A 72,089-nucleotide genomic window follows, 5' to 3' on the forward strand; every position below is an offset into this window, starting at 1 on the left:
TTTCTCATTAATGTTGCTTGTAGTATGTGGTGGAATGCAAAGTGGAAAAGCCAAGGGTTGTATAAGAATAAAATATGGGGGCAAGAGAGATGCCTTAGCAGTTAAGGCACTTGCCTACAAAGCCTTAGGACACAGGTTTGACGCCCCAGAACCCACATAAGCCAGATACAGGTGATGCATATGCACAAGGTCACACATGCACACAAGATCACACACGCACACAAGGTTGTACATGCATCTGAAGTTTGATTTCAGTGGCTATAGGCCTTGGCACACCAATTTTCTCTCTCTCTCTCTCTCTCTCTCTCTCTCTCTCTCTCTTCCTCCCTCTCTCTTATAAGCAAAGAAAAAAATGAATAAAATATGGGCTGAAGAGTTAGCTTAGCAGATAAGGTGCTTGTCTGCAACGTTTAAGGACCCAGCTTCTACTCCCTAGTACCCACGTAAGCCGTATGCACAAGGTGGTACATGCACCTGGAGTTAATTTGCAGTGGCTAGAGGGCCTGGCATGCCCATTCTCTCTTTTAAATAAATAAATTTTTAAAGAATAAAATATATGATTTGGGGCTGGGGAGATGGTTAGTGGTCAAAGGCACTTGTTTGCAAACCCTGCCTCAGCACCCACATAAAACCTGATACCAAAAGTGTTGCAAGCATCTGGCATTTGTTTGCAGTGGCTAGAGACCCTGGAACCCCCATACAAATTACAAATAAAGTTTTGTTTTTTTTTAAAGAAGAAAATATATGAAAGGCCTGCACCTTTCCTACTTCTACTTTGCATTCATTACAAGAAACTGGGACAGCTGGCAGTAAAGCAGGGCAGATAATTACCCAAATATCCAATGCAATAGTAGCCAATAGCTCCTGCTAACAATGGCAATAATTGAAATAGCAGTAAAGGAGACACTGTGTTGTTTGGAAGGATTGTGAAGATCCATTGTGTTCTTAGGTCAGGAAGCCTTAAAGAAGCACAGCTTTAAGAAGCAGAGAGGAAACCTCAGAGGCAAAGGGAAAATCTAAGGATGGTGCTCCATTACCTGTCTATAATCTCTTTCCTGCTCTGCTGGGCTTTACCTTGGTAGATAGCATACTGCATGGTTCCCAGTACTACAGAAAGGCTCTGATGGTGTGGAATGCCAACATGGTGGGAGAAGGGAATTTAAGACAGGAGGATGAGTTATAGATCATCTTGGCTACTTAATAGATGAGAGAGAAGAAGGAGGGAGAGAAGGAGGAAGAGTGAGAGGGGGAGAGAGAATGGGAGGGAGGAAGAGAGGGACAGAAAGAGAGGAGGAAGAGTAGTAAGAGGAAGAGAGGGGTTTACTTTTCTAAGAGATGCATTTCAGAATTTTTCAGATCACTTAACACTAATGTCCAGTCATCTTTTCAATGTGAATGATTAAGAACAAGTGTTCTGACCCAAGATTACTTGGTATCTAAATCTTGGCTTTGCCACTTATTATCTGTGTGCCTAGACAAATAATTGCTTTGCGCCTCAGTTCCCTCATTTATAAAATGGGATCAATAATACCCTTCCCCAGAAAATCCTTGCCAGCTGTATTTCAGGTATGGGGGACTAGACTATATTATACTGAATTACAATTTTTTCTTTTTCTTTTTGTTTTTCAAGGTAGGGTCTCAATCTAGCCCAGGCTGACCTGGACTTCACTCTGTATTCTCAGGGTGGCCTTGAACTCATGGAGATCCTCCTACCTCTGCCTCCCTAGTGCTGGGATTAAAGGCGTGTGCCACCACACTAGGCTTTTTTTTTTTTTTTTTTTATTGAGGTAGAGTCTCACTGTAGCCCAGTCAGACCTGGAATTCACTATGTAGGCTCAGGTTAGCCTTCAACTCAGCAATTCTACTACCTCTACATCCCAAGTGCTGGGATTAAAGGCGTGAAGCTTTAAAATTTTTTGTGTATGTATAAACTGCAAAATTTAAACACTAGAAACATATTCCAAAGCCAGGCCTTTAATCCCAGCACCTGGGAGGCAGAGGTAGAAAGATTGCCATGAGTTTGAGGCCAGCCTGGACCAGAGTGAGACCCTACCTCAAAAAAAAAAAAATTCCAATTAATAAATAAGCAGTTTACATAATTTTTAAATTGCTTAATAGAGCTGAAAGTTGTGGCACAATGCCTTTAGTTCTAGTACTCAGGAGGCTGAGGTAGGAGGACTGCCAAGAGTTCAAGGACAGCTTGGGGCTATCAAGTGAGTTCCAGGTCATTCTGACCTACAGTAAGACCTTGCCTTGAAAAACAAAAAATAATAGGTTGATATTGTATATATGTAAGTACAATGATTGTGATGGGGAGGTAATATGATAGAGAATGGAATTTCAAAGGGGAAAGCAGGTGGGGGGGAGGGAGGGAATTACCATGGGATATTTTTTTACAATCATGGAAAATGCTAATAAAAATTAAAAGAAAAAAATTTTTAAAAAGAAAAACAAAAAATATTCAAAAAAAATTTTGGGGGGTCCGTATACTTTATTTTTTAGGTGTGGAAAGACAGAAATAGATGGGGAACTAACTTGAATTGTGGTCACAAGTCCCCAAGCTGCAAGTAATTGGGAAGTGGACACATTCATTCCTCTAGGTTGTGGTTCTCATAGAACGTGTTTTGCAAAGATGGTCTTTTCTGACATCCAGAAAGAGCTGGAGCAGGAAAAAGTCTCCTGAGCGTGGTGGGCGAGCGTGATGCTTTCATCCCTAACCAGACAGGCCGGCTCAGGATCTTTAGTTCTCAGTCACTGCGTCTGGCTAGTGTGAGTGGCGGTCTGGGGATACGTTTTCAGCTGGCAGCATGGCAGGCAATCTGGCACGAGCCTGAAGGGGGTGGAAGACGGAGTAGGACCCATCACAGGTTGACGCCTGGAGTTGGGAAGGAGGGCACAGAAAGAGGCAGCAACCACCAGGCAGACACCCAAATCTCTTTTTATTGGGGGTAGGGAGGAATGGGCCTCAAAGTGGGCCTGGGGCCCTCACTGTACAGCTTGTTCATTGGCACTGCCTCCTGAGTCCTGAGGTTTCATCACCTCTGGAAGCTCAGGAGGGCTGGAGAAGGGCTCAATGCGCAGGGCCTCGAAGGCATCATCTGCTCGGAAGGCCAGGCCCACTGTGGCTGGAGCCTGTGGTCTCGCCGTCTGGCTGGTGAAGCCACACTCTCTCAGCGTTTTCCCATCATCAAGGAGCTGGTCGTCCTTGTACAGCCGCTGCTCCTCGGGCGGCCGCTTGAGGATGCTCCCGACGATGCGCTTCAGCTCGAACACGGTGCTCGATTCCTTGGCGTCTGTGAAGATGGTGGTCTTGCGACGCCGGATCATAAGAAACACGTCCTAGGGGGCGGCAGGCCCGTGTCAGCAGCAGCCTGCGGGTCGTCTCCCCACCCGACCACCCCCGCCGCCCCAGCCCGACCTGGCCCGGCCCGGCCGCGCCGCCCCTCCCCCGCGCCCTTAAAAATTTTAAGTATCAGAAAAATGCAAGTTAAAACTGCTTTCTGGGGCTGGTTTAGTGGTTAAGGCACCTGACTGCAAAACCTAAGGACCTGGGTTCAATTCTCTAGGTCCCACATAAACCAGATGCACATGGTGGTGCATGTGTGTGGAGTTCATTTGCAGTGGCTCAAAGCCCTGGCATGCCCATTCTCATACACTCTCTCTTTCTGTCTCTAATAAATTAAAAAAAAAAAAAAAAAAAAAAAAAAACTGCTTTCTGAGATTCCATCTCATTCTACTCAGGATGGTTATCATCATGAAAATAAAGGGGAATAGACAACAAGTGCTGAGAAGAGTATATGGAAAGAAGAACTCTTAACCCCTGTTGGTAGGAGTGTAAACTGGTATGGCCACTAAGGTAATTAGTGTGAATGTTTCTCAAGAAACTAAAAAGAAAACTACCATATGGCCCAGCTAATCAGGGAGTATATCTAAAGTTCAACCACAGAGGTACTTGCATGTTCAAGTGTATAGTTACACTATTCACAATAGCAAGAAAATGGAACTAGCCTATACGTCCATTAACAGATAAAGATAAAGAAGAATGTGGAATTTTAGTCAATCAGTTAAAAAAAAAAAAAAAGCAGGCCAGGTGTGGTGGTGCACACCTTTAATCCAGCACTTGGGAGGCAGAGGTAGGAGGATTTTTGTGTGTTGGAGGCCACCTTGAGACTACACAGTGAATTCCAGGTCAGCCTGGGCTACAGTTGAGACCTTACCTCAAAAACAAAACAAAACAAAACAAACAAACAAACAAAAAGAAGCTGGGTGCGGAGGCACACGCCTTTAATCCCAGCACTCGGGAGGAAGAGGTAGGAGGATCACTATGAGTTGAGGCCACCCTGAAACTATGTAGTGAATTTCAGGTCAGCCTGAGTTAGACTGAGACTCTACCTCAAAAAAACAAAAACAAACAAACAAGAAGAAAGAAAGAAGGAAAGAAAAAAAGAAAGAGGGCTGGAGAGATGGGTTAGCGGTTGGGCGCTTGCCTGTGAAGTCTAAGGACCCCGGTTGGAGGCCGGGTTCCCCAGGTCCCACGTTAGCCAGATGCACAAGGGGGTGCACGCGTCTGGAGTTTGTTTGCAGAGGCTGGAAGCCCTGGCACGCCCATTCTCTCTCTCTCCCTCTATCTGTCTTTCTCTCTGTGTCTGTTGCTCTCAAATAAATAAATAAATAATTTTAAAAAAAAAAGAAAAAAGAAAGAAAGAAGGAAGGAAGGAAGGAAGGAAGGAATGAAGGAAGGAAGGAAGATAGGAAAGAGAAAAGAAAAGAAAAAAGAAAGAGAAAGAGAAAAACAAATTAGCACTCAGAAGGCAAAGGTAGGAGGATCACCATGAGTTCAAGGCCACCCTGAGACTACATAGTGAATTCCAGGTCAGCCTGGACTAGAGTAAAACCCTACCTCAAAAAAAACAAAAAAATTAAATTTATTTATTTATTTATTTATTTATTTATTTATTTATTTGACAGAAAGAGAGAGAGAGAGAGGGAGAGCACACCAGGGCCTCCAGCCACTGCAAATGAGCTCCAGATGTGTGCACCCCCTTGTGCATCTGGCTTACATGGGTCCTGGGGAACCGAACCTGGGTCCTTTGGCTTAGCAGGCAAACGCTTTAACCACTAAGTCATCCCTCCAGCACCCAAAAATATTTTAAAGAAAGTAATGGGGGCTGGGGACATGGCTCAGTGGTTAAAGATGATTGTTTTTAATGCCTATTGGCCTGGGTTTAATTACTCAGCCACCCACATAAAGCCAAATGGGTACTTGTTTGCAGTGGCAAGATATCCTGACATACACACACAAAAATAAATAAATACAAATTTAAAAAAGAAAGTAATGAAATAAAATTATATTCTCCCCCAAGTAAGATTGTTATAAAGAATTGGTTGGGAGCCTGGTCTGGAGGAGCACGCCTTTAATCCCAGCACTCGGGAGGCAGAGGTAGGAGGATCACCATGAGTTCGAGGCCACCCTGAGAACACAGAGTGAATTCCAGGTCAGCCTGGACTAGAGTGAGACACTACCTCGAAAAACCAATAAAAAAAATAATAATAATAATTGGTTGGGAGCTAGAGGGATGACTTAGTGATTAAGGCATTTGCCTGCAAAGCCTAAGGACCCAGGTTCTATTCTCCATGTTCCATGTAAGCCAGATTCACAGAGTGGCACATGCATCTGGAGTTAGCTAGAGGACTTGGTGCACCCATTCTCACACTCTCTCTCTGTCTCAAATAAATAAATAAATAAATACTATTAAAAAAAAGAATTGGTTGGAGGTTGGAGAGGATTGCTTAGTGGTTAAAGTATTTGCCTGCAAAGCCAAAGGGCCCTAGTTCAATTCCCCAGGACCCACATAAGCCATATAGACAAGGTGGCACATGTATCTGGAGTTCATTTGCAGTGGCTGGAGGCCCTGGTGTGTCCATTCTCTCTTTCTGTCTCGCTCTACCTCTTTCTTTCTCTATCTCAATAAAATAAATAATTAATATGTATATTTATTATTTATTTATTATTAACAACTTCCATGATTGTAAACAATATCCCATGGCCATTATGTGTCTGGAAGAGCACATTGTAAGGAGTCCTACCCTTCCTTTGGCTCTTGCATTCTTTCTGCCACCTCTTCCACAATGGACCCTGAGCCTTGGAAAGTGTGATAGAGATGTTTCAGTGCTGAGCATTCCTCTGTCACGTCTTTTTTATTTTTAATTTTCTATAATTAACAACTTCCATGATTGTAAACAATAGCCATGGTTATCCCCTCCTCTCCCCCACTATCCCCTCTCCATCATATACCCTCCCCCTCTCAATCAGTCTCTTTTATTTTGATGTCATAATCTTTTCCTCCTATTATGATGGTCTTGTGTAGGTTGTCTCAAGCACTGTGAGGTCATGGATATCCAGGCCATTTTGTGTCTTGGGGGAGCACATTGTAAGGACTCCTATCCTTCCTTTGGCGCTTATATTCTTTCTGCCACCTCTTCCGCAATAGACCCTGAGCCTTGGAAGGTGTGACAGAGATATTGCAGTGCTGAGCACTCCTGTCACTTCTCTCCAGCACCAGAATGCCCTCTGAATTATCCTAAGGTCACTGCCATCTGAAAAGAGAAGATTCTCCACCAAAAGTGAGAGTAGCATTAATATATGGGTATGAACATTAAGAGAAGTACCTACTGGGCAGTTTGATAAGCATAATATATACATTTAGCCAGACAGCAGCAGATGTTACAACCCTAGGGCTCATGACTACCTATGTTTTAAGTTTTCAATATCAGGGATGTGTTCCCTCCCATGGAGCGGGTCTCCAGCCCAATTAGAGGGCAGTTGGTTTCCATCATCATAGACGTGCCACTATTGCACCCGTTGGCTCATTTGGGCTGGCTGGCAAAATATAAGACTTGCAGTGTCCACTGTGGAGTTTCTTCATGGTGATTTCTCTCTGTCCCATTGAACTGCATGCAGAATGGCTTCTTCCACCTTTCTGTAAGCTGGTCTACTTGGAGAAGGTTATAAGCTCAGTGCCAGTAGGATTTCTCAGTGGCCTTGCAGCCGAAGTACTTGGAGTCTTCAGCAATAGGGTCTTACCATCTATTCCTAGTGGGAAACCAAGGGCCTTGGCAATGGCCTGTAATGATTCGGGGGTATCAGGGACCTCTCTGGCCAACAACACACTGGAAGGTATCCCATCCCTGGCACTGAAAATTTTCTAGCAACATTATATGGCTCCTGAGTGCCCATTGTCCAAAAAAGTAGGTTTCCATATGATTTATTTATATCCTCTTAGATTTTGATTAGCCCTCCCTCCACCTTTCCTTTACTCAGTGACCTCACATGGGCCATCTCACCCCCATTAATCTATTTTTCTACTTACATATATACAATACCATCCTATTAAGTACCCCCCTTCTTTCCTTTCTCTTCCCTTTATATTTCTTTTCTAGCTTACTGGCCTTTGCCACTGAGTTTTCTTCCTACTCACACAGAAGTCCAGTCATCTGTAGCTAGGATCCATATATGAGAGGGAACATGCAATGTTTGGTTTTCTGGGTCTGAGGTACCACACTTAGTATAATCCTTTCCAGATCCATCCTTTTTTTTTTCTTCAAATTTCATAACTTCATTTTTCTTTACTGCTGAGTAGAACTCCATTGTATAAATGTGTCATATCTTCATTATCCACTCATCAGTTGAGGGACATCTAGGCTGGTTCCATTTCCCAGCTATTGTGAACTGAGTGGCAATAAACATGGTTGAGCAAGTATCTCCAAGGTAAGGAGATGAGTCATTAGGATATATGCCTAGGAGTGCTATAGCTGGGTCATATGGTAGATCTATTTTTAGCTGTCTTAGGAACCTCCACACTGATTTCCATAATGGCTGGACCAGATTGCATTCCCCACAACAGTGTAGAAGGGTTCCTCTTTTTCTACATCCTCGCTAGCATTTATGGTCATTTGTTTTCATGATGGTAGCCAATCTGACAGGAGTGAGATGGAATCTCAATGTAGTTTTAATCTGCATTTCCGTGATGACTAGGGTTGTAGAACATTTTTTAGATGCTTATATGCTATCTGTATTTCTTCTTTTGATAACTCTCTATTTAGTTCCATAGCCAATTCTTTTAAACTGGCTTGTTTGATTTCTTATGATTTTTTTTTTGAGTTCTTTGTATATCCTAGATATTAATCCTCTATCAGATGTATAGCTGACAAAGAATTTTTCCCACTCTGTAGGTTGCCTCTTTGCTTTATTCACAGTGTCCTTTGCCATACAAAATCTTTGTAATTTCATGAGGTCCCAGTGGTAAATCTGTGGTTTTATTTCCTGGGCAATTGGGGTTATATTCAGAAAGTCTTTGCCAAGACCAATATGTTAAAGGGTTTCCCCTACTTTTTCCTCTAGCAGTTTCAGAGTTTTAGGTCTGGTGTTGAGGTCTTTAATCCATTTGGACTTAATTCTTGTGCATGGAGAGAGAGAAGAATCTATTTTCATTCTTCTACAGATATATATCCAGTTTTCCTAGCACCATTTGCTAAAAAGGCTGTCTTTTCTCCAGTGAGTATTTTTGGCTTATTTATGAATATCAGGTGGCTATAGGTACCTGGACTTATATCTGGGTCCTCTATTCTGTTCCATTGATCTACATGTTTGTTTTTGTGTCAGTACCATGCTGTTTTTGTTACTATGGCTCTGTAATATAGATTAAAATCAAGTGTGGTGATACCACCAGCCTTATTTTTGTTGCTCAGTATTATTTTAGATATTCGAGATTTTTTGTGATTCCGAATGAATTTTTGGATTGTTTTTTCTATTTCCATGAAGAATGCCATTGGAATTTTGATGGGGATTGCATTAAATGTGTAAATTGTTTTTGGTAAGATTTCCATTTTCACAATATTGATTCTTAAGATCCCAGAACAAGGGATGTCTTTCCATTTCCTAGGGTCTACAATTTCTTGCTTGAGTGTTTTAAAGTTTTCATTGTAGTGATCCTTCACTTCCTAGGTTAGGTTTATTCCAAGGTACTTTTTTTTTAAATGCCATTGTAAATGGGAGTGATTCTCTGATTTCATCCTTTGTGTGTTTGTTGTTAGCATTTAGAAAGGCTACTGTTTTCTGTGATTTTATTTTGTATCCTGCCACATGGCTGTAGGTTTTTATCAGCTCTAAGAATTTGCTGGTAGAGTCCTCAGGATCTTTTATGTACAGAATCATCTGCAAATAATGATAACTTGATCTCTTCCTTTCCAATTTGTATCCCTTTTATGTGTGTTTCTTGCATTATTGCTATGGCTAAGACTTCCAGTACTATATTATTATAAAGTATTTTTGGGATGGAGAGATGGCACAGGGGCTAAGGTGTTTGCTTGCAAAGCCTAATGACCCAAGTTTGATTCTCCAGAACCCACATAAAGCCAAATACACAGTGGCACATGCATATGGAGTTCATTTGCAGTGGCTGGAGGCCATGGCATGCCTACTCTTTCTATTTCTCTGTCTCTCTGCTTGCAAATAAATATAAATATAAATATTTTTAAAGTATTTTTATTCAGTGCTAGTCTCTGCCATGACTCATCCATCTTCCAGCATCAATAAATGTTCTATTTGCCTTGAGGGTGGAGAGGAGTGGGTAGGGTGGGAAAGAAGAACCATTAAGTGTTTATACACTCTCAGTCTCCAAACTAATCAACATGTTTCCATTCCTTTTCTTCAAGGAAGTAACAAGCCTCCTGTTGGGCAAAGCAGGCACCTTATGCTATCAGATCTGTCTTCAGAACTGGGCAGAGTTGCCTGATGTTAGGTGCACCTGTTCTATCACACTGTGAGGATTGGATTCTGTCTATGCTATTTACTGGCTATAGAGCTTCAAGCCAGTTACTAACTGGTCTGTGCCTTAGTTTCCTCTTCTGTAAGATGAGGTCTTGTCTGTAGAGTGGCAATAAGGATTAATGAATATGTGAAGAGTATTTAGGAAGTACTCAATCAGCACTGGTTTGCTATTGTCACAAAGTGAGGTAGAGGTTTTGCCATTTTACCTTCCATCTTCTAGGAATTGCTTTTATTGCTTTTCTTAGTCTCACTTTGAAGTTTTCTATTACTGAAAAAGTCTTTTCCTTGACCCTGCATTCTCCTTACCCTTTATTCACTTGCTTTCCTTATAGTCAAATTTCTGGAAAGAACAGCCTCCATCATTAGTTTTGGAACCTCGCTTTCACTTGCTTGCTGAGCCATCTGCACAATCTAACAGAGACTGCCAGGACCACTTTGGGATCTTCCTACTTGCCATCTGCAAAATGTAACACTTCTCCTTTTGGAAAAGCCCTCCCTGCAATAGCTTTAGCAACTTGGTTCTCTTGTTTCATCCACCTCCTTCTCTAATGTCTCCTCTCTTCAACAGCCTCCAGCTCCTCTATCCATTCCCTAATGGTGAGTTTTGAGCATTCTCTCCTCTCTTTCTTCCCAAAGAGTCTGTGAGAAACTATATTTTCCATCCTAACATCTTGCCTGTACATTAGACTTATATAGCCAGTTGTTTCCGTGTCTTCTCTGCACAAATAAACCACTTGTGTCGTAAGATCATCTTCCCAATGCTACATAACTCAAGGCTATACTTTGTTCATGAGCCACACATCTTGACCAGATTATACTTCTCTTAAAGCAAGGCAACACTGGATCTCTGTCACTTTTCAGCATAGCCTATTGAAGACCTTCACAATCAGGTCTCCAGGTTGTCTTTTTTTTTTTTTTTTTTTTTTCCTATTTTGAGGTAGGGCCTTGTTTTAGCCCAGGATGACCTGGAATTCACTGTGTAGTCTCAGTCTCAGGGTGGCCTCAAACTCATAGCAATCCTCCTATCTCTGCCTTCCAAGTGCTGGGATTAAAGATGTGTGCCATCACACCCAGTTTGTGGCTTCTTATGCCAGATAATTGCGGTGTGTAAATGGTGTACAAAGTGAGATCATTATACCCATGTCTATCTTGTTAACTTTTTATTTATTTTTTATTTTTGGTTTTTCAAGGTAGAGTCTCACTCTGATTCAGGTTGACCTGAAATTCACTATGGAGTCTCAGGGTGGCCTCAAACTCATGGCAATCCTCCTACCTCAGCCTCCTGAGTGCTGGGATTAAAGGCGTGTGCCACCACACCCAGCTTTGTTAACTTTTTAAATATAACCTGCCTGGCAAAAATGTTCTCATTGCTTATGAATAAGCCAGTCTTTTAAATGTATAACTCCAAAATCTCACTGAATGCTCTAATACCTAATTCCCAGACTCTCCAAGGTCCTTCTTTGTACCCAATATATTTAATTCATGGTTTTCTTCCAGTATTTTTTTTTTTTTTTTTTTTTTTGCTTTTGGTTTTTCAAAGTAGGGTCTCACTCTAGCTCAGGCTGACCTGGAATTCACTATGTAGTCTCAGGGTGGACTTGAACTATTGGTGATCCTCCTACCATTGCTTCTTAAATGCTGGGATTAAAGGTGTTTGCCACCATACCCGGTTGTTGTTATTGTTATTGTTGTTCTTCTTCTACTTCTCCTTCTCCCTCTCCTTCTCCTTCTTTTTCTCCTCCTTCTCCTCCTCCTCCTTCTTCATTTGAGAGAGACATATAAAGACATAGAGGCAGGCAAAGAGAGAGTGAGGGGCTGGAGAGATGACTTAGCAGTTAAGGTGCTTGCCTGCAAAGCCAAAGACCCACGTAAACCAGATGCACAAGGAGGCACACATGTCTCTTGCTTGTTTGCAATGGCCAAAGGCCCCGGAGCACCCATTCTCTCTCTCTCTCCCCCTGCCTATTTCTCTCTCTCTCTCAAATAAATAAATAAATAAAAATATTTAAAGAGAGAGAGAGAGAGAGAGAGAGTATGTATGCACCCAGGCCTTCTGCCACTGCAAACAAACTCCAGACACGTGTGCCACCTTGTGCATATGGCTTTATGTGGGTACTGGGGAATTCAACCCAAGCTGCCAGACTTTGCAAACAATAGCCTTTAACTACTGAGCCATCTTTCCACCCTGACTTAAAGTCTTTCCTCTTGTAGCATACCCACTGGAACAAGATGATTGATCCTTCTGATGAGGCCACCCACCAAGATCTAATCCTGTAGTGCTCTTACTGCTATATTACTTATTCCAAGTACTGGCTGTGCAATGACCCAAGATGAAAGCCCAGAAATCACACCTGACTTCCTTGACAATGTTGTCAGCTAACACTGTACATGTTATATATGCCAGGTATCATAAATAATGATTTAAAAACATAATTATCTGTAGATTTATTTATATATTTGAGAGAGTGAATGGGTGCATGAGGGTCTTCTGCCACTGCAAACTTTAGATGCTTGTGCCACTTTGTGCATCTGGCTTTACCTGGCTACTAGGGACTAGAACCCAAGATGTCAGGCTTTGAAAGCAAGTGCCTTTAACCACTGGGCCATCTCTTCAGCCCAATAATACATCTTAACATCAACAAACACTTGTACCACTTTTACATACTGTGTGACAGGCCTTATGTGAGATGAGATAAAAAGCACAAGATCCAAATATATAACTGTTATAACCAAAGATAGCTAAATGCTGTGCATCTCAAGTAGTTGTGATGAGGATTAAGTTTGTCATGTGTACTATTGTGCATTCCATTTGAAGCATTCATCTTCACCACAGCCACTAAGATACATAAAATTATCACTCTATTTTATGCACAGGGGAAGCTTTGGCTCAAAAAAGTCTCATAATTTACCCATTATCACATAGCCCATGAACAATGGAGCTAAACCTTTAACTCAAACAGTACAGTGACATGTTTTATTCTAGTAGCCTTTAATCCCAGCATTTGGGAAGCAATGGTAGGAGGATTGCCAATAGTTCAAGGCCACCCTGAGACTACATAGTGAATTCCAGGTCAGCCTGAGCTAGACTGAGACCCTACCTTGAAAAACCAAAAGCAAAGTAGTAAGGTTTCTTATGCTCCAAGTAATAATGTGAATTATATGTGTGTTGCTTCATTTAATCTCTATAGCACCCTCTCTGAAGCAAGGTTTTATTCCTTGATTATCTCTTTGGATAAAGAAAACCAAATATGAGGCTGGGGAGATGGCTCAGTGGTTAAAGGCACTTGCTTGGGGCTAGAGAGATGGCTCAGTGATTAAGGCACTTTCCTGCAAAACCTAAAGATGCAAGTTGGAGTCCCCTGTACCCACAAAAACCTGTGGAGTGGTGTGTCAGGGCCTTCAGCCACTGTAAATGAATTCCAAACAAATGCACTACTTTGTGCATATGGCTTACATGGATCCTAGGGAACTGGCTTTTCAGGCAAGTGCCTTAACCACTATGCCATTTCTCCAGCTGCATCTAGAGTTTGTTTGCAATGGCTGAGGGCTCTGGCATGCCTGTTCTCTCTCTCCTATTCTCTCTCTGAAATAAATAAATAAAATAAAATATTAAAAAAGGGCACTTCCTTGAAAAGCCAATGGGTCTGGATTCAATTACCAGCCACCTATGTAAATCCAGTTACATAAAAAGTGGTGCAAGTGTCTAGTATTACATTTGAGGTGGCAAGAGACCCTAGCATGTCCATACAAACACACATATCCACACACACTCATACATGTGCAAATAAATAAATAAATTTGAATACTTTTATTTATTTGAGAAAGAGGGATTGGGAATAAATGTGTAAATAGCACACCAGGGCCTCTTGCTATTGCAAACAAACTCCAGATGCATGTGCCCACTAATTTGTGCATCTTGCTTTATGTAGATACTGGATAATCAAACCTTGGCTGGCAGATTTTATAAGCAAGTGGCTTTAACTGCTGAGCCATCTCCTCAGTCACAATAAATAATTTTTGTTTTGGTGTTTCAAGGTAGGGCCTCACTCTAGCCCAGGCTGACCTAGAATTCACTATGTAGTCTCAGGCTGGCCTTGAACTCATAGCAATCCTCCTCCCAAGTGCTGGGATTAAAACCATGTGCCACCATACCCAGATAAATTTTTAATTATTATTAATTTTTAAAGATTTTACTTTTTAAATCTTTTATTTATTTATTTATTAGAGACAGAGAGAGGAGGGAGTAGGGAGAGAATGGGCATGGCAATGACTCTAGCCATTGCAAATGAACTTGAGACACATGTGCCCCCTTGTGCATCTGGTTTATGTGAGACCTGGAGAACAGAACCTGGGTCCTTAGGCTTTGTAGGCAAGTGCCTTAACTACTAAGCCATCTCTTTAGTCCCAATTTTTTTTTTGGTTTTGTGAAGTAGGGTCTCACTCTGGCTCAGGCTGACCTGGAATTCAGTATGTTGTCTCAGAGTGGTCTCAAACTCATAGCAATCCACCTATCTCTCCTCCCAAGTGCTGGGATTAAAGGCATGTACCACCATGCCCAGCTTAAAAAAAATTTTTTTTAAAGAAAGACAAATAAAAATTTCAACTGATACATCCAAAGAAATCTGAAAGCAAATGCTCATTGTTAAGAGCCTTATTGGACAGAGCATAGCTAAGGCAGGAGGATTGCATTTCAGGACTGTTTAGTGAGATCCTTTCAAGACAACATTTAAAAAGGGTTAGACATGCAGCCCATTGGTAGAGTATTTGCACTTGGCTAGCATGTGTGAGTCCCTGATTCATACCTAACACCACACACACAAAAAGATAGATTTACTCTTCTTGGGGTTTTTGTTGTTGTTGTTGTTGTTGTTTGTTTTCTGAGGTAGGGTCTTGCTCTAGCCCAGGTCTCAGATTGGCCTCAAACTGATGGCAATCCTCCTACCTCTGCCTCCTAAGTGCTGGGATTAAAAGCATGTTTCACCACACCTGGCTTAGATTTACTCTTCTAAGAGATTTACTTAAAAATTCCTTGGATTGGGCTGGAGAGATGGTTTAGGGGTTAATGCACTTGCCTGCAAAGCCCAAGGACACATGTTCAATCTCTCTCCAGATCCCACATAAGCCAGATGCACAAAAGTGAGGCAAGTGCAAGGTAACACATGCCCGCTAGGTGGTGTAAGTATATGGAGTTTGATATCAATAGCTGAGGCCCTGGCACTCCAATTCTCATTTTCTCTATCTATTTCTGTCTCTAAAAAAATAATTCCTTGGATTTAGGTTTCTTAGTTCATTTAACACAAAGTTTTATGTATCTTCTTCAAATGAAAGTGAAGGTATTTAAATTTATTCAAACATCTTTTTATTTAAACAAACATTTATTGAGTACTGTTTTAGTCTGTTTTCTGGTGCTATAACAAAATGTATCAGGCTAGCTAAATTACAAATAACTGGAGATTATTTGGTTCAGTTTACTAGAGGCTGAAGTCTAAGAGCACATTAAGTGTTCTGATTGACATCAGTAAGGTCTTCTTGCTATCACAGTTGAGGGAATCTCATAGTGAGAAAGAGTAGGTCTTTCTCCCTCCTACTTCTAACTATCTCTCAAAGTTCCTGTGTTAGTCAGGCTTTTTGAGAAAAACAGAACCAATAGAATGACTATATTACAAAGTGGATTTACTAGATTGGCTTACATAATACATACTGGGCAGTCCAACAATGGGTGCTGAAAGCTAGAGAGGTTCAGAACCTGTCCACAAGGTTGGGTATCTCAACAGTACCAACCTGGAGAGATGCTGGTCTTCAGTCCACAGTAGAAAGAAACTGAGTTCCAATGTCCATGAAAGATGACAGCAACAGGGTGCAAGCATTCACCAGCCACTTTTGGGCTGGAGAGATGGCTTAGCAGTTAAGCACTTGCCTAAGGACCCCGGTTTGAGGCTCAATTCCCCAGGACCCACATTAACCAGTTGCACAAAGGGGCGCATGCATCTGGAGTTCATTTGCAGTGGTTGGAAGCCTTGGCGCGTCCATTCTCTCTCTCTCTCTCTCTCTCTCTCCATCTTTCTCTCTCTGTCTGTCACTCTCAAATAAATAAATAAACAAAAAAAGTTTAAAAAAAAACAGTCACTTTTTCCTAGAATCTCTCTAAAAGGCTTCCACCAGAAGGACTACCCATTCTGGAGGGAAGGTCTAACTACCTCGGTTGATTCTTCCTAGAAAAATCTTCCCAGATCCACCACCCAAGAAGCATGCTCCTACTTGATTCCTAAAAATGAGTATGTGTTTTGCAAATAGAGGAAAGTATGTAATGAAAAAGGTGATGGTCAATGTGGTGGTTTGATTCAGGTGTGCCCCATAAACTTAGATGTTTTGGATGCTAGGTTTCCAGCTAATGGAGATTTGGTAATTAATATCTGCTGGAGATTGTATATTGTTGGGAGTGGGCTTATGGGTTATAGCCAGTTTCCCCATGCCAGTGTGTGGCACACTCTCCTGTTCCTGTTGTCTACCTTATGTGGGCCAGGGTGTGATGTTCACCCTCTGCTCATGCCATCATTTTCCCCTGGCATCGTGGAGCTTCAGTAACAGTAAAGTGCAATAGTAAAGTGGTATTGAGGAGTGGGATTGCTGCTAGACACCTGACTGTGTGACTTTGGTCTTTTGGAGCTGATTTTCAAGTAGAATGTGGGAGGATTTGAAACCTTGGACTAAGGGATGCCTTGCAGTGCTGTGAATACAGCTTGATGGACTATTCTGATCAGAGTTGAAACATTTGAATGCAGTAAGAGCTATGGACTGTGAGGTTTGGCTTATGAGGGTGGGAAAGATCGTTGCTTGGACTGGACTAGCAGTTTGTGTGAAGCTTGCTGTTATGCCTGTGACCTGAGAAATTGTTCAGGGTTGCTTTAGAATTGAACTGGTGTGAGCAGAGGGATATGGCTTAGAAAAAAATGAAACCTTTGGGCCTTGAGAGATTACAACCTGTCAGACTGGGCTAGCTGACCTGCACTGGAGCAACATGAAGAATGTAGGCTCTTTTAGAGGGCCTGAGTGCTCAAGAAGTGTCCTGTTCTTCAAAGTCTGCTTTATTCCCCCCTAGATTAACAAATTGGCACCCTACTTGGTATTGTAGAGTATAAGAAATGCAGGAAAGAGAGGGTCATTGAGTTTGCAACACAGTTTTGTGTTTTGGAAATGGCCATGGGCAGTGTGAAGCAGGTTTGCTGTATGCTTGCATAGAGACCACCAAATGGGGCCATGAGGATGAACCATGTATTGCAGTGGAGATACAGTGGAGATACCCAGACCACCAGATGGCTGCTAAGGAAAGCTGCCGGCCCTGATGAAGTTTATCAGGACAGTGAGTAGCCTAGCTGGAGGGGCAGAATTGGAATGCTAGAGACTTACTGCTGGTTAGAATTATTGAACTTGGAGATTTGTCACTGGCTAGAGTTGTTGGGCTTGAAGTTACAGAGTTTGATATCTCCCCTGGTTGTTTTAAATCTGATATTGGTTGAATATTTCTTTGCTATGGCCAATGCCATCTTTTTCAGTGTATTTACTCTGTGCCATTATGGGTTTTGGGGGATTTTTTGGTATTATGGCTCAGTTAAAAGATCTTGGACTATGGGGATGTATGAACATCATTGGAATTGATAAAAATTATGGGGACTCTTAAAGTTGTACTAAATGCATTGTATTTTATATCATGTATGGGTACCAGTTTATGGGCCCAGGGGCAGAATGTGGTGGTTTGATTCAGGTGTCCCCCATAAACTTAGGTGTTCTGAATGCTAGGTTCCCAGCTGATGGAGATTTGGGAATTAATGCCGTCTGGAAATGGTGTATTGTTAGGGGCGGGCTTATGAGTGCTATAGCCAGTTTCCCCATGCCAGTGTGTGGCACACTGTCTTGTTCCTGTTGTCCACCTTATGTGGGCCAGGGGGTGATGGCCACCCTATGCTCATGCCATCATTTTCCCCTGCCATCGCGGAGCTTCCCCTCGAACCTGTAAGCCAAAATAAACCTCTTTTTGCCACAAGCTGCTCTTGGTTTGGTGATTTCTATCAGCAATGCGAACCTGATTTCAATAGTCAGAGACTAGTAACTATTAAAGCCTGGCCTGAGTTGGTGAACTTCAGCATCCCTGGCAGATTCCTTTGGAGTTTTATAGCAGTGTGAGCCAGGAACACAGGATGGAGAAAAGATGTTCTCAGTAAGATTACACATTATTGAAGGCTATCATTTGAAATCATGTTTAGTACTAGACTGGGAATAATATCACCTTCTCTGATTTGTATAACACCATTTCTGTACAATTATAAAATGCTATCTCAGTAATATTCTCAACTTTGGAGGTCTGACCAATCATAACCACCACTGTTGTCCATAAGGAAAAGCAGAAGCACAGGTCAGAGAAGATAGGTACTCAGGGTTGTTCAGAGTTTACCGTTTGATTCGGAAGTGAAAGCCTGTTTTACAGCTCACTGAAGTACAATAACAAGATTATAGGATTATTCCCTTTTCTTCTGCTTGTCTTTGGAAATATGAGATGAAGTGTTATGGTTTAAAAGGGTATTGAAAAGGCAAAAAGCACTCAGAAATAGTGGTAGGCAATTTTGAAAATGCTAGGTGAACTGAGAGAATGGGGTGGTTGTACTGACAATAAGTTGAGCTGTTTGCCAATAGGAAACAAATATTTTTTTCAAGGTAGGGTCTCACTCTCATTCAGGCTGACCTGGAATTCACCATGTAGTATCAGGGTGGCCTTGAACTCATGGCAATCTTCCTACTTCTTCCTCCTGAGTGTGCCACCATGACCAGCTAGGAAACAGAATTTATTTAAAATTTAGCCAGGTGTGGTAGTGCATGCCTTTAATCCTAGTACTTTAATGACCTTACCTTTAAGCACTGTCACATTCTGAGGAATTTAGGGATGGCAATTGTACATGTGAATGCAAGGTCATAATTCAGGTAATACCAAAGACATAGGTGAGATATAGAGCCACTGGATCTGCACAGAGTACATTTCCACATCTCACAAAGCTCATATACACTCACTCCATTAATCTCTCTTAACCCTCAAAATATACAAAAATTCCACTATCTCACATGTATTATCATGCATTTTCTTCTTTGAATTTTATAATGTTTTGTAGCCATTAGTGACTAGCATTCCTCTTCAATGTATCATCTATGGAATTTACCATGTTATTGTACATATCATTATTTTATCTCATTTTGTTGTGTAAATACATTATATGATATCTGATTTGTTTATAGTGTATAGCTATTATTAATAAAGTCATTAAAGGCATTGCTTTACTTTTCAATAGATAAAGACATTCCTTTCTATTACCAATATATGTACACCTATTTATGCAAGAGTGGGCTTTTGATATATATTGTATTTGATATTACTATATACTGTATACAACAATGTCCCAAAGCAGACTTGCCCCATACATTCACATCAGCAATTCCAGTTCTCTATCTTCTCCATCACTTAGCATTAGCAGTCTTAAATTTGAGCCATTCTGGTAGAGATATCAGAGTGTTTTCAGAGAGCTTTTAACTTCTTTATCTCCAATGACTGGTGCTGTTGGCTTTGGGCCATTTAGATACACTTTCTGTGGAAAAAAATCTACTTGTCTTTTATCCACATTTAAATTGGTAGCCTTAGCTGGGCATGGTGGTACATGCCTTCAATCCCAACAATTGGGAGGCAGAGATAGGAGGATTGCTATGAATTTGAGGCCAGTCTGGGACTACATAGTAAATTCCATGCCAGCCTGGGATAGAGCGAGACCCTATCTCTAAAAACAAAACAAAGCCTGGCATGGTGGCACATGCATTGAATTCCAGCACTCAGGAGGCAGAGGTAGGAGGATTGCCATGAGTTTGAGGCCACTTTGAGACTAAAGAGTGAATTCCTTTTCAGCCTGGTCTAGAGTGAAACCCTACCTTGAAAAACCAAAAGAAAAATAAATAAACTTAAAAGAAATAAATTGGCAGCCTTTTTTCTTGTGTCTTTGTGGAAATTCTTTGTATAATCTAGATACAGAGCTGTGTTGCCTGGGTGAGGGAACAGATAGACTAATGTGTATCTGAGCAGAGATGAGAGGCAGAGAGAGGTCCTTAAAAAGAAAAAGGCCCAGACAGAAAAAAGATGAGAGCCTTTATATTTAAGCATGGGGAAGAGCCAATTGGTTTGTAGATTTGAAGGGCAGGCAGGCCCCAGAGTCAACCCATCTGGGCCAGCCCATCTAGGTAGTGCACTAGACTGTGGACAGCAAGGGGCACTTTAGATCAGTCTGGATCAGATAGGAGTCTATTTCTGCCAAGAGTTTCATTCTGGTGCCAGGGCAAGGTGGCATGTGGGGTGGCACTCCTGGTTCTCTCTGGGCCTCAATTTCTAACTGAAACCCTTTAAAAGAAGCTAGCTTTCTCCTGTATTCCTTCAATATCTCCTTTAGGACCATCAGGTTTCTTACTGTCTCATTTTTCTTAGATTTGCTACTCTTTCATGATTGAGCTTTAAAAATAAATGTAACTCACCTAGATTCTTTTGTTTGGTTCATCTGTACATAGCGAAATTTCCTACTATTTTTATTTTGTGGATCTTTCTATTTGTTTTCCTTATATATTTGAAAAAGAAGCATCTTGTACATTCAAAGATTATATTGGGCCAGGTATGATGGTGAATGCCTTTAATCCCACCACTTGGGAGGCTGTAGTAGGAGGATCACTGTGAATTTGAGGCCACCCTGAGACTAATAGTGAATTCCAGGTCAACCTGGGATAAAGCAAGACCCTACCTCAAAAAAAAAAAAAAATATTGCATTGGTCAGTTGTGGTGACACATATATGTCACCCCAGTACTTGGGAAGCTGAGGCAGGAGGATTGTGAGCTTGAGGTCAGCTTGAGATACATAATGAGACTCTGGTTAAAACCAGGAGGTTGGGGGTGAAGGGAGATTATTGGCATAGTTTTTAAAAGTCTCTTAAAATTGAGTCTTCATTTTGTCCACAGCACATCAAATCAACCTATTATAGCACAAAATAAACAATAACAATTTGGTTTTGCCTGGTGTAGTGGCACACACCTTTCATCCCAGCACTCCAGAGGCAGGGGTAGGAGGATCATTGTGAGTTCAAGACAAGCCTGGGACTATAGAGTGAATTCCAGGTCAGCCTGGGCTACAGTGAGACCCTACCTTGAGAACAACAACAACAACAAAAAAAAAATCCATGGAAGACTCAAACTAGTATGAATGTAAATTATTTTGAAAGGAAAGGGCTTAAACAAAGACTGGTGAAAGAACATCTTGCTCTTCAAGGTCAAGCTTTATTATCCCCCAGATTTACAAGTTTGGCTATGCCATCAACCTGGTACTGGTTTTGGAAGCATGAAAAATGTAGGCAAGTAGTTCTAGGAGCTGCTGAGATGCACCTATGTGAAGCAGTGTTGAAGTCCTTGTATGGAGACCCAGCAAGGCCACCGTATGGTGCTATAAAGATAAACCATGGGTTGAAATGGAGACTCAAAGAGTTTAGAGATGCCAGCACTGTGGATGGCTGCCAAAGAGGGCTGCTGGCTCTTCTCCTGGGCTTTAAGCAGCCTATCTGGAAGGGTAGAATTGGAACCCAGAGAGTTTGTCATTGGTAACAGATGTCAGACTTGAAGCTGCAGATATTTGATATTTGCCTGCCCATTATTTATGTTGGGAGCTATGAGCCTAACTTTGGCTATGTTTACAGAAACTGCCATATAGCAAGTTAAATTTCTATCTCCTCATCTAAATGCTCAGTTACCAGAAATGAAGAAATAGTACCTTTGGGTGATAAGCCCCACTCCTCCCGTGCTGCTGGCAACTGATAAAGAAACAGAGATTAGCCAGTGACTCTGTGATCTTTGGCCTGATTATGTCTCCTTCTCCCTACAACCTTATATAAACCTACATGTAAGAATAAACTCTCAAGGCCTTGACCAGAAACTCAGTTTGGTTTCCTTCCTTGTGTCTTTTTGCCTCTTCCCATTCAGGTTAACTTCCCCTTGGGTCCTTGTTCAACTCCCCACTGCCCCACTGGCCGGGGCAATTATTGATCTTGCATTGGTCCAGTCTCTCCTTGGTATGACTCCTTTTTCCAATGGGAATGTTTACTTTCTGCCATTATATATTGGAAATATGTTTTCTGTTATATGATTTTATAAGCTAGCACTTAAGATACCTTGGACTATGGGGATGTTTGAACAGTGTTGGAATTGATAAAAACTATGTGTGCTTTTAAAGTAGGACTGAATGTGCTATATTTTACATTATGAATGATCATCAGTTTATGGGGGTCAGAGGTAGCATGGGGTAGTTTGAATTAGGTGTCCACCATAAACTCATGTGTTTTGAATTATTGGTTCCCAGCAGATGATGATTTGGGAAATGGAGTCTTGCTAGAAAAGGTGTGTTGTTGGGGGTGGGTGTCATTACCTCTGTTGTACCAACTTTCCCCTGCCATCTATCATGGCATTTCCCCTTGAGACTGTATGTCACCAAAATAAAATAAACAACTTTTTCCCCATCAGCTGTTTTTGGTCAGGTGCTTTGTCCCAGCAACAAGGTAACTACAACAGAAAATAGGTAACTACAGCACAGAGTCTCAGCCATGACCCCTGGGATGGTTCAAAGAAAGATACCACTTATTGAGGTGGCTGGCTGCTGTTTGCTTTGCTTATTTGTTTGGGGATGGGGAGGGGCGTGAAGATGATTCTAAACTTCCAGGAACTACCTCATATTACCTGGGCTCTGTAACTCACTGAAATAAACTCATTGTTGTTTTACCAAAAAAAAAAAAAAAAAAAAAAAAAAAGATACCACTTATTCTCCCCTACTGACTTAAGGGCACATATACTTTGGCCAAAGGGGCATGGTCAGGGTTTCAGTTTCCATACTCTTCTAACAGGCATCCTACATACTTCATAGTCTCCCAAACATTAACTGTGCCCTCTTCAAGACAGCATGCTTTATGCTGTCATCAGGGTTAACACCCTAGTTAGTATGCAAAGATGCACAGTTATGGGAACCACCACTGTCTCTCTGGAGAAAACTAGGGGAGAGAAAGGAGTAAATCCTTCCCTTGGTATATGTGCACATTAGTAAAAATAAGACAAACATTATTTAAAAGACTTTTCATTTTGGAATAGAGAACAAAGCAAATATACACCCACCTGAATCATAACCAACTGTACTATAAATAGGGAAATTTTTTTAACTCTTTTTTTTTTTTTTTTGAGGTAGGGGCTTGCTCTAGTCCAGACTGACCTGGAACTCACTATGTAGTCTCAGGGTGGCCTTGAACTCATGACAATCCTTCTACCCTGCCTCCTGAGTGTTGGGATTAAAGGTGTGTGCCACCATACCTGGATTTACCTCATTTTTATTGGTTTGCTTGTTTTGGGTTTTGAAATAAGGTCTTACTGTCTAGCCCAGGCTGACCTGGAATTCACTATTTAGTCTCAGGGTGGCCTCAAACTCACAGCTATCCACCTACCTCTGCCTCCCAAGTGCTAGGATTAAATGCATGAACCACCAGTCCTGCCTTAACTTTAAAAAATATACTTATTTCTTTACAAGCAGAGAGAGATAGAGAAGAGACAGACAGGATGACCATAGAGGTTTATCCAGCCCAGAGTTTCATGGGTGCTCGGTAAGTACTCTATCAAATATGCTACATCATCCTCAGAGCCAAGTTGTATTTTCTTTCTTCCTCCTTCCCTTCTTTCCTTCTTTCCTTCCTTCCTTCGTTCCTTCCCTTCCTTCTTTCCTTCGTTCCTTCGTTCCTTCCTTCCTTCCTTCCTTCCTTCCTTCCTTCCTTCCTTCCTTCCTTCCTTCCTTCCTTCCTTTCTTCCTTCCTTCCTTTCTTCTCTTTTAATTAGATAGAAATGTTGTATGGATACATCATGTATTGGTACCATCATTCCCTCTTCCCTGTACCCACTCCACTGAGGGTCCTACTTAGTAGGATTGCAGTGCTCACCATGGAGTTATGGGTTATGAGTTGTGAGAACAGTAGTCAGTCACTGTGTGTGTATGTGTGTGTGTGTGGGGGGGGGACAATGCCTCTGGATTGTGGATTCACTAGGGCTTCTGTGCTAGGGGTGGTTCATCTGCTGACAGGGAGTCATCTATACTTTTTTTTTTTTTTCGAGGTAGGGTCTCACTCTAGCCCAGGCTGACCTGGAATTCACTATGGAGTCTCAGGGTGGCCTCAAACCCATGGAAATACTCCTACCTCTACTTCCCAAGTGCTGGGATTAAAGGCATGTGCCACCACTCCTGGCCTTTTTTAAAAAAAAATTTTTTTAAATGTACCTCACCAGTCCACAGTACACAGGTCCCAGACATGCTGGTGCCCAGCAACACAGTGCAAGCTATGTTCTTTAAAACCCATGTTCCCTCAACTTTTCTACTTTAAGAAGAAATCTGAGTTATTAAATCTTTTTTCATTGACAACTTCTATAATTATAGACAGTAAACCTTGGTGATTCCCTCCATTACCCACTTTCCCCTTTGCAACTTCACACTCCATCATATGACTTCCCCCTCTCATTCAGTCTCTCCTTTATTTTTTTTTTTATTTTTTAAAAACTATTTTATTTATGTATTTGCCAGAGAGAGAGGGAGAGAAAGGAAGAGAGAGAAAGATAGAGAAAGAGAAAATGGGCACACAAGGGCCTCCAGCCACTGCAAATGAACTCCAGACTCATGTGCCACCTTGTGCATCTGGCTTACGTGGGTTCTGGGGAATTGAACTGAGGTCCTTTGGCTTTGCAGGCAAACACCTTTACCACTAAGCCATCTCTCCAGCCCAGTCTCTCTTTTATTTTGATGTCATTATCTTTTCCTCCTATTATGATGGTCTTGTGTATATAATGTCAGACACTATGAGGTCATGGATATCCAGGTCAATTTGTGTCTGTTCAAGAGCATTGTAAGGAGTCAAGGAGTCATACCCCTTTGGCTCTTACATTCTTTTTTGTTCCCTTTCTCTTTTTTTTTTTTTTTTTTTTTGGTTTTTCGAGGTAGGGTCTCAGTCTGGTCCAGGCTGACCTGGAATTAACTCTGTAGTCTCAGGGTGGCCTTGAACTCATGGCGATCCTCCTACCTCTGCCTCCCGAGTGCTGGGATTAAAGGCGTGCACCACCACACCCGGCTTGTTTTTTTCAAGGTAGGCTCTCACTCTGGCCCAGACTGACCTGGAATTCACTAAGTCTCAGGCTGGCCTCAAACTCACGGCAATTCTCTGACCTCTGCCTCCTAAGTGCTGGGATTAAAGCATGTGCCATCACACCCAGCTGCTCTTACATTCTTGCTGCCACCTCATCCACAGTGGACTCTGAGCCTTGGGAGGTATGATAGAGATGTTTCAGTGCCAAGCACTCTTCTGTAATGTCTTCTCAGCACTATGGTGTCTTCTGAGTCATCCCTAGGTCACTGTCATCTGAAAAGAGAAGCATCTCTAACTAAAACTGAGAGTAGCATTAATATATGGGTATGAACATTGAGAGAAGTGCTTACCAGGCAGTTTGGTGAGCATAGCATATACATTTAGCGAGACACCAGCAGATGTTAACAACCCTAGGGCCCATGACTTCCCCTGTGATAGGTTTTCAGTATCAAGCATGTATTCCCTCCCTTGGAGCTGGCCTCCAGCCTAGAAAGTGTTTTCCCCCATAACAGACATGCCACTGTTGCACCCATTGGCTCATTTGGTCAAATTTAAGGCTTCCAGTGTCCAGTGTTGTTTATCTCCATGGGTGATTTCTCTCTCCCATGGAAGTCATGCAGCATAGCTTTTCTACCTTTCTATCAGCTGGTCTACATGAAGAAGGCTTTCAGCTTAGCTCCAGCAGGATTTCTCATTTACTTTACAGCCTAAGTAGGTGGAGTCTTCAACAATAGGATCTTACCATCTACACCTGGTGGGAAACCAAGAGCCTCAACAATAGCCTATAATATCTTGGTGAAGTATCAGGGACCTCCCTGGCCAACAACTTACTGGAAGGTATCCCATCTCGAGCACTGAAAATTTTCTACTAACAATATATGACTACTGATGTGTTCCATTGTCCAAAGAAGTAGGTCTCCATATGACTTATTCATATCCTCTTAGATTTTGATTAGCCTGTCCCTCACCTTTCTTTTACTCAATCTCTTGCACTGACCTTGCTAAGGTCAATACCAATGATGTGTTCTTTTCCTTATATATATACAATACCATCCTCTTAAGTCCCCTCCCCCTTCTATTCATTTTACATTCCCTTTCCAGTTTACTGGCCTCTGCTACTGAGTTTTATTCCAACTCACTTAGAAGCCCAAACATTTGTAGCTAGGATCCACATATGAAAGAGAACATGCAATGTTTGGCTTTCTGGGCCTGAGTTATCTCACTAAGTATAATCCTTTCCAGGTCCACCCATTTCCCCACAAATTTAATAATTTAATTTTTCTTTACTGCTGAATAGAACTCCACTGTATAAATGTACCACATCTACATTATCCACTCATCAGTTGAGGGACATATAGGCTTATTCTATTGCCTAGCTACTGTGAATAGAGCAGCAATAAACATGGTTGAGCAAGTATCTCTAAGGTAGTAAGATGAGTCCTTAGGATATATCCCTAGGAGTGGTATAGCTGGGTCATATGGTAAATCTATTTTTAGCTATCTCAGGAACCTCTACACTGATTTCCACAATGGCTATACCAGATTACTTTCCCACCAACAGTGTAGAAAGGTTCTTTTTTTCCCACATCCTCATCACCATTTATTGTCATTTGTTTGTATTATGGTAGCCATTCTGACAGGAGTGAGATGGAATCTCAAAGAAGCTTTAATTTGCATTTCCCTGATGGCTAAGGATGTAGAACATTTTTTTAGATGTTTATATGCCACCTGTATTTCTTCTTTTGAGGACTCTCTATTTAGTTCCATAGCCCATTTTTTTTTTCAATTGGGTTGTTTGATTTCTTATTATTTAATTTTTTGAGTTCTTTGTTTATCCTGGTTATTAATCCTCTGCAAGATGCACAGCTGGCAAAGATATTCTCCCATTCTGTAGGTTGATTGTTTGCTCTATTCAGTTTCCTTTGCTATACAAAAGCTTTGTAATTTCATGAGGTCCCAGTAGTTGAGTCATAGTTTTATTTCCTAGGCAACTGGTTATATTTACAAAGTCATTGCCTATGCCAATCTGTTGAAGGGTTTCCCCTACTTTTTCCTCTAACAGTTCCAGAATTTCAGGTTTGATATTAAGGTCTTTGATCCATTTGGACTTAATTCTTGTGCAGGGAGACAGATAGGGATCTATTTTCATCCTTCTGTAGATACATGTCCAGTTTTCCTACACCATTTATTAATCTAAAGAGACTGTCTTTTCTCCAATGACTGTTTTTGACATTTTTGCTGAAGATCTGGAGGCTTTGGCTGTCTGAACTTAAATCTGGGTCCTTTATTCTGTTCCATTGATCTACATGTCTGTTTTTGTGTTAGTACCATGGTGTTTTTGGTACTGTGGCTCTGTAACACAAGTTAAAATCAGGTATCACCAGCCTTATTTTTGTTGCTCAAAACTGTTATAGATATTCAAGGTTTTTGGTGCTTCCAAATGAATTTTAGGATTGTTTTTTCTGTTTCTGTGAAGAATGCCATTGGAATTTTGATGGGATTGCATTGTATGTGTAGATTGATTTTGGCTAAGATTACCATTTTCATAATAATGATTCTTCCAATTCAAGAACATGGGATGTTTTTCCATTTCCTAGTGTCTTCTGCAATTTCTGTCTTAAGTGTTTTAAAGTTTTCATTGTAGAGATCCTTCACTTCCTTGGTTAGGTTTAGTCCAAGGTATTTTTTTTTTTTAATGTAATTGTGAATAGGAGTGATTTCCTGATTTCATCCTCAGCATGTTTGTTGTTAGCATGTAAGAGGACTACTGATTTCTGTGTGTTTTTTTTGTATCCTGTTATATTACTATCAGTGTTTATCAGCTCTAAAAATTTGTTGGTAGAGTCTTTAGGGTCCTTTATGTATAGAATCATATCATTTGCAAATAATGATAATTTGGTCTCTTTCTTTCCAATTTGTATCCCTTTTATGTGTGTCTCTTGTCTTATTGCTATGGGTAAGACTTCCAGTACTTTGTTAAATAAAAGTGGGCACAGTGGGCACCTTTGTCTTTTTTCTGATCTTAGTGGAAAAGCTTCAAGTTTTTCTCTATTTAGTAGTATGTTGCTTTAGTTTTGTCATAAATAGACTTTATTATGTTGAGATATGTTCCTTTTATCTCCAGTTTCTGTAGGCCTTTTATCATGAAGGGATGTTGGATTTTTGTCAAATGATTTTTCTGCATCTAGTGAAATGATCATGTGATTTTTGTCCTTCAGTTCATTTATATAGTTTATTACATTTATTTATTTGTATATGTTCAACCATTCCTGCATTTCTGAGATAAAGACTACTTGGTCAGGGTGAATGATCAATCTGATATATTTGTGTATTTTATTTGCCAATATTTTGTTAAGAAATTTTGCATTTATGTCCATGAGGGAGATTGGTCTGTAATTCCTGACCTGGAATTCAATGTGTAGTCTCAGGGTGGCCTTGAACTCACAGTGATCCTCATACTTCTGCCTCCCAAGTTCTGGGGTTAAAGGCATGTACTCCCTTGTGCATCTGGTTTACATGTGTCCTGGAGGGTTGAACTGGGATTGTTTGGCTTTGCAGGCAAATGCCTTAACTGCTAAGCCATGTCTCCAGCCATTTACAGAGTTTTCTATTTGACTTACTCTGTTTTTCATTTCTAGTATTTCTGATTGGTATTTTTTTCATTGGTTGTTTTTTTGTTGTTGTTGTTGTTTTGTTTTGTTTTTCAAGGTAGGGTCTCACTCTAGCCCAGGCTGACCTGGAATTCACTATGGAGTCTCAGGGTGGCCTTGAACTCACAGCAATCCTCCTACCTCTGCCTCCCGAGTGCTGGGATTAAAGGTGTGCGGCATCCACCTGGCTTATTGTTTCTTTTTCCTTACTCATGTTTTGTATTGACCTCCTTATTTCATTAAGTTGGTTTCCTGTGTTCTCCTCAGGAGTTTGTTTTCTTCTTTGGTTCCTTTGCTTTCTTCTTTAATTCCTTTTATTTCTTTGAACATAGATATAATCACTTTTTTGAAATCTTTGTCAAGTATTTCATCTAAAGCAGTCTCACTGGAGGTCATTTTTGATGGATTTTTTTTTTTTTTTTCCTGAGGTAGGTTCTCACTGGAGCTCAGGTTGACCTAGAATTCACTGTGTATTCTCAGGATGGCCTCAAACTCATGTCAATCCTCCTATCTCTGCCTTCCAACTGCTAGGATTGAAGGCATGCACCACCATGCCCGGTGTGGATTTGTTATTTTTGGTGAGATTGTATTGTCTTATTTTTTTACATTTCTTGTATTATAATGTAGAGATTTTTGCATCTGGAGTTAATTTGATCCTTGGATTTTCTAATTATCTGCATTGTTCTTTGTTGTGTAAGTTCTCTTTTATATATTTTCAGTGTAGGAGTTTAAGGTGCCAAGTATAACTCTTATACTCCAAGACAAACAGCAGAAGTCAAGTATTGTAGTAGACTGGGTGGAGCAAATTACTGGCAAATTCTAAATTCAACTGAACAATTTACACATTCAATCAAAAACCAACACAGACTATTTATACCTTGTGATTCTGGGTTATGTAGGTCCTGGGGAATCAGCATGGGTCCTTTGGCTTTGCTGGCAAGTACCTTAATCACTAAGCCATGTCTCTAACCTTAGGTCTTTAAAAAAAAAAATGCATACATATACATATACATATACATTTACATTTACATATACACACACACACACACACACACACACACACACACACACACAGGCAAGGAGAGAGAGAGAGGGAGAAGAGACAGTCAGAGAGAATAGGCAAGCCAAGACCTCCAGCTGCTGCAAATGAACTCTAGATGTATGCACCATTTTGGGCATTTAGCTTTATGTGGATTCTGGGGAATCAAACCTAGACTGTTATTTTTTTTTCTTTTTCTTTTTTTTTTAAATTTTTATTAGCATTTTCCACGATTATAAAAAAATTTCCCATGGTAATTCCCTCCCTCCCCGCCACACACTTTCCCCGTTGAAATTCCATTCTCCATCATATTACCTCCCCATCACAATCATTGTACTTACATATATACAATATCAACCTATTAAGTACCCTCCTCCCTTCCTTTCTCTTCCCTTCATAGACTGTTATTCTTTGAAAGCAAGTGCCTTAACCACTGAGTAATCTCTCCAGTGCCTCTAGGTCTGTTTTTTGTTTGTTTGTTTATTTTTATTTAGTTATTAGCAACAGGCAGAGAGAGAGAGAGAATGGGTGAACCAGGGCCTCCAGAAACTGCAAATCAATTCCAGATGCACGTACCACCTTGTACATCTGGCTTAGGTGGGTACTGGGGAGTTGAGCCTCGAACCAGTGTCCTTAGGCTTCACAGGCAAACTCTTAACTGCTAAGCCATCTCTCCAGCCCTCTAGATCTGTGCAGACTGTCCTGCCTTTTGTTTTCAGGGGTCCAGTCACCCTTACTGTACCCACCTCTCAGTGGGACCTCTACCCCTGCTTCCACATAGGCTCCCTACCCCCTTCTACCTTCCACATAACAGGAGCTTTCTGTTATTTCTTTCTCATTTCTCTGAATAAATAATAATTAGGGCTAGAGAGATGGATTAGTGGTTAAGGCACTTAAAGCCTAAGGACCTAGGTTTGATTCCCCAGTACCCACGTAAACCAGATGCAAGTTGGAGCAAGTGTCTGGAATTTGTTTATAATATCTGGAGGGAGCCGGGTGTGGTAGTGCACGCCTTTAATCACAGCATTTGGGAGGCAGAGGTAGGAGGATCGCCGTGAGTTCGAGGCCACCCTGAGACTACATATTGAATTCCAGGTCAGCCTGACCTAGACTGTAACCCTACCTCAAAAAAAACAAGCAACAACAAAAAAAAGATATAGTGTCTGGAGGCCCTGGCATGCCCCATTCTCTATCTGCCTGCCTCTCTCTCTCCCCCTTCCTCTTTCAAATAAAAATGAATAAGTAAATAAAATATTAAAAAATAAATGTAATAATTATTCTCAATGTGTTTTATTCCAATTCTTTGTTAAAACAGCTAGATAAGGAGCTGGGTGTGGTAGCACATGGCTTTAATCCCAGCATTCAGGAGACAGAGGTAGGAGGATCACCAGATCAGTATGAGTTCAAGCCCACTCAAACTACCTAGTGAATTATTATTCCAGGTCTTCCTAGTTAGAGTGAGACCATACCTCAAAACAAAACAAAACAAAAAAGAGCCAGGTGTGGTGGCACATGCCTTTAATCCCAGTTCTTGGGAGGCAGAGGTAGGAGGATTGCTATGAGTTCATAGGGAGACTACATAGGGAATTCCAGATCAGCCTGGGCTAGATCGACCTTGAAAAGGAAAAGAAAAACAAAACAAACAACAATAACAAAAAACCAAACAAACAAAAAACCCAAAAGACAGATATAATCTCAGGGTTTGGTGTTTAAGGATTTTTCCCTAATCCCCAAAACTCCAGTACAACATCATTCTATCTTTTAATTTAAATGTAATTAGTTCTTTTAAAAAAAATTTGGGGGCTGGAGAGATGGCTTAGCGGTTAAGCGCTTGCCTGTGAAGCCTAAGGACCCTGGTTCGAGGCTTGGTTTCCCAGGTCCCACGTTAGCCAGATGCACAAGGGGGCGCACGCGTCTGGAGTTCGTTTGCAGAGGCTGGAAGCCTTGGCGCGCCCATTCTCTCTCTCTCCCTCTATCTGTCTTTCTCTCTGTGTCTGTCACTCTCAAATAAATAAAAAATGAACAAAAAATATTTAAAAAAAATTTTTTTTTTCAGGTGTGGTGGCACATGCTTTAATGCCAGCACTCAGGAGGCAAAGGTAGGAGGATTACCGTGAGTTCAAGGCCACTCCGAGACTACATAGTAAATTCCAGGTCAGCCTGGGCTAGAGTGAGCCCCTACCTCGAAAAACCAAAACCAAAAAAATAAATAAATAAAATAAATTTATTCAAAGAGGCAGATAGAATGAGCGCATTAGAGCCTCTGGCCACTGCAAAGGAACTCCAGATGCATGTGCTACCTTGTGCATCTGGCTCTATATGGGTACTGGGAAATTAAACTGGGCCCTTTGGCTTTGCCGGCAAGCACATTAAATTAATCTAAGCTGTCTCTCCAGGCCCCCCCCACCCCCACACACACACTTTTTTTTGAGGTAGGGTTTTGCTCTAACCCAGGCTGACCTGGAATTCACTATGTAGTATCAGGCTGGCCTCGAACTCACAATGAAATTCCTTTTTTTCCCTCTATTTCTTTTTTTTTTTTTGAGACAAAATCTTGCTATGCAACTTTGGCTGTCCTAGAACTTGTGAATCTTGTGTCTGCTTCCATGATTATAAGCATGAACCATACTGTTGACTCAAAAGACACAGCTCTCACCTCAAAGGGGAATAAGAGATTATTCTGGAGCCAAATATGAATGGTCATGGCCTGGGAACACAAATTTATATTACCCCAAATTCCATGTTCCAACATGTTAACAATTTCATGAAGGTATTGTAGTTATAGAACAAAAGAAAGTCATAAATCAAAGCACTTTTCAAATATACTGGCTGACCAGCAACGAGGGGAAATCTTCACCATAGGCCTGAGACACTATCTGATGACATTCTTAGCCCTTGGGTTGGTGGAAGCTGGTGGTCTGTCAGAACATTCCACAAAGATTGCACCTGGTCAACTGATAGTAACTTGGGCGTTATATCAGACACAAAGGTTGGTGACTATGGCTATTGAGGGACTAAAGATAGCCCAAGGTAGTATTGCTTTAGTCTTGCAACATTCCATATCTTCATGATTTCAGGAGCTTTATTGGTTCATTTGGCCTTGCTGGAGGTAGGTGCAGCAGATATAGTCCTTTTCTGAAAACAATACCCAGCTAATTTTGTAGTTGTTGTTTTTTGAGGTAGTGTCTCACTGTAGCCCAGACTAACCTGGAATATACTGTGTAGTCTCAGGCTGGCCTTGAACTCACACTGATCCACCTACGTAAACCTCCGGAGTGATGGGATTAAAGGCACGTGCCGGGCTGGAGAGATGGCTTAGTGGTTAAGCACTTGCCCGTGAAGCCACGTTAGCCAGATGCGCAAGGGGGCGCACATGTCTGGAGTTCATTTGCAGTGTTTAGAAGCCCTGACGCTCCCACTCTGCTCTCTCTCTGCCTCTTTCTCTGTCTGTTGCTTTCAAATAAATAAATAAAAATTAAAAAAATAAATAAATAAAGGGAGCGCCTTTGCCACAAGCTCCCGGGCTCTGTGGCTCCTGGAGTTGGGCCGGGACGTGCGGGAGGCCACGGCTGGGTCGCGGCGCCGCTGGGCACCGCCGGGGACCTCTGCTTCAACCGTGGGAGTAGTCCTGATGGTGCGGCGGGCCCTGGACGCCTAGAGCTCTGGAGGAATTTAAGAAGATTTTAAGTGCATGGGATAGAAGATGAATTCTTCCTCCTCCACGGTGAATGAAGAACCTACCAGTCTGTCAGTAGTTAACCAGCTACGGGATTTAGCGGCAGATCCACTAAATAGAAGAGCCATCTTCCAAGATCAGGGAGGTCTGCCTGGCATGATTTTGTTTATGGACCGTCCCAACCCCCCTGTTGTGCATTCAGCTTTGCTTGCTCTTCGATACTTGGCAGAATGTCGTGCAAACAGAGACAAGATGAAAGGAGAACTTGGTATGATGCTAAGCTTGCAAAATGTTATACAAAAGACTACAACTCCAGGAGAAACAAAACTTCTGGCCTCTGAAATCTATGATATTCTTCAATCTTCCAACATGGCAGATGGTGATAGTTTTAATGAAATGAATACACGTCGAAGGAAAGCTCAGTTTTTTCTGGGAACTACGAACAAGCATGCCAAAACAGTGGTTTTGCACATAGATGGTTTTGATGATACGTCTCGAAGAAATCTATGTGAAAAGGCTTTGTTAAAAATTAAAGGTGTTATTAGCTTTACTTTTCAAATGGCTGTTCAAAGATGTGTGGTGCGAATTCGTTCAGATTTGAAAGCAGAGGCTTTGGCATCAGCTATAGCATCAACCAAGGCTATGAAAGCTCAGCAAGTTGTGAAAAGTGAAAGTGGGTAAGAGATGCTGGTCCCATTCCAAGATACTCCTGTGGAAGTAGAAGAGAACACAGAGCTGCCCGATTACCTGCCTGAGGATGAGAGTCCCTCACAGGGACAGGACAAGGCAGTGTCTCCTGTTGGCTCACACCCAGAGGGTGGAGCGAGCTGGCTGAGCACAGCCGCAGACTTTTTATCCAGATCATTTTACTGGTGACTTCAACTTCAGTTTGGGGCTCAAGGACTATGTCAACCAACAAGGGGCCAGTTTTCCATTGTTGTGGTGAACTGTCAAGTGCAATTTGCAATAAGTTATCATGAAAGTTTTTAGATAACACGATTGCGTATGCTGCATTTTACATTTTATTGGACATTTATCTCACTGAGTGGTAAACAGAGGCTACAGGTGGAGTTTGTTTATGAAGGTATTTTGGTATTGTTTTCCTTTGCTTATTTGCCTCACAATTTTAAAAACATGGGCCCACTGTTAAAACCACATGTATATGCAGCTTTTTATTCTATTTTATACAAAGCATGTGATTAGGAAAAGTAATGATTGCCTCATGCCTCAGGATCTTTCTGAAGAGTTTTTCATAGCTCAAGTTGTGCGTGACTTACTGAATTCTTTGTCAGCTTTTCTTCATGAACAATACATGATATGTGCTTTGGTACTCATCACCAAAAGTTGAAAACATATCTTGTTTGCCCTCTTTTGTGCCTTTTTAATTTTGCCAACCATGTTTATAGAAAGGACATTACTAATGACATTCTGCAAACTGAAATATATAGTAGTCCCTTAAAATATAATTCTTTAAAAAATTACAATCTTATGTGATATAAATTTAATAAGGTTAACACAAAATCAGTTAAGAAAGAAATGTGTAGTAGCAGAGTACTTTTGGCAATATTTGAATCTGACCAAAGGTGGTTCTAGCTGACTACTGTTCACTTTGGTTTTGATCAGCTCTTAAGAGTTAGATCCACCGTGATACTGTGAGCAATGTAAATGGTCTGTCAGCCTTACTGTGTGATTACACACTGTGTCCTGCTAGAAAAGGGTAATTGTAGTAAAGAACTGACAAACTCGAAGAAAGAAAACAGAAATTTCAATGCCTATAATGCCACAGTGCCACTTTGGTAGCGTCTAACCTAACAAGAATTGCCTGGCTGAAGCCTATCCAATAGGGGTTTCTTTTTACTGTATTTTGTGAGGTTATTTAAAAAATGCTGCAGTCATATTCAATTTTATTTTTGAGATCCAAAATATTGCTTATAAAGAAAGAAACCCAGCATTGGTCACTTACTTTGCTTCTCATATCTAGCCAGATAAAAGGGATTTCATTGACAGTAAGTTATATAAATAAATATATACACATAAGTGTGTTGTAGATAAAAACAAGTTACATGTATATAATGCTTTTTAGAAGTTCTGAACTATTTGGCAAGTAAGATTTTCTTTTTGGAAATCCAGTTAAATCTGTTTTAATGTTAACATGATTAAAAACTAATAGAAAGAAACTGAAGTTCATTATCGTCACCATGTAGAGCTGCTATTTTACTACTTGGAGAATGTGAAGTGAAAATTAGACCTTGGAGGATTTCCTTTCATTTTTATTGCTTCTCTTTTAGAGAAATGTTAAAGCATCCAGTGTTACTGGAGAAAAATAATTGTAAAACACCATCACTAATAAGAGTTTTGAGCTCTGTTCATTAACATTCTGACTCTGTAGAGGGAAAAGTACTGAGGATATTGAGAACAATTATTTTTTCCTGTGTCTGGTCTCTGGTTCAAGTGATAATGCACAAACAGGCGATACAAGTTTTCAGGGCACATGCTTCTTTAAATGCATACTAGTATTTGTTGCCAGAACAAGATGTGATGGGAAATAAAAACAAAACCACCTCTTTTCTATAGCCATTAAAGCAAAGTTCACTTTGTGTTTGAACAAGCTTTAGTTCTACTTTGCATCATCACACATCTGCTTATTTAAAAAACTATTATGGTTCAGTACAAATAGGTGTTTCAGCTTGATGTTTGTGTGTTCTAAGTGGTCTTTTATTCTCGGTCTTGTAAAGCAGTCAAGGCAACTATAATGGCATTTTTTGAAATATATTGTAAAATAATAAAAGGTAACAATTAAAAAAAAATAAAAAAATAAAGGCACATGCCATCATACCTGTCAGAACATTTAATTTATTTTTATGTATTTGCGAGAAAGAGAGAAAGAGAAAGAGGGAGAGAGAGAGAGAGATAGAGAGAGAGAGAGAATGAACATGCCAGGTCCTCCAGCCACTGCAAATGAACTCCAGACACATGCACCACCTTATGCATCTGGCTTCACATGGGTACTGGGGTCGAACCTGAGTCCTTTAACTTTGCAGGCAAGAGCCTTAACTGCCGAGCCATCTCTCCAGCCATAAATTTTTAATTCATAAATTTTAAGACATTTTATTTGGTTCTAAGGAAAAAATAGTCACCAAATGTAAATTGTATGAGAATATGGATACAATAATAGTGAATGACTGAAGATTGGAGGAAAATGACTTCTATCCCAAATCAAGGAAAATCGGGATACAGAGAAAATTGATTTGCTATTAGTCAGTAGGAGACTTAAGCTCTGTTCATTTTCAACCTAGGGTACTTCCTCATGCAACAGAATAGGTTTGCTAATGTCCAACATTTAGCAAACATAGGGCTTGCCTCTAAAGCCAAACAGATTTAGGTTTAAATCCCAGCTAGGTTAGCTCCAGGAGCCTATCACCCTCCATTTCTTCATTTGAAAAGTGGACATGATACGTATTTAGTGGATTTGAAATTTTGTTGTATTAAATTGCATAATATTTAAACTGGTTTAAACTGACTTCTGGCCCTCAATAGGCAGAGATATTTTTATTAGCTGAAGTTACTTTTAGTGAACTGCAGAGTATTTGGAGCAAAGGACCCTCCTAGCCAAGGCTTGCATCTGCCACTTGGATCATTCCTTAATTAAAGGGTGAGAGAATCACCCTGTTTCTCAGGAGAGATCCAACAGGTCTGGGACATAAAGTGCTAACTGGGAAATTTTTCTAACTGCGGGGTAAAATAGCTGAAGAATTCTGTGCTCTGGTGTCTGTAATGCAAAGCTAACAGTATTTGCTTTGAGAGCCCAGGGATTCCTTTGGTGAGCCTTGTTTGTTGTGGAAATTGACTGGCTCCAAGAGGGTAGAATTAAAATGATCCATCAGAATAATAGTCAAGGCAGTAAGTAAACTCACCCAAGCCTTGAACCTGAAAATTCCCACCAGGGACTGCAGCTGGGAACAAAAGGGACTAGTCTCTGAGAGGCAGGCAGACAAGGGAAGCTGGGAGATAAAGACCCTGGGAGGGTTGACTGCAGTGGTGACAAGAATGCTGACCTTGTGACCTTTAGAATTTCCACAGTAACATGGTTATAGCACTCAGGTATCCGTTCTAAGAGTGGAGTTACTAAACAAAGCAGGCAACTTTAGTATCTAGACTTTTGGAGGTGGGGCAACTGCACTAAATGCATTGAAATTGCATTTGTAAGGCATAGGGTTGCATTTCCTTTCATTCTCAAATGTTGAAGAATTCCCTTTATGATCCAGTAGATTAAGAGTCCTTAAGTGGGAAGTATTATTTTGGATAGTTTACTCAGACCTTTCCCCCAGATTTAGGATTGGCTAAACTTTGGTATTTTATCAAGTGTGTAATGACCTTGGAGCACTAGCTGTTACTGAGTCAGAATGCGAAAGAAAGCATCTAAGGAACATTCAGATGGAGAAACTGAGGCTTAGAGAGAGAGAGGAATCAATTTGTTCAACATTACAGGGTTGAATTGTCTTTTGTTTGTTTGTTTTGTTTTTGTTTTATTTATTTATTTATTTTTTCCGAGGTAAGGTTTTGTTCTAGCCCAGTCTGACCTGAAATTAACTATGTAGTCTCAGGGTGGCCTTGAACTCATGGTGATCCTGTGATCCTCCTACCTCTGTCTCCCTAGTGCTGGGCTTAAAGGAGTGCACCACCACGCCCAACAGTTTTCTGTTTTTCATGCACTGCTTTATTGTTATCACAGCGAACCAGAAAAGCCACTAGTGCTCTAGAATATTGCCTACATGACTTGGGTTCAACCTGTGGGTGTGTGTAGTTTGAAATGCTACAGGGATGTCACCATTTTTACTTTTTTATGAAAATAATGATCCTACATTTTCGTGTGTGTGTGTGTGTGTGTGTGTGTGTGTGTGTGTGTGTGTGTGGTTTAGGTAGGGGGTAGGGTCTCACTCTAGCCTGGGCTTCCCGGGGTTACAGGCTGACCCCTAGCTGGAGGCTGGTCTAGAACTCATAGAGATCATTCTACTTTAGCCTCCCCTGGGGCTGGGATAAAAGGCATGAGCCACCACACCAGGCTCTGATCCTACTTTTGGCTTTTGTTTTTCCTTTGGATATAATGACTTCTTTTTATCTCTGTCCCTCCCAGGGCGCACTTAACTAGGGTTATCTGGGGTAGGTTGACGAAGTAAGGCATTTATAAGGGTTATTAGCCCACCCTATACAGCTTCCAATGAGAGGAATTTTTAACCATAACAGCTTTGGGATCACAAAAAACTTTTTTTTTGTTGTTTGTTTTTTAAGGTAGGGTCTCACTCTAGCTCAGGCTGACCGGGAATTCACTCTTCACTCTGTAGTATCAGGGTGGTCTTGAACTCATGATGATACTCCTACCTCTGCCTCCCCAGTGCTGGGATTAAAGGCACACCACTGCACAAAACACTCTTTTTGGTCTCTGCAGATTCCAGGAGGCAGAGATCCACAGGACTTTGGAGAACAGCTAGAGCACGCACTTTTCACTATGAGCAAAGACCAGCGCCCACAGGATGCATTCTCTAGGTCCTTGGTTTAGTAGGAATTTCAGGTAATTCTACAAAAAAAGTGAAAATGGTAGTGGGGGAGAGGCAAATGCTCAGACAGTGTGGGGGAGGAGAAGGCAGTCTGAAGTACTGCGTGGCAGAAGGTTTGCAGACTTCAGAGTCCAGTTCCCAGGGAGAGGCCACTCCTCTTCCTTTCTTCCTCGAGGCAACTGCTTCCTCCAAGAAAGTGTCTTTTTTTTTTTTTTAGGTAGGGTCTTATCTTACTGTAGCTCTGGCTGACCTGGAATTCATTATTTAGTCTTAGGGTGGCCTTGAACTCAAAGCGATCTTCCTATACCTCTGCCTCTCGAGTTCTGAGATTAAAGGCGTGTGCCACCACGCCCGGCTAGTAAGTGTCAGGTTTTTTGAGTTACTTTCTAAAAACCTGTCCTGGATGGTCTGAAGTATGGCCTCACTTTGCATCCAGGCCCTAGTTCCCACCTGCGGCGAGGGAACCGCTAGGGGAATGCCATAGTAGACCCTGGGGCTAGTCCCTTCAGGCCCCACCCAGTCCACCTGACCATCGGGTCAGTCCTTTCTCAGCCATACTTTTAAACTGGGGAATGCGGGAAAAGAAGCTGCGCCCGAGGTTTTTGTTGTGGACACCACTGATAGAGTCAGAATTGGGGCGCCAGCAAAGTCCCTTCAGGAATGCCCACCCCCTCTGGAGTCACCAAATGAGGCCAATTCAGTCTGTGGAATGTGACAGCCTGCAGGATGATGATTGATACTGACAGCGAAGCGGCCTCCGACTGAGCAGCAAAGAGAAAGAACTCTCTGGAATTCACAAACATTCCCCCTCCAATTAATCCCCAGCCGCCCCGCTGCTTGTGAATGGGTTGTGCTGGGGATTCGTGGCTGTGAGGCCAGGGATTTGCTGATTCCTTTGAACCCCACCCCCCTAGGAGAGGTGATATGGAGAGCCCTAATCAACTCTTCCGCACCAAGGGGCAGATGAATTGGCTCGCTGGGCCTGGCTTTACTATTTACACACTTTTGGGCACCTGGGAAATGGGGTTTTGTAGACAAAAATCCTGTGGTGAGAGGGTCTCCACCCCCAAGCTTTTGAGGGCAGGGATTGCCTCTCCCTCTCTTTAAGTTCGAGCCCTCTCTCTGCAAGGAGAGTTTTAGTACTGTCCCAGACCCTGGAGACTGGAACCATGACGCATCGCTTCACAGGGCCTGGCCTTCCTCCATCAAGTTGCCCTCTCAGCAACAGTTTCTCCCTAAATTCCAATCTAATTCCCAGCCTCTCAAAACGCGGTTTGTTTTTCACCCATTGGTCCTGAAGGACTCAGGAACCAGATGTACGCCATGACAGGCTTCAGAGTCCTCAGTAGGCCTAAGTTTCTGTTTCCCAGCGAGATCTAAGTTTTTAATCTTCTGATTCCTGAAGTCATAAAGTACAATTCCCCTAGCTCCAGCCCGCTGACCTTGCTGTAAGGAAAGGCTTAACAGTTCAACAGCTTATGACATACATTATGCCATACAGTCCTGAAGTCATGAGACATTCCTGTAGCCATACATCAGTTCAATTCCCCTAGCTCCAGCCCGCCAACTTTGCCTGCCAAAATCCTAAGCCAACCAGAAGAGTAGGCTATTTAAATCAACCAATCATGTACCCATCTCCTTCTTCTATGTTCAAATCCCTATAAAAACCCTACCCTCCTGCTACTTGGGGCTCTTGTACAGATCCACTGAGTTGGTGAAGTCAAGATACCGAGCTTAAGCACGAATTAAAGCTCCTTGTCCTTGCATACAGGTTTGGTTCTCCTTGGTGGTCACTGGGGGGTGCCGAGAACTGGGCATAACAGGTCCACCTCACCTCTGTGTTGCCTTCCCCACTGGCCAGAATAAACCATTTGGCTGGGAAGAAGCTCTTGCAGTTTGATAACCAACATAGGGCCTGACCAACTGATAACTTCTTGGTCTGGGCAGGACTCAAATGGCTAAGGCTATTGAGTATCCATCCCTAGCCAAAACAGACAAAGAAGAATTAAAGAAATGCAGATGAAGAGGGGGAAAGTAGACTTTATTAAGGAAAATATAGAAAAAGACTCTGAGGGATTGGAAGGGTTTCCCAAAAGAAAAAGAAAGAGGCTATTAGATCAGGATCTTGGAGCTGGAAATATAAAGATAAAAAAAGCCCCAAAGAGGCTGGAGAGATGGATTAGCAGTTAAAGCACTTGTCTGTGAAGCCTAAGGACCCAGGTTTGAATCCCCAGTACCCATGTAAGCCAGATGCACATGGGGGCACATGTGTCTGGAGCTCATTTGCAGTGGCTGGAGGCCCTGGTAATACCTGTTATGGGGTCCTGTGCCACACAAGTAAGACCATCGACTCAAGGAATGTGAGGCAAGGTTTTATTTGGTAAAAAAGAAAGGAAAAATAAAAAAAAGAAAGAAAAGGATAAAAAAGAAAGAAATTGTTGCATCAGGACTACACCTCAGAGGCTGGGATCTCAGGATGCAGCCCCAAACTGCTGGGAGTGTCAACTTTTATTGGAGAAAACCAAAAGATGTTCATTGCTAAAACAGGATGGAAGTTAAACCACAAAGTTACACTAAGTTATTGTTAAACAAGGGGGGTCCTTACAAAAAAAAAAAAAAATCACAAGATATTCATTCCATAGGTAACATAGGCAGAACTGAGGCAAAAAACATTCTATGAAGCCGGTCGTGGTGGCGCACGCCTTTAATCCCAGCACTCGGGAGGCAGAGGTAGGAGGATTGCCATGAGTTCAAGGCCACCCTGAGATGACAGAGTTAATTCCAGGTCAGCCTGGACCAGAGTGAGACCCTACCTCAAAAAAAACCAAAAAAGCAAAAACACAAACAAACAAACAAAAAAAAAACATTCTATGCTATGTGATCATAAAGGTGTTTATAAATAGGTAGGCATAGGAAGGTCATGGTACATTGCACAAAGGGGTCATCCCATTCCTTAGATAACAGAAACACCTGCATTTTGCAATAAGGCCTGTGGTAGTTCTCCTTTATCTTTCAGGAAGATGAATTTGGGTGATAGCTGTTATGTCCAGGTCTCGGCATCCCCAGTGACCACCAAGGAGAACCAAACATGTATGCAAGGGCAAGGAGCTTTATTTCCGGCTTAAGCTAGGTCTCTTGACTTCAGCCACACAGTGGATCCGTACAAGAGCCCTGAGTAGTGGGAGGGTAGGGTTTTTATAGGGATTTGAACATAGAAGAAGAGGATGGGTACATGATTGGTTGATTTAAACAGTGTACTCTTCTGGTTAGCTTAGGATTTTGGTGGGCAAAGTTGGTGGGCTGGAGCTAGGAGAATTAAACTTATCTATGATTAAATCAGTTTAACTGTTAAGCCTACCCTTACAGCAAGGTCGGTGGGCTGGAGCTAGGGGAATTGAACTTATCTTATGACTTCAGGAATGTATGGCATAATCAATTTCCGGTAACTGTTAAACCCATCCTTAGATCTTGCTGGGAAACAGAAACTTAGACCTACTGAGGACTCTGAAGGCTGTCATGGTGTCCATCTGGTTCCTGAATCCTTCAGTGGCCTCCATTATGTGTGTCCAAAGGCAAGGGCTACGCAGGAGGATGTTTAACCAGGTCTAGTGTGTCCCTTTAAGACAAGGCCATGCTGAACAAGTGGTCCTCCCTCTTTTGGGAAGCCTGGAGGGCTGATTTTCCTCCAATGTGACTCTCCTGTTGCAGATACACTGACTTGGAACTCATTTCTGGGTCTCCACAGCTCTCTAATCAAGAAGATAGGTAACTTACCAGAGGCTAGATGTTCAAGTGTTCCATCATCTCCTGTGGCCTTTTGACCCAGGAGCAGGAACCAAAATCTTGGTTATCTTCTTAACTTCAATGTTTCCAATTAATTTTGGCTTCTACATATGGTTATTACTCACTTAGAGGGACTCTACATATCTGATTAGCAAAATAGAGTAACATCTGGTTAGAGAAACCCTACCTCAAAAAGCCAAGAGAGACAGAGACAGAGAGAGAGAGAGAGAGAGAGAGAGAGAGGGAAAGAGAGGAAGAGGATGTTTTTAAGGAAACAATGGAGTCGAGCCACAATCATGTGGAGGATAGAGTTTAGGAGCTTGTGTAGGGAGATTTAGAAAGAATGTTCATGGCATGTGCCATGAGCTTTCCCCATGGAAGAAAGTTAAAAGAGCACATGGTGGTGACTTAAGGAAGAGCAGCAAAGAGAAAATATCAAAGAAGAGACCAAGAAATTCACATGAGAAATGAGTAATGAAGACGCTCATGGTTACGCTGAGTTTAAAGAACTTACACAGGTAGGAGTCCCAGAGTTAGTGAGGGTACCCACATGGTAGATCTAGATTGGAAATGCACACATGGTAGATTCAGAGGAAAATCATTCATGTAATGAAAGTGAGAAGTCACTCCAAACTATAAAGCAGAGGCAAGCAAACAAGTTCTCCCACACCACGAGGCAGTGTTATGCTCCCCGCTCCACCCAGTCAGGCTGGGTGAGGGAGAAGCCAGACTCAAGTGTATCCAAGCAGAGATAAGAGGAAATCCAGACAGAGCTCCACAAAGAGGAAAAAAGGCAAATCAGGAAGAATATGAGAGTCTTTATATGCAAAGTGAAGATCCAGTTGGATTGCAGATTTGTAGGTCCCCAGAGCCAGGCTACTTGGGCCATCTATCTAGGTAGTGCGCTAAACTGTGTGCAGCAGAGAGTACTATAGACCAGTTTCTATCAGACATGGTTTCCATTTCTGCAAAGAGTTCCATTCTTATGCCAGGGCAAGGTGGCATGTCAGCCTAAACTAGAATAAAACACTACCTTGGGGGAAAAAACAACAAAAAAACCTGGCAGAGGTAGGAGGAGGATCGCTGTGAGTTCGAGGCCAGACTGAGGCCATATTACAGCTTATGTTTACAAGTGAAAGCATTGTATGAAGAAAAATGGCTTTAAGATTACAAACTTGATCCAAATAGTGGTTTAAAATGAGGTACTATTCTGGACAAGATATTAAAAATGGAAAATGATAGGCTTCAGAGGTGGAAAGTTTACCTTGGCTTAAAAAACATACAATATATTAATCATAATTTTAGAGTCATTATTGCTTATTTCTCAGAATGGAAGCATTTCTGATTTTCTCAAAGGAAAATGGTATTAATGAGTTTGTCTATTTTTTTTTTTTTTTTGCATTTTTCTGACATTGACATTTGAACTAAGTGGTAATTATCAAGGCATTTTGCATTTCATTTTTAGCCTAGTTTTTTTTTCTAATTTTTGTCAGAGACCATGACCTGACTGCCCTAGGACAAAAGAAGAACTAACAGCCTTCATATGGCCCCTCACCACCCTAGGAAAAAAGAAGAACTAACAGCCCTCATATGGCCCCTCCCCGAGGGCAAACAACAGCTCCGGAAAAATGTCACAAGATGTTCCATTCCAAGATGTTCCAGAAAGATTACGGCCAGGTGGCCCTACCTCCTTGTGTCCCCTGCTTGACCCCCTGCCTGCTGACTGATTATAAAAAGGCTAACAAATCCAACATTAAACGAGACTTTACAAAACCTCCACTTGGTCTCCTTCTTCTTTCCCGCCCGTTCTTTCAGGTTGCAGCCCTCCTCGACCACCCCGCATAACATTGGCCCCGCAGGTTGGGGGCAAGTGGCGCCCAACGTGGGGCTCGAGGCACGGGTCTCGACAGGACGACTAACTGCGCTGGAGATCTCCTCGGGACGCCGAGAGACATTTTGAAGAGTGCCCCGCCATTTCGTCGCTTGCGATTTCGGCTACGGGACATGGTAAGTCAGGGCCCTTATTTTTCATTCTCGTCCAATTTTCAGAATGGGCCAAAAGCTTAGTAAAGAGGCTCTTTTTTCTTAAGGATTTAAAGAGCTCACTCAGGGAAAGAGGAATTAGAGTTAAGAAAAAGGACCTCACTAATTGTTTTGTTTTCATTGACAAAGTGTGTCCCTGGTTCATTATTTCTGGTCCTGATATTCATCCTGAAAAATGGCAAAAGGTCAGTAAAGACCTAAATCACCGTATTCAAGAGGAGGGACCTGATTCTGTTCCCTCCATGATTTTCTCCTACTGGGGACTCATAAGAGACATAGTGTAGGAAGCGCATTCAGATCCAGATAAACACAACTCCTTTCTGAAGCAGAATACTGCCTCTGTTCTCTTTCAAGTAGTGCTTCTTTAGTTTCACTTTCCTCTCCTCCTGAAAAATCCCCTTGCCCGTCGGCCATTATCGATATGGGTTCTAACTCCAATAACTCTGGTGCTCCCCAAGCAGTAGAAAGGTTGTACCTGCCCTTGCCCGAGACCACTCCCCCCGAGACTGCTTCTCAATGTACACCCCTCATTAACCCTTTTTTTTCAAGAAATTGCAATCCCGAGCCTCTTGATCCAGGTGATGCTACCTCTCTTGAGGAGGAGGCTGCTAAATATCATAATCCCGACTGGCCTCCCGCTGCATCGGCCCCCCTTTTCAAACTGCCCCCTTACCCCTCCCAGCTTTGTGCACCCACTCTATTACCCACTCTGCTACCTCCAGGGGTTCACCCCTCTACCCTTACTGGTGCCAAAGAACATCTCACTAAACAGATAGCTGAGTTACGGGATGTGCTTAAGCTTCAAAAAGAGTTTGCTCAATTATCTACAGATTTAAGCTCTTTACAAGCTTCAATTAATGAGACCATACTTAAACCCCCCCCCAAAAAAGTCTTATACTGTCTCTGATCCAAAGCCGCTAAATTTGGAATGCGGACATGATTCTTCTAGAAAAGGGTGGTGTAATCCACTCCATATCAGCTTCATGCCAGAAGGCAAAAGACAGGATTGGACCAACAGAGGCTTTGAGTGGGGCCTTAGGTTATATGCCTCCGGGACAGACCCCGGCCTTACTTTTAAAATTAAACTGCTTAAAACACCCCCTCAGTTCCCTAAGGTTGCAATAGGACCAAATCCCGTTCTTCATCAACCCCCTCCCAACCAAGCAAAGAAAAAAATCCCTCCTTCTCCCCCAACCCCACAAGCTGTCACCAGCATCACCCTGTTCCAACCTACCTTACCACTAGGGTTGCCTTCATCGGCAGACCTTATTCTGACCATGGTTAATGCCTCTATAGAGGCCATACATCAGACCAATGTATCTGAATTTCAGGAATGCTGGGTATGTTATTCACCTTGACCCCCTTTTTATGAAGGGATAGCCTTATATGCAGAACTAACTGTGACCAATGACACCACAGCTTTACGGTGGCAACGGCAAGATGTGGTTGGCTTCACAGTCGCCCAGGTATCTGGGTGCGGGATGTGCCTCCTTGGTCCGTCCATGCTTCCCCCTATAGAGCTTCAAACAACCTGCAGTCTCACTCATGTTGTTAACTCTAGCTTTCTCTATATTGTTGCTCCTGCTGGCACTTACTTTGCATGCTCTACTGGTCTCACTCCTTACGTTGTAACTTCCACCTTCTTAGCTCACAAAGATTATTGTGTCCTTGTACAACTCTTCCCCAAGCTAACAATACATTCCAAAGATGAGTCCCTCCATTTTTGGGAGGGAGGAACATCTCCGTCACGTGCCGAACGGGAGCCTATTACTGCCATCACTCTTGCTGTTATCCTGGGGTTGGGTGCCGCTGGAGCAGGCACAGGCATTGCTTCATTAGTCACCTCCCAACAACAATTTAATCAACTCTCTTTGGCAGTAGATAAGGACTTACAGGAATTACGAAAGGGTCTTCAAGACTTAAAGGACTCTATGGTATCTTTGTCTGAAGTAGTCCTCCAAAACAGACGTGGGCTAGACCTAGTCTTTCTACAAGAGGGGGACTCTGTGCTGCACTTAAGGAAGAATGTTGTTTTTATATGGACAAAACTGGCCTAGTTCAAAATATTATTGACAAGGTCCGTTCCAATTTGGAGGAACGAAAGCATAACCGGGAAAAGCAGGAGTCATGGTACCAAAACTGGTTCTCCTCTTCTCCTCTGTTTTCCACATTACTCCCCTCTATTCTTGGTCCTTTTGTAGGACTCCTCCTTCTTCTTTCTTTTGGACCTTGGGCATTTAAATGACTAACTTCTTTTGTCAAAGAACAGGTTGATTCTGCCACCAGAAATTCGGTGTCTGTCCATTACCACAGATTGCAGCTACAAGAAGAAGAGGGCCAAACACATGAGGCACCCCTCGGCTCTCCTTCGGCCCGACTTGATTTTTCTCCCTTGGCTAACAATAGGTCATGGTTTCAATTCCCTAAATGGCTGTGAGGCTCCCAATGACGGGATTATTATGGTACCAAGCCCAGGGGCACACCGCTAAGCTATGGCCACAGCCAGAGATGAGAATATTGTAGGGCCCATTCCCTGGAGGCCATCCACATAGCCTAAGACAGGCGGATCACCTTCCATGAGCTGTGATCACAGCCAATGATGGGATTATTGTGGATCCAGGGGTGGAGGCAGCCCTCATAGCTTAAGACAGGTGGGCCATCTTCAGTAACTGGTGCTGGGACTGGAAGCATACCATATAGCCTAAGACAGGGTACCTCGCCCATTTCAATTATATAAAGAAGGAGGAAATGTCAGAGACAATGACCTGACCGCCCTAGGACAAAAGAAGAACTAACAGCCTTCATATGGCCCCTCACCACCCTAGGAAAAAAGAAGAACTAACAGCCCTCATATGGCCCCTCCCCGAGGGCAAACAACAGCTCCGGAAAAATGTCACAAGATGTTCCATTCCAAGATGTTCCAGAAAGATTACGGCCAGGTGGCCCTACCTCCTTGTGTCCCCTGCTTGACCCCCTGCCTGCTGACTGATTATAAAAAGACTAAAAAATCCAACATTAAATGAGACCTTGACAAAACCTCCGCTTGGTCTCCTTCTTCTTTCCCGCCCGTTCTTTCAGTTTGCAGCCCTCCTCGACCACCATGTGGAACATTGGCCCCTCAGGTCAGGGGCAAATTTTTATAAAGAATTCTCTCTCTCTCTCTCTCTCTCTCTCTCTCTCTGTTTTATAGGGTTTCACTCTAGTGCAGGCTGACCTAGAATTCACTATGTAGTCTCAGGCTGGCCTTGAACTCACAGCGATCCTCCTCCTACCTCTGCCTCCCAAGTGCTGGGGTTAAAAGCATGCACCACCATGTCTGGTATAAAGAATTATCTTACAGACCATGTAGAAGATCACCCACTTGCTATAATAGTTTTTGTACTTCTGAGCACTGCCATTTTCCTAGATGAGTTGCTGAGAAGAGAAACACTGATGTAAAGCTTACAGACGAAATCCCAAGTGCTGTTGATACTTTGGCATCAGTGTTTCCTTGTGCTTATTAGAGCTGTGAGATAGTTAAAATGTATTATATGATAATTTGCTGGTTATATACATATGATTTGTTTTTTATTACATTCTGCTTAAAAGTATATGGAATTTTCTGTAAAGAATTCTTAAGTAAACAGTTAAATCATACATCCTAAGCGGCAAAGAAAGGCTTAAAATTTAAATTAAAACAATTTTAAAACATTTTATTTATATTTATTTACTTGACAGAGGAAGAAGGAGAGAATGGACATGCCAGGGTCCCCAGCCACTGCAAACAAACTCCAGACACGTGCACCCCCTTGTGCATCTGCCTAATGTGGGTCCTGGGGAATCAAACCTGGGTCCTTTGGATTTGCAGGCAAATGCCTTAACCGCTAAGCTATCCCTCTAGCTCAAATAAAAACAATTTTTTATGGGTATAGTAGTGATTGCACAAACTAGGAAAATTATGTCAAAATGAAAAAAAGAATGTGCTATAATTACAAGTACAAGCTGAGCATGGTGCCACATGCCTTTAATCCCAGCACTTGGGAGACAGAGGTAGGAAGCTCATCATGAGTTTGAGACCATCTTGAGACTGCATAGTGGATTCCAGATCAGCCTGGACTAGAGTGAGACCTTACTTCAAAAAACAACAAAACAAAAATTTTATAAGTACAGAACAAAAAATTAGTAAAACTGGAACTTTCAAATATTGAACATGGCTTTTCTAAATGCATGTCTAGTAACTTTACCATTCTAGTATTTATCATCTTGCTAATCTTTTTTGCATTTCTGATAATAAGTTTTAAGTTACCCTAATCATTCAATAATCCTATTTAAAAATGAAACTAGATATTGAAATAAATTTGATTTTTTAATAAAAAGAGAAAAAAGAAGACTTGAAATTTAACCTTAGAACTTTAGTGATATTTAACTTTCAAACATAGCTCAGTCAAACTTAATAATCTTTTTAAAACCTTTTAAATTTATTATTACACATTGTATATTCTATATCCCATTCAGGACCAGACCTCTGGTCAGAAGGCAGTGGCTTTTTCCATATTAATGTTATCAGGGACAAAAGAAATTGGCCTCTATTTTAATGACTTCCAAGTCTAATAAGTGGAGATAGACCCAAATTCTTTTGGGATGGACACCAGGTTTGTATCTGACTTTTCAAGCTGAAGTGGGATGAAGAAAAAAATTGGGTGGGAGTGGGTGAAATGGAATGTTATTTTATTTTGGGAGTTCAAATGCAAACCCCAAGCCCAAGCTCATGTCTGATTTTAACCAAAGAATTGGATAAACCAGAGTGAGGATGATTATTAAATGATTATATTTATTCAGAAGTCAGGAGAGATGAGGGAGAGTCTGAGGACCTAAGAAGGGGGAATGGCAAGGGAGGTTAGGTAGGGAAAGGAAAAGTCTGAGAACCAAAGGGCTCTCAGAGCCCACTTACATCTTTTCCTAACCTGGCAGCAGCCAAGGTGGTGGAAGAACAAAACGTTGCTGGTTTGTGGAAAACCTTTGATGCTGAGAGATGAACAGACCATGGACTAGAACAGAAGAAAAAGTTCAAAAGCCCTCATGAGCAGCCAAGATTTTTTATTTTGATTCCTGGCACGCATCTGGAAGGGAAGGGGCTGGGTCCAAACACTGCACACACCTTAGTAATTCCAGCTCTGCAGCAGCCACTGTAGATAGCAGGACAAATATCTGAGGTCATTTCCCTCCCAGGGGAGAGGGTAATTTCTACTCCTGTTGCATTTTAGGCCTTGGAGAACAATCAAAAGAGACCCAGATACATGGAGTTAGTCTGTTATAAATCCCTCTGAGGTGGGTTGATGGAATTGTTAAGGTCCAGAAAGTTATTTACATCAACCTTGTATTTTTGACTATTATGTCACACTTAGATAAAGCTTAAACAAACAGACAAAACTAGTTAAAATATTTTGATTTTGTTAATAACACAGTTTTTCTAGTAGTCAAAACTTAACATAGCAGGAAACCTATGTATAACTGATTTTTCTTTTGAGGTAGGGTCTTGCTCTAGCCCAGGCTAACCTGGAATTCACTATGTAGTCTCAGGGTAGCTTCAAACTCATGACAATCCTCCTACCTCTGCCTCTGAGAGCTGGAATTAAAGGCATGTACCACCATGAACATCTATATACATGAATTTTAACCTTGATGTGAGATAGGGTGTTTGCATTGCTGGTAGAAATCATCCAACCAAGAGCAGCTTGTGGGAGAAAAAAAGTTCATTTTGGCTGATAGACTCAAGGGGAAGCTCCAGGATGGGAGGGGAAAATAATGGAATGAGCATAGGATGGATGTTACTCCCTGACCAACATCAGGCAGACAAAAGCAACAGGAGAGTGTGCCAAACACTGACAAGGGGACATTGGATGCAATATCCATAAGACTGCCCCCAAGAATACACCACTCCCAGGAGGCTTTAATTTCTAATTGCCATCAGCTGGAGAGACTAGCATTCAGAATACCTAAGTTTATGGGGGACACCTGAATCAAACCACCACCCATGACAATATAAATAAACTTACCAACCTATTATAAATATTTAAGTTTGAATAACATAAAATAACATGAACAATTAAGGTGAGAGAAATATAGAGAAACAACTGTTCTATCACCTACAGTAAGAAATGCATTTCCATTGAGGTTCAGCATGTGCATACATCATGCACCATCCATTTGAAAACACACATACAATTCTGGTTAAGATGGTGGAGTAGAAATCATGCCAAACAAACCTCGGGGAGAAAAATTAAAAAAAAAAAAAAACCAGCAAAATACATTCTTCTATTAAAAAGGGAAGGTGTATTATTATCAATCACAGCAGAGAAGTAGGAAAGACCCAGAACATCTAGAGACCACAGAAGCAAGCAGAAGCGGTTCCAGCACTGGCAGCACCAAGTCCACATGGCCACACCCACCAGCCTCAGCATAAACCACAGGAAAAGCCAGGTGAGGAGATTTTCCACTCACACTGTCCTCTTCGCAAACTCAAGAAACATGAAGGGAGGATGACAGGGATCAAGGGAGTGGCTCATGAGGAAGAGGATCACGAGGACCAGCAGGTGAACTTCAGCCACTATCCAGAATTAAGACCAAATGATCAAAGACTTTAATAGTAGATCTGAAACTCCTAGAGGAAAAATAGGGAAGCCTTTCAACATATTGGTATTGACAAAGGCTTTCTGAATATAACCCCAGTTGCTCAGGAAATAAGCCACAGATCAACTGCTGGGATCTCATGAAATTAAAAAGCTTTTGTACAGCAAAGGACTCGATGAATAGAGCAGAGGCAACCTACAGAATGGGAAATAATCTTTGCCAGCTATACATCTTACAGGATTAATATCTAGGATTTACAAAGAACTCAAAAAATTTAATAACAAGAAATCAAACAACCCAATTAAAGAATGGGCTATGGAACTAAGATGAAATACAGATGACATATAAACATCTGAAAAAATGTTCTATATCCCTTGTCATCAGGGAAATGCAGATTAAAACAACAACAGCAGAATCCTGCCTTTTAATCCAGTCTGAAAGCCTGTGTAATTAATTAATTAATTTTCTTCAAATTTTTATTAACAACCTCCATGATAATAAAAAATATCCCATATCCCATGGCAATACCCTCCCTCCCCCCACTTTCCCCTTTGAAACTCCATTCTCCATCATATCCCTTCCCCATCTCAATCAGTCTCTCTTTTATTTTGATGTCATGATATTTTCCTCCTCTTATGATGGTCTTGTGTAGGTAGTGTCAGGCACTGTGAGGTCATGGATATCCAAAGCCTGTGTCTTTTGGTTGGGGCATTGAGGCCATTGATATTGAGAGTTATTAATAAAAGGTATGTGTGGTTTGATTCAGGTGTCCCTCATAAACTTAGGTATTCTGAATACTAGTCTCCCCAACTAATGGCAATTGGAAATTAAAGTCTCCTAGAGGCAGTGTATTGTTGAGGGTGGGTTTATGGGTATTATATCCAGGGTCCCTTTGCTAGTGTTTGGAACACTCTCCTGTTCATATTGTCCACTTGATGTTGGCCAGGGGGTGATGTCCACCCTCTGTTCATATCATCATTTTCCCCTACTATAATGGAGCTTCCTCCCAAGTCTGTGAGCCAAAATAAACCAATTTTCCCTACAAGCTGCTCTTATTCAGCTTATTTGTGCCAGCAATGCAAATCTGAATGCAACAGTAATGTTGGCACTGAGAGTGGGGTGATTTGCTGCTAGACACCTGACTATGTGGCTTTGGCCCTTTGGAGCTGATTTTCAAGAGGAATGCAGGAGGATTTGAAACTTTGGCCTAAAACACACCTTCCAGTGCTATAAGTACAGCTTGATGGACTATTCTGGTCAGAGTTGAAAGACCTGAATGCCTTAAGAACTATGGATTGTGAGGTTTCACTTAGGAGGGTGAGAAAGAACTTTGCCTGGACTGGGTTACACGTTTGTGTGAGAGGCTTGTTGTTATGCCTGTGTCCTAAGAATTTGTTCAGGGTTTCTTTGAGTAGAAACAGACTGATGTGAACAGGAGGATATGGCACAGAAGTGAAATCTTCGGGCGGAGACTTCTACCCATTCAGCTGCAATTATATGAGAGATTATAGCCTTTGAGATTGGGCTAGCTGACCTGCCCTGGCATAACAGAACGAATGTAGACTCTTTTGAAGGGACCTGAGTGTTCAGGGAGTGTCCTGTTCTTCAAAGTCTGCTCTATTCCCCCATGGATTAACAAATTGACATCCTACCTTGTAATGTGGAGTATAAGAAATGCAGGAAAGAGACGGTCATTGAATTTGCAACATGGTCTTGTGTTCACTCTGTGCCATTATGGGTTTTTATTATTTAGTTATTTATTTTGGTATTATGGCTCAGTTAAAATATCTTGGCTATGGGAATGTATTTGAACATCACTAGGATTGATAAAATTAAGGGGACTTTTAAAGTTGGATGAATGCATTGCATTTTATATTATGGATGGTTATCAGTTCATGGGGTCCAGGGCAGAATATGGTGGTTTGATTCAATTGTCCCCTACCCTTTGCTCGTACTATCATTTTCTCTTGCTATCATGGAGTTTCCCCTTGAACCTGTAAGCCAAAATAAACTTTTCCCCACAAGCTGCTCTTGGTCCGCTGATTTCTGCCAGCAATGCGAACCTGACTGCAATAGTATGTATTTATTTTTGCCATTCGTCTTGTTTTGTAGTTATAATCTGTTATTTGAGTATGTTTTATTTTTCCCTGTTTCCTCACATGTGTGCTTTGTTTTGTCTTCAGCCTGAAGGATTCCTTGAAGTATTTTCTATAGAGCTGGCTTAGTTTTCATAAATTCCTTTAGCCTGTTTTTGTTGTGAAATGTCCTTATTTCTCCATCAATTTGCATAGATAGCTTTGCAGGATAAAGTAACCTTGGTTGACATTGTTATCTTTCAGAACTTAGAATACATTATTCCAAGCCCTTCTGGCTTTTAAAGTTTGTGTTGAATAGTCTGCTTGTTTTTCCTCTCTAGCTGCTTTCAATATATTTTCTTTGGTTTGCATGTTTAGTAACTTAATTATAACTTGGTGAGGAGAGAGTCTTTCTAGGGTTTTTCTGTTTGGTATTCTAAAATTTTAAGGTAATTTCCAGCAAAGCCAAAGGACCCAAGCTCGATTCCCCAGCACCCACATCAAGCCAAATTCACAAGGTGGCACATATGTCTGGAATTCATTTGCGGTGTCTAGATTCTCTCTATCTGCCCTTGTCATTCTCTCTCTGTGTCAAATAAATAAAATATTAAAAAAGAAATAGACACTATATTTCTTTTGTTTCCTCCTGGTTTAGAAAAAATTTAAAGGATGTTTTGATAAAAATATAATTGTCTTTTACAAAAAAGTTCTAAAATACTATTCATGTTTTTTCCATGCATACATTCTATTCTGAATTATTCAACTATAAAAATTTACTTAAGATAAATATCCTTTAACTGGAAAAAATGTATTAAAAAGTCTCTAAAAATGAAAAAAATAAAAAAACAAACACAAAAAAAGCTTCCTGTATCTTCATTGGCATTTCTTTCCTAATTTGGGGAGATTTTTATTCTGTAATTTTTGTTAAAACACCTAATATGTCTTTGGAGTGAAATTCTTCTACTTCTACTATACCCTTAATCCTTGTTTGATCTCTTCCTACTGTCCTGAATATCTTGAAATTCCCCCTCATACCTTCTTATTAGCTTGTCTTTTTCTTTGTTGGACTGTATTAGATCTTCCACCTGGTCTTCTAGTTTAGATATTGTGTTTTCTCCTTCCTCCATTCAACTGATGAGAGTTTTATTTGCCTTACTGTGTTTTTCAGTGCTAGAATTTCTGCCCGGTCTTCCTCAGTATTTCTATTTCCTTACTCATGTCTTGTAATGACCTCCTTATTTCAGTAAGCTGGCTCCCGGTGTTCTTTTTCAAGAATTTGTTTCTTCTTTAATTTCTTCTTTGATTCCTTTGACTTTTTTAGTTTACATAAAATCATTTTTTTTTGAATTTTATTTTTCACGCATTTCATCTAAAACAGTCTCATTGGGAGTCATTTCTGATGCATTTATAATTTTTGATGGGATTGTATTGTCTTGATTCTTTGTGTTTCTTGTTTTATAATGTAGCAATTTTTGTATCCTGAATTGATTTGATGCCTGGGTTTTCTAATTATCTACAGTCTTCTTAGACATGGAAATACAACTTCAACTTTATATACCTTAAGGGAATGAGTTTAAGATGCCAAGTGTAGCTTTTGTATGCCAATCCAACAACACAAGTAATCCTAGGTGTTGTGTTTGCCTGCTATTCAAGTATTCTAGTGGGCTAGGTGGAAAAATTTACTGGAAAATTCTAAAATTCAACTGAGCAATATACATATTCAATAAAAAACAGCACAGAGCATGCAAGTGTAGAAAGTAAAACAAACAGATAACCTTATAAAGCCAAAATCCCTAAGGATGTATGTTGCTCTACACCCTTAATACTGTCAGTTGGAAGGTTAAGATTTCTGTTCTGAAATGGGTTCCTGGTCAGCCTGGGTCTGAATCAGACCGTGCCCCTAATAATGACCAAAGAAAAAAACAAAGGCCCTATAATCTGAAAGCATCAAAGGTAACAATAATTGACCTCCATATACATCTTTCTTGAGAATGTTAAAGCCAACCAAGGATATGTAATCTATAACCTTCCCTGACATGGAAAGAGTGATTAGCACTTTCAGTGCAGGCCTATGAACCTGCTTTTTTGTCAGTCTTATTATCTTTGGGGGTGGCTTCTAATCTCACCAATGCTGAGTTCCCACATTGATTCCTCCATGTTGTGCTGTGGATCTGGTGTTCCAATCAGCTGTGCTGGATGCCTTGCCACCAGGGGCTTAATGACTTCTCTGGAGGTTCATGGTTCTGACAATTGGGGGATGGGAGAGTACAGGAAGCCTGGAGTTGTACTGGAACTGCACAGCTGGTCCCACCTGTATCCTCTTCAGCAGTTCCTCAGATGGTCTCTGCTATTTTCCCTTCAGGTTTATTGACTTTGTGAGGAGGCTTATGTGATTGGAAAAGCCCCTCATGTGCTCTGTACTTCTTCAGCTCGGCACCAGTCCAGGGGGCTGCAAGGATCTGGGCCACAAGCAACTTGGCAGGATTCTGGCAGATTTCCTCCTTTCTGCCAGATCTTGGTCTCTCCTGCTTCTCCACTGTGGCCAATAATAACCTATATGCTTTCTCTTTTCTGAAGAACACTGTATTTTGCTGTGGTTTTGCTTAAATCCCTCCCTAAACTTGTTTGGTGTGATCAGACCCTCCTTTTTTGGATTCCAGCAAGAAGAAAGTTGTCAAGTACTCCTTTGGGGAAAAAGAGATAAGAAAAAATGAGATTCCCCCTTCAGGACATTCCTCACTTTTGATCATCCAACCACCCCCCAAAAAAAGCCCACCCCCAAACCAAAAAAACTATTCATTTCGGCAATCTGTGTTTTTCTAAACTGCCATTTCCTATCTCCTGTTCCTCACTATCCTACATTTTTTCTAAGATGCTAATCTTCACTTTTCTATATTCCTTCACTATTCCATAATTTGTTCTAAGATGCTAATCGTTCACTGTTCTATATTTCTTCACTATAATATATTCTGTTCTAAGATGCTAATCCTTGCATAGTACATTGATTGGTTTCACAATTTAGCAAACAGTTTGGCTTGTGAAACTTTGCCTCATACAATCGTGTTAAGACAATACTGAGTGATTACACAGCAGCAGGGAGACCAGTGAAGATAAGAGACATATAGTGGTGGTTTGGACTGGAGTGGCAGCCAAGGAGTTAGCTATGAGCACTGAGTGGGACTGCACTAATAAAACTATATGCCCATTCTCCAGCAAGGCTCTACATCTCAAAGCATCTACCAGCTGGGATTAAGTATGAGTCTTAATGACAAACACATGAGGCTATAGGGGATATTTCACATCAAAACCACCACACAATCCTTATGCAATGATACAATCCTTAAGCAAAATTGAGAATGATCAAGTTTAGGAGAGCTAGAATATTATTTTGGACATTTCAAGTTTAGAACCTCTGTGTTTCTGCACATATTATTTGGGCATGTTAGGTAGGACATGCCAGCAAAGCAGTGTTGGTGAGCAAGCAGAGTTGGCAATGCAGGTAGAAGTGGCAGTGGCTTACAAGTGTTGTTTAAAGCCATGGTGCCACAGGGATTTACCTAGAGAAAAATGGGTGGCTAGAGAAGACTAGTGAGCTTAGGACCACTTTCTGGACCACACCAACATTAATAGCTCTAGCAGAAGAAGAGTGCTTTCATTCTGAAAATGACTTCAATAATAAAATGAAACATTGAAAGTCATTAGTTATAATCAAATTATCAAGTCCACTGGATGTCAGTTTGGCACCTGTGTTTTCAAAAAAAAAAAAAAAAACAAACAAATAAATTTAAGAACATAAATAAGATGCTTGGGGTAAATAACTTCTAAGGTAGATATAAAATTTTTAATCTATTTAGCTTTCTAGACATTTTAGCTTTCTGGATTGCCAATTTACATTCTGTATGTGTGGAGGCAGGGAGTTGGTGGCTAAATTCTGGTTGATATTAAAATGGAGCATGAAATGTGGTAAAGAGCTAACTGAAATGCATTTATAATATATGGTCATACTTTGAATGACTTTTCAGAAATTTAAGCTCTTATATACCTAAGGAAATGAAAAAGCCAAATATTCTGGCACTTGAAATGACCTAGATTCTTTGCACCAATGTCATTTGTTTCTTTGTTCAGATTTAATAAAGAGTGGGTCTGGCCACGCTCATTTCTACATTATTTCTTCACTGGAATACTCCCTGAATGTCCAGAGCACAGTTTAAAAAATTATTATTTACTGACCTGTGTACAGGAATAATAGGGACAAGACAGGTTTCTGCCATCACAAGGAGTGGATATTACATAAACACATAGATAAGATAACTATAACCTGTGATAGAGATTAACAGGAACTTGCTTCATTTTCACTGGTGGAAGACTTATCATAGGATATATAGAGAAGGGGCCAGGTATCTATCTGAAAGAGTCAGGAGAGAAACTTTCAAGCAGAGTAACAGTAAGTAAGAGGGTTGAAATGTGAAAAAGCTGAGGCCGTTTCCAGGGCTTCTTGAAATCCTGAAGGAAAGCAAGGAGCAAGGCAGGAGTCACATCACACAGGACTTTATAACTACAATGCAATGTTGGGAAATTTTCTAAGCCTTGGAAGCCATGAACTATGAAGTGGAGAAATTACACTGATTAATTTACACTATCAAAAAGTTCATCATAGAGAATAGCTGGGTGTGTGATGCACACCTTTAATCCCAGCACTTGGAAGGCAGAGTTAGGATGATCACTGTGAGTTCAAGACCACTCTGAGACTACATAGTGAATTTCAGGTCAGCTGAGCTAGAGTGAAACCCTACCTTGAAAACAAAAATAGTTCATCATACATACATGGGAGTGGACTTAGAACACAGGACAATACAGTCACAAGATAGCATAGATGAAAATGGATAATGGTGTAGAAGAGAGAGGATGAAACTGGATGTATGTTTGATTTTTGGTTTAGTTTTATTTATTTATTTGAGAGCAACAGAGAAAGAGGCAGAGAGAGAGAGAGAGAGAGAGAGAGAGAGAGAGAGAGAGAGAGAGAGAGAGAATGGGTGTGCCAGGGCTTCCAGCCACTGCTGACGAATTCCAGATGTGTGCACTCCCTTGTGCATCTGGCTAACGTGGGTCCTGGGGAATCGAGCCTTGAACCGGGGTCCTTAGGCTTCACAGGCAAGCGCTTAACCGCTAAGCCATCTCTCCAGCCCTGGATGTATGTTCTGGAGACAGTGCTAGTAGGGCTTACTGATAGATTTTGGGGAGTGAAAGAAAATAAAGAATTTTTTTTTAATTTTTATTTTTTATTTTAACAATGTACCAGTAGTAGTGTAATTTTCAGAGAAAGAGAAGGAATGGCTAGGCATGGTGGTTTACTCCTTTAATCCCAGCACTTGGGAGGCAGGGGTAGGAGGATTGCCCTGAGTTCAAGGCCACCCTGAGACCCTAAGACTACAGCCTGGGCTACAGTGAGACCCTACCTTGAAAAACAAACAAACAAGAGAGAGAGAAAGGGAGAGAGAGAGAGAGAGAATGGAAAGAAGTAATCTAATATTCAACTTTGGAAATGTTTGAATTTGAGGTGTTACTGAAACAGCCAAGTGGATATGTTAAGAGGGAAGATGGATAAGGAAGAAAGGGTAGAATTCAGAAAGGGTAGTCAGTGATAGAAACTTAAGTCTTCAGAAAGTAATTTGTGTTTTACATTTTTTCACAGAACTTGAAAAAGAACAAAGCCCATAACAACATTCATATGGAAACACAAAGGACTACAGATCACCAAAACAACCCATGGAGATATCATAACACTTGATCTCAAGTTACACTATAGCAATAGTGTTAAATAAATATGGCACTGACAGAAAAGCAGACATGTAGAACAGATTAGAGAGCCCAGAAATAAGCTCATACAGATTTAGAGACAAATCTTCATGTTCTTTTTTCCTTAATATTTTTTTTAGTTTATTTGAGAGAGAGACAGAAAGGGGCAGAAAGAGAGAGAGAATGGGCATGCCAGGGCCTCCAGCCACTGCAAACAAACTCCAAGTGCATGTGCCACTTTCTGCATCTGGCTCTATCTGGGTACTGGGAAATCAACCCTGAGTCCTTAGGCTTTGCATGCAAGCACCTTAACCACAAAGCATCTTTCCAGTCCCCTGCATGATCTTTTTCATATGTGGATATTAACTTTGAATGTTTATATAATAAGTAAATGTATATATGTGGATTTGATGTCGGTGTAGGCCATAAAAGTAGAAAGGGGACCATGAGAAGGGAAAAAGTTTTGAGTAAAGGAACTGGAAGGAGAGGGGGTTGGATGGGTAATAGGACACTTGTGACATGAAAGCCAAAAGAGACCTACTGGGGCTAGAAGAGTATAAAGGAGGAAGAGAGATGGGAGAGCAGGTTGAGGAGATCAACAAAAACCAATTATATTTGAAAATGCAATAATAAAATCTAGTGCTTTGTATACAAGTTAAAAAAAATAAAAATACTGTGCAACCTTTACTGTTTTTCCAACTGGTATGATGATCGCATGTTTGTTTTGGAACAAACTAATTGCTCTCTAATTGGATTTGAGGCATGTTCCACAGGAGGAAATTCATTCCTGATATTGAAAACCTAGTCAAAACCCTATGGCTAAGGAGTCAAATGCTCTGGGGAGGGGAGAGACAGGAAAATGCTAGTGTTGTCTTGCTAAATGGATATATTATGCCTACCAGACTGCCCCCTAAACACTTATGTTTAAGCCCATGTATTCATGCTACTCTCACTTTAAATTTTTTTTTTTAATTTGAGAGAGAGAGAGAGGGAAATAGAGAGGGAGAGAAAGAGGCAGATAGACAGAAAGAATGGGCACACCAGAGCCTACAGTCACTTCACATGAACTCCAGATGCATGCGCCACTCTGTACATCTCACTTACATGGATCCTGGTTAAATCTGGGTCCTTTGGCTTTGCACACTAGCACTTTAACCACTAATCCATTTCTCCGGCCCTACTCCCACTTTTGGTTAGAGAAACTTTTCTTTTCAGATAGTGGTGACCAATGGGGTGACTCAAAAGTGCAGTGGAGTGTTCAGCACTAAATGAGACATCTCAACCACATCTTCCAAGGCTCAGGACCATTGTAGAAGAGATGATTAAAAGAATATAAGAGCCAAAGGGGTTCAGTGGAGGGGGGTGTTGGGAAAAGGAAAGGGAGAGTATTGGGAGGGGACTATGACCATGCAATATTATCTATATTTATGGAAATTACTAATAAAAAGTTAGTTAAAATGGGGGCTGGAGAGATGGATCAATACTTAAGGCAGTTGCCTGCAAAGCCTAAGGACCCAGGTTCATTTTCCCAGTACCCATGTAATAACAGATCCACAAGGTGGCATATGCATCTGGAGTTTGCTTTCAATGGCTAGATGCCCTGGCACACTCTGTCTCTCTGTATCTGCCTCTCTCTTTCCTTCTTCCTCTCAAAAATAAATAAATAAATTATTAAAAAGTTACTAAAAAATAAAATAATAATAAAAAGGTAGAAATAAAGTTCAAAAAAGTCCCCCACTCAGAGATAACCACCAGTAAAATTTTGTGCTCCTTTCTAGAAAATTTTCTTATTTTGGCTTCTTTTTATTTTATTTATTTTATTATTTTTCTTAAGGTAGAGTCTCACTCTAGCATAGGCTGACCAGGCTGACCTGGAATTTACTATGTAGTCTCAGGCTGGCCTTGAATTCACGAGTTTCCTCCTACCTCTGCCTTCTGAGTGCTGGGATTGAAGGCATGCACCACCACACCTGGCTGAAAATTTGTTTTTAATTTTATTTCTTTATTTATTTGAGAGAGAGAGAAAGACAGGGGGTGGGGGAAGAGGCAGATAGAGAAAGAATGGGTGTGTCAGGACTTTTAGCCACTACAAAAAAACCCCTCCAGACACATGTGCTACCTTGTGCATCTGGCTTACATGGGATCTGGAGAGTCAAACATGGGTCCTTAGGCTTTGCAGGCAAGTGCCTTAACCACATGTGCACAAGGGCCAACAGGTCTGGAGTTCAACTGCAGTGGCTAGAGGCCCTTGGATGCCAATTCTCTGTCTGCACATGTGTGCTCTTTCTCCCATAAAAAAAGGTAAGAAAAATTTTCCTTCCATATACTGCTTTTGATTGGGAATATTGTCTCAGCAATGAGAAAAAAAAAAAACAAAACTGATAGAATAATGACATGAGATTTTAGCAGGTGAAACCTGTTTCTTTTTATTAAGCTAGATTGTGAAACGCATTTGGCCCTCTTGGGAGAGCCAAAGCCAGCCTTTGCAGTCTGCATCCAAGGTCTCTAATGGTCTTGGAGTCATAACTTTCTGAACATCTCAGAATTTGGTGGTTACTTTCATGTTCTTTGGCAGATGTGGGTCTGTCAGGTTCCTTTGGAAAAATGGAGAAACACGGACTCAAAGCAAAATCTTGTCTCTCTTCTTCAGAAAGAATACAATGCCCATCCAGGGCTCAGAGAATTCCATTTTTAGGTTTGCTGTGTCCTAATATAGCCTCTGTGAGACCTTTTTGCCTTCAGGGTTTCTAGGTCAGCTGAGCTCAGGTGAGTTACTTTTCCTAAAGGAAAGTCTCTAACTCTGATAACCTTGGAATGTGATCTATGTCTTCCTAGTTTCACTTTCATTTTGGTTTACTTGGTGGGAAAGAAGTACTTTGTAACATAATACATTGATTGAACAAGCAGTGTTTATAGTCTGTTTCTCAGCTTAGGTTAGGTGACAAGTCTGATCTAGTATATTGTTTTCTTAGACCAACTATCTTCCCACTTTTTAATGTTCATGGTATTTTTAGTGCCAGAATTTGAAAGGATTTAAAGATTCATGTGATAGTGTCTACTGAGCATTCTGAAGTATGGAAGATAATGCTGCTCACTTTCCAAATTTTTCTCAATCCCTTGGTCTCTTGGCAACATTGTTGCTGTTTGATACAAACATTACATTCACAGGAGGCACATTAGTACCACAGACAGAAGACAATGTTCTCAGGTGTTCTAGCCAGTCAGCCACCTGCTTGAATCTGGTGCATTCCTTCCTGGTTCATTGCGGGTTCTGCTCCTTTCCACAGCATGTTGTATAGCACACTGAATATAGCACTCCATCAGGCAGCACTTGTGGATAGAATGTCCTTATGAGAGCCAAATGTATTGAACATGTAGATCAACAGTCATGCATCTACATTTTTTTTTTGTATTTTATTTTTATTAATTTATTTGAGACACACAGAGAGGCAGAGAGAGACACAGAGAGCAAATGGACATGCTAGGGCCTCCAGCTGCTGCAAACAAACTCCAGACACATGTGACACCTTGTGCACCTGGCTTTGTGAATCCTAAGAAATCAAACCTGGGTCCTTTGGCTTTTCAGGCAAGTACCTTAACCATTAAGCCATCTCTCTAGCTCTACATTTTTAAATATATATATTTTGTCATTCTGTTTGCATTATCAGTATGGACAAATGCATTTGAAGATCTTTCTGGCTTTCACTGTTCCTTGTTTTCTTCTTTTGTTTAAAATATATTTTATTTATTTATTTATTTGAGAGAGAGAGAAAGAGGGAGGGAGGGAGGGGGAGAGAGAGAGAGAGAAAGAAAGAGAAAGAGGGAGGGAGAGAATGGGCACGCCAGGGCCTCTAGCCACTGCAAATGAACTCCAGATGCATGTGCCCACTTGTGCATCTGGCTTATGTGGGTCCTGGAGAGTCAAACTGGGATCCTTTGGCTTTGCTGGCAAATGCCTTAACCGTTAAGCCATCTCTCCAGCCTCCTTGTTTTCTTTTATATAGGAGTGCATTTAATAAATTCTGCATTTATTATTATTAATAATAAGCAATATGTGTTTTCTTCTCTCCCACAATACCATAGCCATTCTATTAATTGGTCTTCTTCTCCTTCTTCATGTCCTCCTTCTCCTCCTCCTCCTCCTTTTTTTTTTCCAATTTTTTTTTCTCAATTTTTATTAACATTTTCCATGATTATAAAAAATATCCCATGGTAATACCCTCCCTCTCCCCGACTTTCCCCTTTGAAATTCCCTTCTCCATCATATTCCCTCCCCATCTCAGTCAGTCTCTCTTTTATTTTGATGTCATGATCTTTTCCTCCTCTTATGGTTTTGTGTAGGTAGTGTCAGACACTGTGAGGTCATGGATATCCAGGCCATTTTGTTTCTGGAGGAGCATGTTGTAAGGAGTCCTACCCTTCCTTTGGCTCTTACATTCTTTCTGCCACCTCTTCCACATTAGACCCTGAGCCTTGGAAGCTGTGATCGAGATGTTACTCAGTACTCCAGTCACTTCTTTCCAGCACTATGATACCTTCTGAGTCATCCTAAGGTCACTGCCATCTGAAAAGAGAAGATTCTCTACCCAAAGTGAGAGTAGCATTAATATAAGGGTATGAATATTAAGAGAAGTGCTTATTGGGCAGTTTGATAAGCATACTATATTCATTTTTCCAGACATCAGCTGACATTACACCCCTAGGGCTCATGACTATCCCTGTTTTAAGTTTTCAGTATCAGGGATGTATTCCCTCCCATGGAGTGGGCCTCCTGTCCAGTTGGAGGGCAGTTGGTTTCCACCATGACAGACATGCCACTATTGCACCTGTTGGCTCATTTGGCCTGGCTGGCCAATTATAAGGCTTGCAGTGTCCACTGTTGAGTATCTTCACTGGTGGTATCTCTTTCTCCCATTGAAGTACATGTAGAATGGCTTCTTCCAGCTTTCTGTCAGCCCTCCTTTTTTTGTTTTTTTTTGTGTGCATTTGGCTTTATGTGAGTACTGAGGTTGAACTCCCAGGTCATTAGCCTTTGAAGACACATGCCTTAACCACTGAGCCATCTCTCCAGCTACCCACTACTCCTTTTGAACTAGTCTCTTTTCTGTTTTGGCATCACTTTTACTCTCATAATACGCAGGCCTTGTGCAGTAATGACAGTTGCCGTGAGGTCATAAATGCAAAAGCCATTTTGTGTCTGGAAGACAGAAATCCAATGCACTATTTCACATCCTTTGGCTTTTACATTCTGTTCACCACCTCTTCTGCAATGGTCCCTGATCATTAAAGGGTATGAAAGAAATCTCATTTAGTGCTAAACACTCAACTATTACTTTTCCTCAATACTTTGATGAGTTTTCATTAACTCTTTATTGACAATTTCATAAATATAGACAATATTTCATGATCATAATTCCTTCTCAACACTTTTATTTTCCCCTCCCAGATGACCCCTCAACTGAATCTCTTCTTTCCAATTAGTCTCTCTTCTATATTGATGCTATCTTTTTCCCCCTCCAATTTTGCAAGGCTTGTGTAGGTAGCATCAGACACTGTGAGGTCATGAACATTAAGGCCACTTTGTGTTTAGAAGACAGCATTATAAGCAGTTATCCCCTTCCTTTGGCTCTTACATTCTTCCTACCACCTTTTCTACAATCGTTCCCGAGCCTTGAACAGTGTGATAGATGTCTCACTTAGTGCTCAACACTCCAGTGTCACTTCTTAGCACTTTGGTGAGTTTTGAATAACCCCAGGGGTCGCTACCATCTGAAAAGAGAAGCTTTTCTAACCAACAGAGAGAATGGCTTGGGAGATGGCTCAATGGTTAAAGATGCTTTCTTGCAAAGCCTGCTGGCCCATGTTAGATTCCTCAGTACCCATGCAAGGCCAGATACACAAAGTGGTAGAAGTGTCTGGCATTTGTTTGCAGTGGCAAGAGGCCCTGATTGTACCCATATTCATAATGTATGTATGTGTGTGTGTGTCTCAAATAATAATAAAAAAAATTAAGCCAGGAATAGTGGTGCATACCTTTAATCCTAGCACTTGGGAGGCAGAGGTAAGAGAATTTCCATGAGTTTGAGGCCACTCTAAGACAACATAGTGAATTCCAGGTCAGTCTGGGCTAGAGTGAGACCTTACATTGAAAGACCAAACAAATTCTTTTTAAGTGAAAGTAGAATTAACATATGGGCATAAGAATACATACTTAGAGAGCAATTTGGTGAGCACAATATGTCCAGTTAGTCAAATAACAATAGTAGCTTCCTCCCTAGGGCTTATGATCTTCCAAGCCATAGACTTATTGACTAGGTTATCAGCATCAGGCATGAATTTTGTCCCATGGAGCAGGTTTCAAATCCAATCAAAGAGCAGTAGTTTACTCCCATTAAAGACATGCCATTATTGCACTAGTGAGAACTTGCCTGGCTAGCCAGTTGTGTAGTTCACGGGGTCCACTGCTGGTTAAGATTGTTGATGACTTTCTCCCCCAGAAGGCTGCATAGCACTTTCCAGCACCATGACAGTTAGTCAGTAGAGAGACTTCTAGCTTAGTTCTAGCTTGTTTTTTCAGTGTCTTGCATTTGAAGCATGTGGTACCTTCAGCAACAGACTCTTATGATCTAGTTTTGTTAGGTAACCAAGAGTATTGGTAGCCTGCATTGTTCCAAGGGCCTCAGTGGCCTCGTTGACCAACAACTCAGTGGGACCCTGGGAAGTTTCTATAGCAATATGGCTTCTGGTCTGCCCAGCAATTCTTGTCCTTGAACTTCTAGAGTTACTGCTTTCAGGATCCCAGACAAGTCACTTACTACTTCCAGCAGTCAGTGGAGGTTGGTATTTCAAGCCATATTTCACTACATTAGAAAAGAATGACAAAGTGTACTGCTATAGTTCTGCTTGCTGGGAGGGTTTCCCTTTACCACCATCCCATATACTATAACTATAATAATTGTTCTTTTTTTTAAAAATCAGTTCCAAGACTATTATACTATCCCACCTATGAACCAAGCCTAAATTCATTCTAACTCTGAAAAGTGAACTTCAAGTTTGAGATTTATGATTGGCATTAATGTGATAGGATTAAGTGGCTTGAGAATCTGAGTTGCCTGTTTGCAATTGTTTTTTGCTATGCTAAGAATTGGATCCAGGACTTCATACATGTCAGGCAAGTGCTTTACCACTGAACTACATTCCCATCCCTTATTTTTTTGAGATAAGGTCCAGCCTTGAACTCACTATGTAGCTGAAACTAGTCTCAAGTGTGTGCTGCCACCTCTGGCATAAAATTTACTTTACTTTTCTTGAACTATTTGGGCCCAATCAATAATATACCATTTCTAAAATGGATTGCCTTGCTTGAACTTCTGACACAGCGGATCAAGAAATAAGTGTCATATGATGGGCAGCTCTAAACACAGTCCTGTGTCAGCCCTTACTGCGATCCAGCAGAATTTCAGGTGCTAATTTCAAACAAAACATTGTTCTTGATTATGACAACTTTCATCCTACTCTTAGTCTCTAGGAGATGTTGGAACAGCTTTATTACTAGGACTTGCCTGATCATCACTCTGCATCCCACCTGTCCCTGTTAACATGTTAATACTTCTCTTGTGGGTGGGTATATGGACCTACAGCCTCAAAAAACTTTTTCTCTTGCCCTGGACACCAGGTGCTAGCTGGAAGCTTCTGAGTCACTTGATAAACAGATTGGAACAATGCTTCAAAGTGCAGGGTAAGGTATCTCCAAAACCAAAGAATCTTACAGTACTTAGAGGAACAAGTTTGTCTGATTGATAGAGATGCAGGATGCAACAATTACAGGAGCTACTAAGGATATACATATATACATACTTGTTTTATTGGGTTCACAATTTCACTAGTGTTCTCTGCCTCCTTCCCTCTCCCTACTTTTCTCTCTCTCTCTAGCTCTCTCTGTCTTATAGCTTGGACTACAAATGATTATCCCTGTTTCTGTCTCATATATTCCAAGTATTTAGTAGCTACATGTATGGGAGAACCCAGACTTGGAACACTTCTATCATGGCAGAAAGTTCTGCACAGTTCTTCCTTAGAGGTTGTTACTGTATCTGGAAGGGAGGGTTTGAAGCCAGGCCCATCTCATGCTAAGGATCATGATTTTTCTTTCCTCTTCACCACCCCTTTTATTTTTTTATCCTTTAAAAATATTTTATTTATTTATTTACTTATTAGAGAGAGAGAAAAAAGCACACACACACACACACACACACACACACACACACACACACACACACAGAGAGAGAGAGAGAGAGAGAGGGAAAAAATGGGTGCTCCAGGGCCTCTGGCCATTGCAAACCAACTACAGATGAATGTGCCACCTTGTGCATCTGGCTTTACCTGGGTACCTGGGAATTGAATCCTAGTCCTTAGGCTTTGCAGACAAGTACCTTAATCTGCTGAACCATCTCTTCAGTCCTTATTGTTATTTTTTTAGGATAGCATACAAAGTAATGGGTTTAGTCATGGCATCTTCATACATATGTGTCATTATACTATGTTCTTACTTGTTCTTAGTCCTCTCTGCCCTCCCCTGTCCTCAGATGGTTCCTTTCCTTCCCTCAGTCTTTCCTACTGCTTTCTTCTTTTTTCTTTCTGTCAGTGTTTTTTCAAGGTATGGCCTCACTCTAGCCAAGGCTGACCTGGAATTCACTATGTAATCTCAGGGTGGCCTCAAACTCATAGCAATCCTACCTCTGCCTCCCTAGTGCTGGGATTAAAGGCATGTGCCACCACATCTGGCATTTTTGAGTCTGTTCCATTTTGCTTAACTTCGTTTCTCTCTTTCTCTCCTTTACTCCTCCTTTCCTTTTAGAAAAGTTTTCATTAGGTAGCTAAGGCTAGTCTCAAACTTGTGATCCTCCTGTTTTAGCCTCCTGAGTGCCAGAATAACAGGCATGCCCCATGGCACTCAGCTTTATACTCTGCCTATTTATCTAAATGGTGGAAGGTTGGTTCTAAGCAGATGCTTTCTTGCTCTTGTGTCCAGGGGCAGCATAAACTCTCCCATCACTTTTTTTTTCTTTCTTTCTTTTCAAGGTTAGGTCTCATTCTAGCCTGACCTGGAATTCACTATGTAGATTTAGGGTGGCCTCGAACTCAAGGCGATCTTCCTACCTCTGCCTCCTGGGATGAAAGATGTGTGCCACCATACCCAGCTCTCTCTCTTTTGATAGGGTCTCTTGTATCCAAGGCTATCTTTGAACCTTGAACTTCTTAAAAATTTTTTTTTTTAAATTTATTTAGCTGGGTCTGGTGGCACTGAACTTTAATCCCAACATTTGGGAGGCTGAGGTAGGATTGCTGTGGTTTGAGGCCAGCTTGAGATTTCATAGTGAATTACAGTTCAGCCTGGACTAGAGGGAGATCCTACTTTGAAAAACAAAATAAAAAAAAATTATTCATTTGAGAGAAAGTGTGTGAGAAATAAAAGGAGAAGGAAAAAGAATGGATCCATCAGAGCATCCTGTCACTGCAAAGGAACTCTAGCCATATGTGCTATTTTGTTGCATCTGGCTTTATGTGAGCACTAAGGAATCACACCCAGGCCACCAGGCTTTGCAAGCAATAGCCTTTAACTACTGAGCCATCTCTCTAGTCCTTAACCTTGAACTTCTGATACTTCCACCTCTACCTCCCAAGAGCTGGTATTATAAGCTTGTTACCATGACCAGTTTATTTGACTGATTTAGTGCTGGAGATCAAAACCAGAGTATTAGGCATGCTAACCAAGCATGTTACCACTGTACTACAAACCCAATATGCATTTTTCTTTTTAAAGACATTTTTACCAGCTGGGGATGGTGGCACACACCTTTAATCCCTGCAGTGGAGTGACTGAAGTAGGAGAGTAACTGTGAGTTCAAAGCCAGTTTGGGGCTACAGGGTAAGTTCTAGATCAGTCTGGGCTACCTAGAAAATATAAAGAAAAGAAAATTTCTGGGCTGCAGAGATGGCTTAGCGGTTAAGGTGCTTGCCTATGAAGCCCATGGACCCAGGTTCAGTTTCTTAGTACCTATGTAAGCCAGCTGCACAAGGTGGCACATGTGTCTGGAATTCTTTTGTAGGGGCTGGAGGCCCTGGCATGCCCATTCTCTCTCTCTCTCTCTCTCTCTCTCTCTCTCTCTCTCTCTCTTTCAATCTGTCTGCTTCTCTCTTTCTCTTCTTTCTCAAATAAATATATAAATAAAAATCTAAAAAATATCAAAGAAAATTTTCAAAAAGCTCAGAAACATTATATATAACATATCCAAAGGAACTTGGCTAACTTGAATTTTGTGGCACACAACACAATGCCTATGAGTGTAGCAGTTCTGTATTTTCATCGCTACTCCATGAAAAGTAAGGACACTGTCTAGACAGAAAGCAGCAGGTAGGGGCTGGAGAGATGGCTTAGCGGTTAAGCGCTTGCCTGTGAAGCCTAAGGACCCAGGTTTGAGGATCCATTCCCCAGGACCCACGTTAGCCAGATGCACAAGGGGGCGCACGCATCTGGAGTTCGTTTGCAGTGGCTGGAGGCCCTGGCGTGCCCATTCTGTCTCTCTCTCTCTCTCTCTCTCTCTGTACCTTTCTCTCTCCATCTGTTGCTCTCAAATAAAAATAAACAAAATTTTTTTAAAAAAGAAAAAAATTAGAAAAATAAGCAACAGATAGAATAGCTGGAACATGAATGAACAGGAATCATATTCCTCTAATAATACCACTTCTGGAAGATGTTGCAGTTCTCTTCTTAACGTGAGAAAATGATGTTGCTGAGAGTAATTTAAAAAAAAAAAATGTTCTTTCTTTTTCTTCCTCTCTCTTTTTTGAGGTAGGTTCTCATTTTAGCCCAGGCTGACCTGACACTCACTCTGTAGTCCCAGGCTGGCCTCCAGATCATGGTAATCCCCATACCTCTGCCTCCTAAGTACAGGGATTAAAGTCATGTGCCACCACACACAGCCTGAAATACTTTTATTTTATATTATTTATGTGTGTGTATGTGAGAGAAAGAGAATGAGAGAGAGAGAATGTGTTAGGGTCTCTTGCCACTACAGATGAACTCCAGATGCATGTGCCACTTTTTGCCTCTGGCTTTAGCAAGTATCTTTAACTGCTGAGCCATCCCCCTGGCTCAAGAATAATAAGTATACACTAGTTAAAATCTGATTAGGGAATACTATATTCTTTTTTTTTTAATTTTTATTAACATTTTCCATGATTATAAAAAAATATCCCATGGTAATACTCTCCCTCTCCCCCCACACTTTCCCCTTTGAAATTCCATTCTCCATCATATTACCTCTCCATCTCAATCATTGTACTTACATATATATAATACCAACCTACTAAGTACCCTCCTCCCTTCCTTTCTTTTCCCTTTATATTTCCTTTTTAACTTGCTGGCCTCTGCTAATAAGTATTTTCCTTCTCACACAGAAGCCCAATCATCTGTAGCTAGGATCCGCAAATGAGGGAGAACATGTGGCGCTTGGCTTTCTGGGCCTGGGTTACCTCACTTAGTATAATCCTTTCCAGGTCCATCCATTTTTCTGCAAATTTCATAACTTCATTTTTCTTTACTGCTGAGTAGAGCTCCATTGTATAAATGTGCCACATCTTCTTTATTCACTCATCAGTTGAGGGACATTTAGGCTGGTTCCATTTCCCGGCTATTATAAATTGAGCAGCAATAAACATGTTGAACACGTATTTCTAAGGAAATGAGATGAGTCCTTTGGATATATGCCTAGGAGTGCTATAGCTGGGTCATATGGTAGATCAATCTTTAGCAGTTTGAGGAACCTCCACACTGATTTCCACAATTGCTGGATCAGATTGCATTGCCACCAGCAGTGTAGAAGGGTTCCTGTTTTTCACATCCCCGCCAACATTTATGATCATTTGTATTCCTGATGGTGGCCAGTCTGACAGGAGTGAGATGGTATCTCAATGTAGTTTTAATCTGCATTTCCCTGATGGCTAGTGAAGTGGAACATTTTTTTAGATGCTTATATGCCATTCGTATTTCTTCCTTTGAGAACTCTCTATTTAGCTCCATAGCCCATTTTTTGATTGCTTGTTTGATTCCTTATTATTTAACCTTTTCAGTTCTTTGTATATCCCAGATATTAATCCTCTATCAGATATATAGCTGGTGAAGATTTTTTCCATTCTGTAGGTTGCCTCTTTGCTTTTTTCACTGTGTCCTTTGCAGTGCAAAATCTTTGTAATTTCATGAGGTCGCAGTGGTAAATCTGTGGTTTTATTGCCTGAGCAATTGGGGTTGTATTCAGAAAGTCTTTGCCAAGACCAATATGTTGAAGGGTTTCCCCTACTTTTTCCTCTAGCAGTTTCAGCGTTTTAGGTCTGATTTTAAGGTGTTTAATCCATTTGTACTTAATTCTTGTGCAAGGCGAGAGAGAAGAATCTATTTTCATCCTTCTACAGATATATATCTGGTTTTCCCAACACCATTTGCTGAAGAGGCTGTCTTTTCTCTAATGAGTATTTTTGGCACTTTTATTGAATATCAGGTGGCTATAGCTATCTTGGCTTACATGTGGGTCCTCTGTTCTGTTCCACTGATCTACATGTCTGTTTTTGTGCCAGTACCATGCTATTTTTGTTACTATGGCTCTGTAGTATAGGTTAAAATCAGCTATGGTGATACCACCAGCCTTATTTTTGTTGCTCAGTATTATTTTAGATATTCGAGGTTTTTTGTGATTCCAAGTGAATTTTTGGATTTTTTTTTTCTGTTTCCATAAAGAATGCCTTTGGAATATTGA

The 72,089-nt window shown here is 41.1% G+C and overlaps 1 protein-coding gene and 1 pseudogene across 1 annotated transcript; one reads left to right on the forward strand and one right to left on the reverse strand.

Moving 5' to 3' along the window:
• Positions 1-2,922: 2,922 nt before the first annotated feature.
• LOC101616995 (elongin-B-like) lies at positions 2,923-32,492 on the reverse strand. The gene is made up of 2 exons (XM_045138668.1): positions 32,397-32,492; positions 2,923-3,339 (listed from the first exon to the last, which is right to left on the reverse strand). The coding sequence occupies exons 1-2, from the start codon at positions 32,490-32,492 to the stop codon at positions 2,986-2,988; spliced, it is 450 nt and encodes a 149-aa protein (XP_044994603.1). The 3' UTR covers positions 2,923-2,985.
• A 951-nt stretch (positions 32,493-33,443) lies between these two features.
• On the forward strand, positions 33,444-34,485 carry LOC123456073 (annotated as a pseudogene).
• The last annotated feature ends 37,604 nt before the right edge of the window (positions 34,486-72,089 follow it).

The sequence above is a fragment of the Jaculus jaculus genome, chromosome 19, assembly GCF_020740685.1.
Source record: "Jaculus jaculus isolate mJacJac1 chromosome 19, mJacJac1.mat.Y.cur, whole genome shotgun sequence".
In the NCBI taxonomy this organism is placed as follows: Eukaryota; Metazoa; Chordata; class Mammalia; order Rodentia; family Dipodidae; genus Jaculus; species Jaculus jaculus.

What these genes read in the sequence shown, in the direction of transcription:
- LOC101616995 (XM_045138668.1), bottom strand. Translation starts at nt 32,492, where the DNA reads ATGTTGGAACATGGAATTTGGGGTAATATAAATTTGTGTTCCCAGGCC. An exon ending in ATCTCTTATTCCCCTTTGAG is followed by an intron (nt 3,340 to 32,396) that starts GTGAGAGCTGTG and finishes GCCGCCCCCTAG; the next exon opens with GACGTGTTTCTTATGATCCG.